At 38.1% G+C, this 59,625-nt stretch overlaps 5 protein-coding genes and 1 long non-coding RNA gene across 6 annotated transcripts; 4 read left to right on the plus strand and 2 right to left on the minus strand.

Moving 5' to 3' along the window:
• The first annotated feature begins 1,010 nt into the window (after positions 1–1,010).
• On the plus strand, positions 1,011–23,385 carry si:dkey-88l16.3 (low-density lipoprotein receptor-related protein 2). The gene is made up of 59 exons (XM_060895426.1): positions 1,011–1,076; positions 1,470–1,589; positions 1,842–2,072; positions 2,166–2,279; positions 2,641–2,760; positions 2,862–2,987; positions 3,084–3,287; positions 3,832–4,000; positions 4,070–4,238; positions 4,456–4,678; positions 4,758–4,877; positions 5,245–5,460; positions 5,542–5,862; positions 5,980–6,198; positions 6,652–6,681; positions 7,549–7,725; positions 7,798–8,001; positions 8,079–8,246; positions 8,459–8,674; positions 9,128–9,277; positions 9,362–9,538; positions 9,617–9,820; positions 9,899–10,048; positions 10,133–10,309; positions 10,388–10,591; positions 10,674–10,823; positions 10,911–11,087; positions 11,168–11,371; positions 11,620–11,784; positions 11,869–12,084; positions 12,449–12,658; positions 12,737–13,000; positions 13,124–13,339; positions 13,631–13,786; positions 13,877–14,143; positions 14,225–14,440; positions 14,774–14,926; positions 15,047–15,313; positions 15,389–15,604; positions 16,130–16,288; positions 16,374–16,544; positions 16,618–16,821; positions 16,907–17,074; positions 17,174–17,389; positions 17,496–17,725; positions 17,821–17,950; positions 18,231–18,424; positions 18,747–18,933; positions 19,169–19,384; positions 19,570–19,753; positions 19,859–20,060; positions 20,251–20,415; positions 20,534–20,740; positions 20,847–21,396; positions 21,596–21,727; positions 21,927–22,034; positions 22,360–22,834; positions 22,948–23,071; positions 23,330–23,385. The coding sequence occupies exons 1-59, from the start codon at positions 1,019–1,021 to the stop codon at positions 23,351–23,353; spliced, it is 11,190 nt and encodes a 3,729-aa protein (XP_060751409.1). The 5' UTR covers positions 1,011–1,018; the 3' UTR covers positions 23,354–23,385.
• A 2,076-nt stretch (positions 23,386–25,461) lies between these two features.
• LOC132862981 (uncharacterized) lies at positions 25,462–28,218 on the plus strand. Its single transcript, XR_009650081.1, has 4 exons — positions 25,462–25,666; positions 26,172–26,461; positions 26,620–26,730; positions 27,561–28,218. It is a non-coding gene; the product is annotated as an uncharacterized LOC132862981 (long non-coding RNA).
• A 653-nt stretch (positions 28,219–28,871) lies between these two features.
• LOC132862977 (claudin-23-like) lies at positions 28,872–30,548 on the minus strand. Its single transcript, XM_060895435.1, has one exon. It carries the CDS (start codon positions 30,471–30,473, stop codon positions 29,661–29,663), a length of 813 nt encoding a protein of 270 aa, XP_060751418.1. The 5' UTR covers positions 30,474–30,548; the 3' UTR covers positions 28,872–29,660.
• Positions 30,549–34,119: 3,571 nt separating this feature from the next.
• On the plus strand, positions 34,120–38,805 carry parm1 (prostate androgen-regulated mucin-like protein 1). Its single transcript, XM_060895436.1, has 4 exons — positions 34,120–34,230; positions 36,458–37,213; positions 37,610–37,688; positions 37,953–38,805. The coding sequence occupies exons 1-4, from the start codon at positions 34,203–34,205 to the stop codon at positions 38,023–38,025; spliced, it is 936 nt and encodes a 311-aa protein (XP_060751419.1). The 5' UTR covers positions 34,120–34,202; the 3' UTR covers positions 38,026–38,805.
• Positions 38,806–44,254: 5,449 nt separating this feature from the next.
• On the plus strand, positions 44,255–45,958 carry LOC132862980 (uncharacterized). Its single transcript, XM_060895438.1, has 3 exons — positions 44,255–44,359; positions 44,472–44,538; positions 44,656–45,958. Exons 2-3 carry the CDS (start codon positions 44,479–44,481, stop codon positions 45,196–45,198), a joined length of 603 nt encoding a protein of 200 aa, XP_060751421.1. The 5' UTR covers positions 44,255–44,359; positions 44,472–44,478; the 3' UTR covers positions 45,199–45,958.
• A 3,406-nt stretch (positions 45,959–49,364) lies between these two features.
• On the minus strand, positions 49,365–52,264 carry spp1 (secreted phosphoprotein 1). The gene is made up of 6 exons (XM_060895437.1): positions 52,174–52,264; positions 51,075–51,144; positions 50,837–50,896; positions 50,616–50,657; positions 50,046–50,309; positions 49,365–49,878 (listed from the first exon to the last, which is right to left on the minus strand). Exons 2-6 carry the CDS (start codon positions 51,126–51,128, stop codon positions 49,606–49,608), a joined length of 693 nt encoding a protein of 230 aa, XP_060751420.1. The 5' UTR covers positions 51,129–51,144; positions 52,174–52,264; the 3' UTR covers positions 49,365–49,605.
• Positions 52,265–59,625: the final 7,361 nt, after the last annotated feature.

Consider the following 59,625-nt stretch of genomic DNA (forward strand, 5'->3'; position numbering starts at 1 on the left):
ACATAAGAAAGACATTTCCTCACCATTGCAATACCACAACCCATCTTCTTCACAATTATATCAATATGTTCTGCCCAATATGTTCTGACTATCTATTATTGTGGCCAGTAATTTTACTTTATTTACCTGTTCTATAGGTTCCCCAGACAAGTTCAAACTCATCTGTGGTGTTGATGACAATTCATGACTCGATCCCAAAATAATTGATTTGGTTTTTGAGATGTTCAGCACCAACTTATTTTTTTATCCAATCAAAAACCATATTTAACTCAGCTGATAAAACATTGTCCAGTTCACTGACAGTTTTTGCAGCATAGTACAATGTTGAATCATCAGCATACATTTGTACAGTAGCTTTACACAAAACTAATGGTAAATCGTTTGTAAAAAAAAAAAAAAAAAAAGCACATGTTTAAGGTAAGGAAAATGCACTTTAACCCATAAAGATTCTAAACCATCTGAGATAAACTCAGAGCACAGTGTTGCCGGAAAGTTATCTATAATATACAATGCTATACCACCCCCATGTTTGTTCCTGTCCCTTCTAAATATATTATAACCATCAATGGAAATCTCTGTATCAAGAACAGTAGCATCCAGATGTGTCTCTGATACTGCCAATATATGAATAGTATTTTCTGTAATCAGATAATTAAGTTCAAGTACCTTATTTCTGATGCTGCATACATTCAAATGGGCCATAACAAGACCCTTTGATTCAGGAAGGAGATGCTTATCATCATTGGGCCTACTATCCATAATAATAAAAATAAATAAATAAATAATTTTTTTTTATCTATCTATCTATCTATCTATCTATCTATCTATCTATCTATCTATCTATCTATCTAATTTATGATGACAATAAAGGAATTAGTTTCTGGGCGATACCATTATTTCGTCTACCTGCCTGTTACATTGACCCCCCTATCATGCCTCGACTTGGTTGCGTCCATCTTAATGAACCCATAAAGGTGTTTCCTCATTAGCGGTAGTGAGTTTGACCCAGACCGCACAGATGGCCTTGCTCCACCGCTACATACTGGTAGCAGTATTAAGTGTAGTCTTAACACAAGGTAATGTTTTTTCACAGCGTCCTGGTAATATGTCAAGTAATAAAATACTTAAATAAAGACAATAAAGTATTAATAAACAAATAAAAAAAAGCATAGTATTGTAAGTTAACTGTTTATCACATATTTAATTTGTTTGAAGAGTTTTTCCACGGTACGTTACTTGCTTTGTTATTTTATTAAGCATAACGTGAAAACGTTTAATGAGCTAGTTTTTTTCCACTCTATAAACGCTATGCTAATTTTCATGCTAATTACCCCAGGATGCTAATCAGACTATAGAAGATGCGCGTGCACTTGCACTTTTGGCGCCAAAGAGGTTCACATTTTCTCCAAGGCCTCTGCACTGTGATCCATAGAGATGTTTGTGGGTGGGTTTGGTGTTTTAACTTTCAGGTGAGGCTGGAAGATGTGGCAGTAATCACTGGCAGTGTGATGATGGTGCCTGTATTGTCCACTCATGGAGATGTGATGGAGAAGGTGACTGCCTGGATGGATCTGATGAGATGGCCTGCTGTAAGTGCTCTTTATTTTGTTGTTGGAACAGTTAGAAAACCTTTAATTGGGGCATAATCATCTTAGAATGCTTGGTTTTACTGTATCGGTTACCAAAATGCAGACCATGTTGGTCAAACTAGTAGGCCATCTTTACCATCTGATTAAAAGGAAACCTTTAGCATTTCAGTGGCTTCAGGGGTGAATGTCATGCAGTCTTGGCTACTTTAGCTAAAAAATTGGTGTACTTAACTCGTATTAAATATCTTACAGCCTGCCCCCCAGAGGATTTTGAGTGTTTTGATGGCACATCGTGTGTGATGGGGTCTGCGGTGTGTGATGGCCAAGCTCAGTGTGCGGATGGGTCTGATGAACTAAACTGCAGCCAATACAAGGGCTGCATCTCTGGTGATTGGACATGCAAGAACAACATTTGTATCCCATTGAGTCTCAGATGCGATGGATTCAACGACTGTGGAGATAACTCCGATGAAGAAGGCTGTGGTGAGCTGAATTGGTGTTTCAGCTATTTTAAATGCAGAATTTTTGTGCCTTTTTTAGCTAATTTGTTAACCATTGTGCAAACTTGTTCACCAGGACCTTGTGGAGATTTGAATGTGCGCTGTCCAAATGGAACATGTCTGACTCTAAGAGAGAGGTGTGATGGTGTTGCTCAGTGTTCTGATGGAAGAGATGAACCGGTTACCTGTGGTATGACTACCTTTTTTTTTTTTTTTTTTTTTCCTTTTACCATGCACAATTCTGATGAAGACATGAAATGAATCAATTGTTCTGAATTGTTTTAATTTTGTTAATTCCTTTCTAAGGAAGGTTTGGAAAGCCATGATTGAAAGAGGTTACCTTTTAACCTTTAACCATTAGCGATCCACATCACTGTAAAAAGCATACTATTTGTTGACTTAGCTTTTCAGTCTACTACTGAAATAATATGAAATGTCAGTCTGTAAGTGTAAGATCTGTTTTGAAATTTAAGTGGGGATTAAACACCTCATTACAATCAATTTCTTTTTCTTTTTTTTTTTTTTTTTTTTTAAAAAAAAACCTCTATCAGGTAAAAGGTGTAGAGATAAAAATGGTGGCTGTAGCCACATTTGCACTGACCAGCTTTGGGGAGCAGTGTGCTCTTGTCCCAGTGGGATGAAGCTCTCAGCAAATGGAGCAAAGTGTGAAGGTGATTCTCTCTCCCTCCCCCCAGCACTTTTTAAGACAATTATTGATGACCAAACTCTGTTGTAATGATTTTGTGTGGTGGATATTTTTCTTGTTGTGTAGATCTTGATGAATGTGCCAAGCCTTATGGACCCTGCATGCACATGTGTGTTAATAAAAAAGGATCTTTTCAGTGCTTCTGTCAACCAGGGTTCCAACTACAAGGTGATAACGTGTGTCAAGCACAAGGTATGCTCAAGGAATCAAATATTTAGTATTCATCAATAAGGTACAGATTGTCATGGTGTTTTTTTTTTGTTTGTTTTTTTTTTCCCCTTTTGTAAGGAAATGATACAAAACTTCTTACCACCAAGAAGGGACTTCTTGGCCTGATCACTGTAAAGGATAGAACATTCAAGACTCTCTGTGTGATTAACAGTAACCCAGTGGCTCTGACTTTTGACCTTGCACGGAACCTTGTTTTTTGGGCTGATGGGAATGGAAGCATCTATCAAACACAAGATCAGAAGAGCAAAGTCATTTATTCAGGTTAGTTGGACCCGGTGATGGCTGTTATATTGACTAGTTTTGTAGTGAAAATGTTTGAGCTTACAATGGTTGCAGTATTTAAGGGTTTTACAGGAACTGTAACTGGTTCTCTGCTATGAAATTTTTTACTGTTCTATTTTAAATGGTTAATATTTGAAAATTCAGCAGTAAACAGGGTTTGAGTTGAATTATAGCTGTAAATGGTCATCTGAATAGTTTACTAATACAGTTAAATTTCTAATTGTACACATGGGAAAACCACTGGTTTAGTGCAAACTGATGTCTCGCTCTAATTTTAAGCAGCCAACTGTCTGAATATAATAGTTTGAGTTAGTTGTTTATGATGGACACTGAAATTAAATTGAAAGTGGATTGTGATTGCATATGCTGGTTGTGAGTTTAGTCACTCAGTTTAGTTTATTCCAGTTCTGATTTTCTTTGCGTATGGGTGGCCTTTCAAATATTTGGAAATCCTTTAAATTATAAGAGTTGAGCTGAATTGTTGCCTCATTATTGCCAATCTTTGCCCTTTTCCCATCACTAGGACAGACTGGCATTAAGTCTCTAGCTGTTGACTGGCTCAGTGGACAACTTTACTGGGCAAACTCTGTACTTAAAGGCATTTATACAGGAGCCTCTGATGGAAGTGCTGTTGGCATAGTTATGTCCAAAGAGACCGATCCAACAGAGTTGGTGGTTCTTCCTACTGAAAGGTGTGTGCTTTTATATAGACACATACAGTAGAAGGATATGATGATTCATCTTTATTTCTCTTTTTGTAGCACCATGTTTTGGATTAATAAGGGACCAAACATCATAATGACTATTGAGAGAGCTGGGATGGATGGCTTCTTGAGGACCTCGCTAGTTGTTGTCACTGCACAGTTACCAAGGGGCCTTGCGTTAGATGTGGCAGCCCGAAGGTTGTATTGGCTAAGTGATTTTAGAAAGGTAGGGGCTTGTTATAATAACTCAGACTTATTCAAATGACTTTTGAAAGACAAGGATACAATAAGATGTGATCATGCGTGTGTGTGTGTATAGTCTCTAGTCAAGTTATTTTACATGAGTTAAATTATGGTTATGGAAAGCCTGTACAAACTGGTTTGATTTGTCCAAGTACGTTTTTAACAAAAGGTATGTTCTGGTGTTTCAATTAACGTTGCAGTCAGTTGAGACTGTAAAGATTGATGGTACAGGACGGTACACCTTTCGAGGACTCTTTAATGGACGGACTGGTCAGAATCTGGCTGTGTTTAATGGCTGGTTCTACTGGGCTGATGACAGGCGTTTGTGGCAAGCTCCAGAAAACCAGCCTAGTCAGAAGAGTTTTGTTCTGAAGGGGGAGCCATCATCCTTAATGGTCTATCATGAACTCCAGCAGCCTCGAGGTATGTCTGCTTCACTGGTAGTTTGCTGCACATGATTTGAATGTGTGAAAGTGTTGTAACAGTGTTTTGTTTACCACAGGTCTTTCCCCATGTAGAAAGTCAGGCTGTGTACTCTGCATGCCCTCCCTAAACAACCCTGCTGGTTTCACCTGCTCTTGCTCAGAGGGAAAACTTCCTGTGCAAAGTGGTTCATGTGAACGTACGTTATGGGAATTGTGTGTTAACCACTGCAGTTAACCCTTATGCATACTTTGTGATGCCATTGTACATTAGGAGGCTTAGTTTCCCCCTATCTTTGTTTCAGCCATTGGAATGATTTGTGACAAACCGTCACTTGACATGCTTTGGAGAGATGGTTTTAGAATTTTCACCAGGTCTTAATTTCTGTGTACAAATTTAACACTTTTGTGTGGTGTTGAAAGGGTTCTATGTGCAAATGTTGCAGAAGGGTTAAATCATAACATTTTACAATATTTAAGTATTGAATGGTTTTGAACCATTACTTTTCTCACCCTTGTTCCATGAGTCACATTGCTTAATTTTATTAATTTATTTAATTCTATTAGGTTTTAGACTTGCTTATGCAACACCAACAAGTGTATACACACTGGAGTATACAACAGACGGTCCTATAAAATCTATACTCTTATCTGATGAGAACATTCAGACCTTTGATGTGGACTGGAAGAGAGGATGGGTTATTTGGGCCAACTTGACGGGCCACGTGAAGGCCCGATTGCTCAGAGAAGGCCGCTCTGAATATATACCAACTATGAAGCCTGGTAAATTGGGTTTATGTTCTACTTGTCCATATTATACTAAATCTGAAAAATGTATTCACTGTGGGTTTTTGTTTTCTAAAGTGTGCACTGTGCGGGTTGACCAGACGACTGGAAACTTGTTTTGGGTGTCCTGTGATGAACTTTCTGTGGGTGCCACCCATATTATCTTCCCTGATCAGAGCGTTTCAAACCTGTTGTACCAGGCAAGTGGTGAGATCAATGACTTGCTTGTGGATTGGCAACAAGGTCAGTTGTATTGGTTGGAAGACGGTCAGATCATTAACATGAAGCTAGGCCTGTTGGGTGGAAATGCAAAAGCCATCTATAGCTCAGTGGACAAAAGTGTCAGCTGCATTGTATTGGACAGGAAAGCTCGTAGCTTTCTTTGGAGCTCAAAGAATGGTCTGTAGTCTTTTTATTTAATTTTTTTTAAATAAATACATTTTTATGACTTTGACAAAAACTTGCATGTGCCAATATGTATAGTTAGCACAAACAAAATCTCTTGTGCCCTTTCAGAACTGCAAGTACTGAGTCTAACAAAAATGAGAAAATACTCTGCTGGTAAAGGATGGACTTTTCCAGGCTTGATTGCAGCTGCCTATGAGCCCTATATTGTGACTATGCTCAGTGACGCCATCACGGTGTGGAAGCGGCAAGATGGAACACATGTGAAGGCTGTTGCTGTGGAGAGTGGCATTGTTGAAATAACCATAGCTCTGAATGAATTTCAACAAGGTCTGTAATGCATTTTCTTTTTTTTTAAATAAACCCAGTATGGATATTCATAACTTCAACAGATTTTATTCTATACAGCCAATCATTTCCTTTTTAAAACTACCATTGCTTTTTGTCACCAGAAAACTGGTGCAGTGCATTTTTCATTGATTTGGTTCCACTTGTGTGGTAGACCGATCTAGTTTGTGACCAATACAAACTTCCACCGAAAGATGGGCTTCTGGTTTTGTGGCAGATGCCTGATATTTTGCTGTATTGTTGGCAGTTAAGGCATCTCTTCCTGTTGGTACTAAGAGGAGGTGCCCATGTCAGTTTGATACTGATATGGTTATAATTTACATTATACAGCCCTTTATTTTGTACACAGTACGTATTGTTCTACACATAGTTTAATCTGTGTAGTGCTGCTTTAATTCTCCCCCCACCCTTGTGTGCTTATCTTTCTTTCCACAGATGCACTAGTGTCTGCTCCAGAAGTGAAATGTAAAAGGCCCTCGGTTTTGTGTAAAGACACGTTGTTGTGCATACCACAGGCTAAGCTATGTGATGGAATGCGAGACTGTCCTGATGGATCAGATGAGGCTTCTTGTGTACTGTTTTGTTCAAAAAAAGGTACTTGTTGCTAATCTATATTTCATGCCATGATGTTCCATGTGACTTGTGGATTATTGTTTTCTACCCACTCTCTCTTCTAGGTGACTTCTACTGTAAGGATCGCAGGAAGTGTGTTGAACAATCTCTGATATGTAATGGCCACTCTGACTGTGCCGATGGCTCTGATGAGATGGACTGTCCTGCTACAACAATCAAAAATGCAGCTCCCCTGAAGTGCCGTTTGGGCTCTCAGCTTTGTATGGATGGCAGCGACTGTGTCCTGTTCAGCCATGTATGTGACGGAGAGGTCGACTGTAAAGACGGATCTGATGAAGAGGGATGTGAGCTTTGGTGCAAAGCTGGTACATATTACCTTATTTATTGCTTTATCATGTGCAATCATGATACATGCCTCAATTAATGCATGATGTTTCTCCAGACCAATTTCAATGTGCTCACGGAAGAATGTGCATAGACAAGAAGCTGGTGTGTGATGGGACTCCTCAGTGTCAGGATCGCTCTGATGAAATGCGTTGCTTTGCACACACAAGCTGCAGCCTTCACTGTGACAATAAGACTCGATGCATCCCAGAAACTTTCTTGTGTGATGGAGATAATGACTGCGTAGATGGCACCGATGAAGCAGATTGTCGTGAGCATTGTAATTTCCATAAGCTCTTGTCACAAGATTTAGTGTGCATGTGCAGTATTTTGTTCACTTGAGTTTAGCATGTTGGGTTTTTCCTTTCTTTTTAGCTCCTGTCAATATGACTCCTAGAGTTGAAGCTAGTCCTGAACAAGCCTGTAAAAGTCCCTCTGTAATGTGTCCTGACACGTCACTATGCATCAGTGAGTCTCAGCTGTGTGATGGGATGTTGGATTGTCCTGATGGGTTTGATGAGCTTCACTGTTTGCATGTCTGTTCAGATCCAGGTAATGTGTGAAAAACAGCACTCCTGAAACTGGTTCCTGTTCAAATTTCTAACTTCCTCCTCCTCTGTGCAGCCCACTTCCTGTGTAAGAACAGGAGGAAGTGTATTGAACGAGCCCTGGTGTGTGATGGTCGCTCTGACTGTTCTGATGGTTCAGATGAGTCACAATGTCCTACATGTCCTCTGCACTGTGATGAGGGGACAGTGTGCCTGACCAGCCAGCAGTTCTGTGATGGACAAACGGACTGTAAAGATGGCTTGGATGAGCGGAACTGCTGTAAGTTCTGTTGTAATAAATTTTATTTAACATTAACTGCGCAAATGAAGGGTTGATTTTCTGAATGCATTTTGTAGATAAAGCTGGCAAAAAGACTACAGAAGCATCAGCTCTGAAATGTCCTCTTGGCTTCAAGCCCTGCAGAGATGGAAGTGAGTGTGTTCTTTACAGTCACTTCTGTGATGGAGAAAAGGACTGTAAGGATGGGTCTGATGAGAGGGGCTGTGAACGGCAATGTAAAAAAGGTAGAGTGACACAATTATAGAACAATTTTTTTTTTTGTTTGTTTGTTTTTTTTAACCAGTATGCCAAGCATATAAAGTTGTTCTCTGTAGTGTTTTAAATAATGTTAATGACTTCAACAGCTGCTAATGACTTCAACAGCTGCTTATGACTAAGGTTTTTTTTTTTTTTTTCCTCCCCTCTCTCTTCTCTTACCTGTTTTTCCATACACCAGGCCAGTTTCAATGTGCTCATGGGAGGATGTGCATAGACAAGAAGCAGGTGTGTGATGGGACTCCTCACTGTCAGGATCGCTCTGATGAACTGGACTGCTTTACACGAACCAAGAGCTGCAGCCATCGCTGTGACAATAAGACTCGCTGCATCCCTGATAACTTCCTGTGTGATGGGGAGAGAGACTGTGTAGATGGAACAGATGAAGCAGATTGCAGTAAGTGATTTCTGTATTGTCATCTTGTCTAATATTTTCTGTTGTACCGTTATGTTGAATAATCCAAAGAGAAGTGTGTTTAAATCTGATTTTGAGTTTGTTTGTGGGTGGGGTTGTGTTTTGTGGATGATGCTGATCCAGGAGTCTTGAAAGGATGAGCATGTGAGTTACTTCTGTGATGAGCACAAAACAGTTGATGGTCCCACAGGAGTAGTTACACTTCCCAAGTTTGTCATTGACTTCATGGAACAATCAATAGTAACGTACGGTGTGGCATGTTCTGAAAGCTCTGAGTAGAGCATTAGGGTGAATTGGGTAGATTTGTAGGCTGAAAGGAGCCGTAAAAGTAGGAGTAGAACGTGTACATCATGCAGATTTGTGGTTTTATTTATTTATTTATTTTACAGCTACTGACAACTTCACTGCTTATAAATTTCTGAATACATTTTACAGACAAGAATAACCAAAATACAGGAGCTCTGAAATGTGCTGTTGGCTCCAAATCATGCAGAGATGGAAGTAAGTGTATCCTCTACAGTCACGTGTGTGATGGAGAGAAGGACTGCAAGGACGGGTCAGATGAGGAGGACTGTAGACGCAGTCGTAAATACACTTACTCCTCCTAAAACGATTTTAAAATTACATACTGTATCAGATACATTTTAATGCCTGTTGCTTTGTTTCCAGCTTCTGTTACTGTGGCTCCTAGAGCTGAAACAACTCCAGAACCAACGTGTAAAAGCCCTTCAGTAATGTGTGAAGGCACGTCACTATGCATCAGTCAGTCTCAGCTGTGTGATGGGGTGTTGGATTGTCCTGATGGGTTTGATGAGCTTCACTGTTTACATGTCTGCTCAGATCCAGGTAATGTGTAAATACAGCACATCTCTGAAACTGATTCCTATAGAAGTTTCTGACATTTATTTATTTATTTTTTTGTAGCCCACTTCCTGTGTAAGAACAGGAGGAAGTGTATTGAACGAGCCCTGGTGTGTGATGGTTGCTCTGACTGTTCTGATGGTTCAGATGAGTCACAATGTTCTACATGTCCTCTGCACTGTGATGAGGGGACAGTGTGCCTGACCAGCCAGCAGTTCTGTGATGGACAAATGGACTGTAAAGATGGCTTGGATGAGAGGAACTGCTGTATGGGGTTTTATTTATTTATTTATTTATTTATTTTATTTCAAAACTGAGGGTAAATTTCTGATTTGTATTTTATAGACAATAGTAACAAAGATACAGGAGCTCTAAAATGTGCTGTGGGCTTCAAACCATGCAAAGATGGAAGTGATTGTATCCTCTACAATCATGTGTGTGATGGAGAGAAGGACTGCAAGGACGGGTCAGATGAGGAGGACTGTAGACGCAGTCGTAAATACACTTACTCCTCCTAAAACGATTTTAAAATTACATACTGTATCAGATACATTTTAATGCCTGTTGCTTTGTTTCCAGCTTCTGTTACTGTGGTTCCTAGAGCTGAAACAACTCCAGAACCAACGTGTAAAAGCCCTTCAGTAATGTGTGAAGGCACGTCACTATGCATCAGTCAGTCTCAGCTGTGTGATGGGGTGTTGGATTGTCCTGATGGGTTTGATGAGCTTCACTGTTTACATGTCTGCTCAGATCCAGGTAATGTGTAAATACAGCACATCTCTGAAACTGATTCCTATAGAAGTTTCTGACATTTATTTATTTATTTTTTTGTAGCCCACTTCCTGTGTAAGAACAGGAGGAAGTGTATTGAACGAGCCCTGGTGTGTGATGGTCGCTCTGACTGTTCTGATGGTTCAGATGAGTCACAATGTTCTACATGTCCTCTGCACTGTGATGAGGGGACAGTGTGCCTGACCAGCCAGCAGTTCTGTGATGGACAAATGGACTGTAAAGATGGCTTGGATGAGAGGAACTGCTGTATGGGGTTTTATTTATTTATTTATTTATTTATTTATTTTATTTCAAAACTGAGGGTAAATTTCTGATTTGTATTTTATAGACAATAGTAACAAAGATACAGGAGCTCTAAAATGTGCTGTGGGCTTCAAACCATGCAAAGATGGAAGTGATTGTATCCTCTACAATCATGTGTGTGATGGAGAGAAGGACTGCAAGGACGGGTCAGATGAGGAGGACTGTAGACGCAGTCGTAAATACACTTACTCCTCCTCCTAAAACGATTTTAAAATTTCATACTGTATCAGATACATTTTAATGCCTGTTGCTTTGTTTCCAGCTTCTGTTACTGTGGCTCCTAGAGCTGAAACAACTCCAGAACCAACGTGTAAAAGCCCTTCAGTAATGTGTGAAGGCACGTCACTATGCATCAGTCAGTCTCAGCTGTGTGACGGGTTGTTGGATTGTCCTGATGGGTTTGATGAGCTTCACTGTTTACATGTCTGCTCAGATCCAGGTAATGTGTTGATGCGGTGTTTGAAACAACGCTACTGCTTCAAATCAAATCTCTAATGGTTCCCTGTTTACTTGGTTTAGGCCACTTCCTGTGTAAGAACAGGAGGAAGTGTATTGAACGAGCCCTGGTGTGTGATGGTCGCTCTGACTGCTCTGATGGTTCAGATGAGTCACAATGTCCTACATGTCCTCTGCACTGTGATGAGGGGACAGTGTGCCTGACCAGCCAGCAGTTCTGTGATGGACAAATGGACTGTAAAGATGGCTTGGATGAGCAGAACTGCTGTAAGTTCTGTTGTAATAAATTAGTCCAGTTAATTCTCGGTTAATTATCTTTTAAACAATCTTTTAATCTCTCTCTCTCTCTCTCTCTCTCTCTCTCTCTCTCTCTCTCTCTCTCTCTCTCTCTCTCTCTCTCTCTCTCTCTCTCTCTCTCTCTCTCTCTCTCTCTCTCTCTCTCTCTCTCTCTCTCTCTCTCTCTCTCTCTCTCTCTCTCTCTCTCTCTCTCTCTCCCTCCTCGATGCACTTTGTAGATAAGGCTGGCAAAAAGGCAGAACCTGCAACCCTAAAATGTCCTCTGGGCTTCAAACCATGCAGGGATGGAAGTGAATGTATCCTCTACAGTCATTTGTGTGATGGAGAAAAGGATTGCAGGGACGGATCAGATGAGAAGGGCTGTGAACGGCAATGTAAAAAAGGTAGATTCTTGCAACAGCGGCTTATTTTATTTTTAGTGTGCCGTGTTTTTCTTTAAAACATTTTTCTCCTTTGTAATACACCAGGGCAATTTCAATGTGCCCATGGGAGGATGTGCATAGACAAGAAGCAGGTGTGTGATGGGACTCCTCACTGTCAGGATCGCTCTGATGAACTGGACTGCTTTACACGAACCAAGAGCTGCAGCCATCGCTGTGACAATAAGACTCGCTGCATCCCTGATAACTTCCTGTGTGATGGGGAGAGAGACTGTGTAGATGGAACAGATGAAGCAGATTGCTGTGAGTTTTAGCTGTATCATGAAGTCGTATCTTCTAAATTGATTTTGATATTGTAGTGTGGCTGTTTCGGCTTTTGGAGTATAGCGTTGTATAGACTTTAAAGGTGAGAATATTTGTGAATGACCTCTATGGAAGTTCAGGACAGTCATTATGATGACATTTATCCAATGTATCAAAGGATATGAACTGTTTTGGTACATGACAAGGTCAAGTAAAGCTAAAATATCGAGCACTGTCCTTGGTTGAGACAAGCCATACAGTAGCTACAGAGAAGTACAGGTACAGTCTGACAGGGTGAGGACAGTATTGGGTATTATCATGCAGTGATAAATGGATGTACCTTATCAGATCTTTATCTTTACAGCTGCTAATCATGGAGCTATGATGAACAGAAAGGCCTCTTCTGAAGTAGGGTCAATAGATTTATCAGCTCACCCTCCAGAGTGTAGAAGCCCCTCAGTGTTGTGTGAAAGCACAGCCTCATGCATGTCTCCAATTCAACTCTGTGATGGAAAGTTGGATTGTCCTGATGGTTCTGATGAGCTCTCTTGTATAGATTCGTGTCTGAAGATAGGTAATGTGACCTTTTAGAATTGTTTTACCTGTCCTAGTAGCAGACCATATGGGAGTAACACTTTACTGTATTTTCAAGGTGACTACCTCTGTAAGAACAGGAGGAAGTGTATTGAGCAATATCTGGTGTGTGATGGACGCTCAGACTGCTCTGATGGGTCTGACGAGATGGAATGTTCTGCTGCTGCAATGCCAAAAGAAGCAGCTGCCTTAAAGTGTCGTTTAGGCTCAAAGCTCTGTAAAGATGCTAGTGACTGTGTGTTGAACACCCATGTGTGCGACGGAGAGATCGACTGCAAGGATGGCTCTGATGAAGAGGGATGTGACCTTCAGTGTAATCCAGGTCAGATGTAAAGAACTTGTATGTTGATTCACTGTAATTTTGCGTCTGTATTTGTTCAAGTCCTTTTAACCAGTTGTCAGAATCCTTCCTCAAGTAATTTCAATGTATTTAATATTTACCCAGGTCAGTTTCAGTGTAGTCATGGCAGAAAGTGCATTGACCGAAAGCAGGTGTGTGATGGGATTCCTCAGTGTCCAGATAACTCTGATGAATCAACATGCTGGAAGCCCACAAGAAGCTGTGCGCTGCGCTGTGATCAAAACAGTCTCTGTATTCCAGAGGTTTTTATCTGCAATGGGATCAGGGACTGCTGGGATGGATCAGATGAGACTGACTGTGGTAAGATAACCCCTTATCACCATCAAGTTAAGTCTTTACCCTGAGAAGATCTGCAGACTTATTTGAATGATCTTGCTTATTAATAGACTATTATAGCGTTGTAGCAGAATTTTTTTTATTTTATATTTTTTTTAATAATTTTGAATACTCAAAGGATTTGAGCGAAGTGCATTAGGAATTTGATTCTACAACTTAAAATGTAAATTGGTGGGGAAAAAACATTTTGCAAAACCTCTTCCATAAACGGGGAGTTTAAAATATTTTGCATTCCTACTTGTTCATTTTGAGCAGGCAACCCTGGACCACCTTCTCGTTGCAAAACTCCATTTATACCATGTCTGGCAACCCCAAAGTGCATCTCCCAGACTCAGCTCTGTGATGGCAGAAAGGACTGTGCTGATGGGTCTGATGAAAGACCATGCCTTCAGAACTGTCCCTATAATGGCAGTAAGATTTAAAAACCCCACCCAAACATGCTTTAAAAAAAAAAACATATCTGAAGAGTCCCCTCATAAAATGGAATCTGTTCTCTTCTAGATGACTTTTTGTGTAAAGATAGGAGAAGATGCATTGACCGGAAACTGGTCTGTGATGGACGTGTGCACTGCACTGATGCTTCTGATGAGGTGGACTGTCCAACTGTGGCTGCTTATACCTCTGGAGCGGCTCCCATGAAGTGCCGTTTGGGTTTAAAGCCCTGTATGGATGGCAGTGACTGCATCCTGTACAGTCATGTGTGTGATGGAGAGGCGGATTGCAAAGATGGGTCTGATGAGGAGGGATGTGATGTTAATTGCAAAGCTGGTAAGAAAACTTGGAGCAAAATTTCATTTTTTTGATCACTGATTCTTACCTAAACAGATTTTCTCTTGAACCATTTTCTAGGGCAGTTTCAGTGTGCTCATGGAAGGAAGTGCATTGATGCTATCCTTGTGTGTGATGGTAAGCCACATTGCCAGGATCGTTCTGATGAACTGGACTGCTTTAAACGCACGAAGAGCTGCAGCCATCGCTGTGACAATAAGACTCGCTGCATCCCGGAAAACTTCCTGTGTGATGGAGAGAGAGACTGTGTAGATGGCACTGATGAAGCGGACTGTGGTAAAACCTTCAAATGATTGTTTGGTTCTTATTCTAGATGATGGGCTTCAGCCATAAATGGATGGCTACGCAACATTACATACGTTATGTAATGTAAAATAAGGCAATAAGGCAAATTCGTGACCATCTCCAAACAATTAGTTTATCGTCTTAATGTAGTAATTTTTTTTTTTTTTGGGTACACGAGCAAAAGTTTGAAAGACATTGCTTGCTTGCAATACTCCCTTAGCTTTACTGGTATCAATGGATGATCAGGCAAAAACAGATCTACTTCCACCCATAAGTTGTTTGCTTCTGTTTTTATTAATATGAAATTAATATCCTATTCTTTAGGCTATCCTCCACAGCTGAGAAGCTGTGATGCACCTTCTGTGTTGTGTCGAGGGGGAAAACTGTGCATCTCTCAAACTAAACTGTGTGATGGAAAGCGTGACTGTCCAGACGGCTTTGATGAAGAATCTTGCATCAAAAGATGTCCAAAAAGAGGTGCTGAAATTGTTGAGGTCTTGGTTGAAATCCATCCCATTACAAATTTAGGAAGTGTGGTGCATTTTCTTGAATTGATTGTGTTGTGTGGGTTTTTTTTTTTTTTTAATTCAATGTTAGGTGACTTTCTGTGTAAGGACAAGAGGAAGTGTGTTGGGAGTGGTTTGGTTTGTGATGGTCGTTCTGACTGCACTGATGGCTCTGATGAGGAGGGATGTTCCACTGTGTCTGTAAAGCCTGATATCGCTGGTCCAGTAAAGTGCCGTTTGGGCTGGAAACCTTGTAAGGACAGAAAGGAATGTGTGCTCTACAGTCACGTATGTGATGGAGAGGTTGACTGTAAAGATGGCTCTGATGAAGAAGACTGCCAATATCAGTGTAGATCAGGTAGTGTATATAAACATCTGTTAAATTAAGTCAATAACAGCATGTTTATTATGCCTTTGTGCAATTTTCCCCCAGGCCAGTTTCAATGTGCTCATGGGAGGATGTGCATAGACAAGAAGCAGGTGTGTGATGGGACTCCTCACTGTCAGGATCGCTCTGATGAACTGGACTGCTTTACACGAACCAAGAGCTGCAGCCATCGCTGTGACAATACGACTCGCTGCATCCCTGATAACTTCCTGTGTGATGGGGAGAGAGACTGTGTAGATGGCACTGATGAGGCAGACTGTAGTAAGTGCTGTTTGTCATGTGTTAAACACTTTTTCAAAACAGTATTTTCTACTATGGAGAACAGTAATTCTTTTGCCCTCTGTGACGCTTTTGTCGTTTTGGTTTTTTTTTTTATTAATGTGTTTTAAATAAATGTGAAGATTTGATTCAGGAACAAAATACATTTTTGTAATTCAATGTCATTTGGCAAAGATCATGCACTACTGCAATAAATTTTTTTGCAATTCACTAAGACATGGGTTGCAAAATTGGAGTAGAACCAACAGATTCTGCTTTTAAAACAAAATCATTTTATGGCAAATTTCAACCTGTGTCTCTTGCGGCACCGTGTTTAAAATGCTGATTGTGGCATTCACACTTGTATACCGTTCTTTATTGGTTGCACTGAAATTGGCACAAGGGCTGAAGTTTAAGACTGGTTACAGATTAGCACCTTTTAGTACTTAAGTTAAGTACCTTTTTAAATAGATTAATTTATTTACATTTTAAATATTTTCCTGATTTCTATTTCCTTGTATTTTATAGGTAAAAGTGATAAGAAATCTTCAGGAACTTCATCTCTGAAATGTGCTGTAGGCTTCAAACCATGTAGTGATGGAAGTGAGTGTATACTCTACACTCATGTGTGTGATGGTGAAAAGGACTGCAAGGACGGGTCAGATGAGGACGACTGTAGACGCAAATGTAGTGATTAGCAACATTTACCATAACATCTAGGCATTTCGGTCTGTATCTCCTCTATTTAACTTGCTGTATTTGGGTCCCCCAGTTGTTCCTGGAGCTCCTGCTGAAGAAACTTCTGCACCAGTCTGTAAAAGCCCCTCAGTATTGTGTGAAGGCACTTCGCTATGCATCAGTCAGTCTCAGCTGTGTGATGGGATGTTGGATTGTCCTGACGGGTTTGATGAGCTTCACTGTTTGCACGTCTGTTCGGATCCAGGTAATGTGTAAATACAGCACACCTCTGAAACTGGTTCCTATTCAAATTTCTAACTTCCTCCTCCTCTGTGCAGCCCACTTCCTGTGTAAGAACAGGAGGAAGTGTATTGAACGATCCCTGGTGTGTGATGGTCGCTCTGACTGTTCTGATGGTTCAGATGAGTCACAATGTCCTACATGTCCTCTGCACTGTGATGAGGGGACAGTGTGCCTGACCAGCCAGCAGTTCTGTGATGGACAAATGGACTGTAAAGATGGCTTTGATGAGAAGAAATGCTGTGCGTGGGGGGGTTTTTTGGGCTGTATACTTAGTACGTTATCAATGTATTCTGCAACCTGCTACAATGTCAATGTATTTTACAGACAAGGGTGACAAAAATGCAGCAGGAACTTCATCCCTGAAATGCCCGCTAGGCTTCAAACCATGCAGGGACGGAAGTGAATGTATCCTTTACAGTCACGTGTGTGATGGGGAGAGAGACTGTAAAGACGGGTCTGATGAGAAGGACTGTGAACGGCAGTGTAAAAAAAGTAGGAATTAAGAACAGAGGTTGATGTGACCTTGTATTGGTTTAATTCTGCAATTTGCAATTTTTTTTTCTTCCCTTTCCCTCTTTTAAATACTTGCAGGCCAATTCCAATGTGCTCATGGGAAGATGTGTATAGACAAGAAGCAGGTGTGTGATGGGACTCCTCAGTGTCAGGATCGCTCTGATGAAATGAATTGTTTTAAACTGTCTGAATCCTGTAGCCATCACTGTGATAACAGAAGCCGCTGCATCCCTGAAACTTTCCTTTGTGATGGCGAGAGAGACTGTTTAGATGGCACAGATGAGACCAGCTGTGGTGAGTGCTTTTATTTATTTGTGTTTTTTTTTTTTTTTTTTTTTGGATAAATTGTTGGTAACAGATTGGGTGTAATGCATGTCAAATTTGTGTGATGGACATTTAGGAAAGGAAGAATGTTTACGTGGACAATTTCAATGTACCAGTGGACAGTGTGTATCTGCAAGTGTCCGTTGTGATGGTCATGCAGATTGTCATGATCAGTCTGATGAGAAGAGCTGTCGTAAACCTCCACACTGCCCCCTAGAGCTTCGCTGCCCCAATAGCCATGTTTGCTTGGTGAAAGAGTGGTTCTGTGATGGAGATAAAGACTGTAATGATGGATCTGATGAACAGGTCAGTTTTTTGTTTTTTTTAATCAGATCAATGGGAAATTATGCTCTCGGATCTCCTATAGATGCTTTTAAATTTTTTTTTTTTTTTCTTTCTAGAGCTGCATGTCCTCTCCCATGAAATGTGGAATGTTCCAGTGGTCTTGTGCATCTAAGGATCAGTGCATTCCCACATTATGGAGATGTGATGGAGTTAAGGACTGTAAAGACCAGAGTGATGAAGCTGGATGTGAGTACACATTTAACAGATGCTCCATTAGATGAAGCTTTACTGGTATTAAGATGTATAGTGATTAGTAGTAATAGTAGCTTTTAACAAGCGTGTTTAGCTGAAATATTTTCATGTACTGCACTTTCTCTGATTTTGTACTTTAGAGTGGAATAATTTTGGATAGCTGTTTTTTCAAATGTAATGGTGTGCCTGTTGCAAAAGAACTTAACCATAAACACATCACATTTGTATTCAGAGGTAGTTTAAGAAGGAATGAAAGTAAAGAATTTGGATTTAGGTGGCCCGGTGAAATGCCCCTTGAACATGTTCAAGTGTGGCAGTGAGGAGTGTTTGGACTTCAAGCTGGTGTGTGATGGCATTGCTAACTGTCTGGATAAGTCTGATGAAGGCCCAGGGTGTCTCAGCAACAATTGCTCCAGCCCACACCCACGTCAATGCGAGCACATCTGTGTCAACACTCCCCAAGGAGCGGTTAGTCATTCTAACTCCCCTATATATTTACATGCATACATTTTTTAAATTTGTTTTGGAAATCAGTCTATTATACCAGGGTGGCTTTATTTCAAGTATAAAATTATTCCAGTGCCAGTTCTGGGAACATTTTCTGGATGCAATTTTTAAAAGTAATTTTTATTAAATAATTAGCTTTTTAATGTTGTCTAGCATTAAGTTAAAGCTAAAACTGGTAATTATATGAACTGAACAGCCTTTTTAAGATATTATATAGCTATATAAAGGAATTGTTTTTCAGATTTGTTTGGCTTTTTTTTTTCTTTTTTTCTACAACTTTCAGAGGTGTGGGTGTCGAACGGGCTTCAGGATCCAGGCAGATGGAATATACTGCGTTGACATAGATGAATGTACAGAAATTCAGCCTCCTGTCTGCAGCCACAGATGCATGAACATCCATGGATCCTACATATGCCAGTGTCCTCCAGGTTTTATACTGGAGCCAGATGGCAACAGTTGTAAGGCACCAGGTATGTCCAGTTCATCTTTAATGGACTGAATTTTGTCTTGCCTTTGTGATGCTGTAATAAAAATTCAGTTATCTATTGCAAAAATGTTTAATCATTTGTACACAATATAATGAATATTTGGTCTTTTTTTTTTTCAGTAATTTTTATTTATTTATTTTTGGTCCAAGACTAAGCCTAATGAAGGTGTTTGATTCATTAGTACTATATCCAGGTTCCTTCTCTTCCTTTCTTGTAGCGGAGCCGAGTCTGTTGGCATCAGTTCAATATGAGGTGCTGTTTATGGGCCTGAGGAGCAGCAACATGCAGATGCTACTTCCCCCAGGCCAGAAACCAATCTTTTCTCTGGATTATGACTTGAGGGAACAGCGGGTGTTCTGGGTCTGTCTGCAGGAGGAAAGCATCAAATATGCAGTGCATGGAGAAAAGGCCCATATCAGGACACTTGTTAAAGGTTTGAAATATGATGCAAATTAATGAGTAGTTTCTTTTATGTTCAATAAATGAGGGCAGAATTGTTGGTGAATTTAACAATGCTCTTGCCATTGTTAAACCAGTATATTATTATATCAGCCTTCAAACTGATTTATGTATAGATATTTTCTTTAATCTGTCCACAAAATTCTTCTCCCTAAATAGATGTGAAAACCGACTCGATTGCAGTAGACTGGGTTGCAGGAAATCTGTACTGGGTGGATGGAGTTGCTGGCCAGATTTTAGCTGTAAGGATTACTGACCGTGTAGTGAAGCGACAAGAAGTAACTGTGATTCTAGATGAAGACCTGGAACAGCCTCGTTCTTTGGTGCTTCTGCCTCAGAAAGGGTGAGCTATTTATTTTTTGCAGTTGCATTTGTAAAGGGATTTGATTTAATTTGTCCAAGGATTCAGGAGCTGCTTTTGAGAACAGCTTTATTCATATCTTTCTAGGATAATGCTGTGGTCAGAGATCGGGAAGGAGTCTCGGATTGAGCAAGCTGGCATGGACGGTTCGGAGAGGAAGGTGCTGCTCAGCCATGGTTTAAATTGGCCTGTAGCCATAGCTGTGGATATTGTGACAGACAGAATCTACTGGGCAGATGAGAAGCTAAAGTGCATAGGTTCAGCCACAATGAATGGCGAGGATATGAGGGTAAATTAAGTTTTTAACAGTTGATGCATAATGTCCAAAGACTTGAAAGCTCTTTTGCAAGACTGTTATGGCATTAGGAAAATTCACTAAGTGTAAAATTCGCCTGTGTATTTGAACCTAAAACTTTCAATGTGTACTGCTTTGTGCTATCAGCTGGCAAGTATTTATTTACCTCCTTCCCTGTATGAAGATGCTGCAGTTGACTGAGACTTCAAGCCCTTTCTCTGTGGCAGTGTTTAATGACATGGTGTACTGGTCTGACACTGAGCGACTGGCCATCCATGGAGCTCATAAAATCACTGGCAAGAACTGCAAAGTTATTCTCAAAAGACCTGGCCAACCATTTGGGCTCAAAGTAAGCATTTTTATCTCCCTTACATGGTTGGAAATTTGGAAAATTAATTACTTGAGTGAAAGCATTTTTATATTAAATGTATATTTTCTAAAATTAAGACTTTGTTCCTTTATTCCAGGTTGTCCACCCCCTTGTGCAGTATAATGTGCTTAACCCTTGTGAGAGACTCGGATGTTCTCACATGTGTGTGCTAGCCCCAGGCATCCATGCAGTATGTCGTTGCCCAGCAGGACTGCTGTTGGCTGAGGATGGATTGACCTGTAGCTCACCTGAAGGCTCCTCCAATTCCTTCCTTCTGCTTCTTTCTCCTACTAGACTCACAAAGGTATTAAAAACAAGGCTATTGCTTTAAAAGACAGTTTGAAATGTTAGTGTTGCAGTTGTACTGTTACAATTAATATTTCTTAAAGTACTACTTCTGCTGTGTATAGGTTTTCACTGGAAACCTGCATGGGCAGGTTGGACTAAAGCAGTGGCCTGCCCACAATGCCCAGTCCCTCCCTGGCATAAATGAAGCCTCAGATCTGGACTTGGTTCTTAGTGACAACATGCTCTATGTGGCAGATATAAGCCAGGCATCTGTGGCTCAGATTAAACTGGGTGAGTCCACATGGACACATGAGGGCCATATGTTGCATTTACCAGGGGATATGTTGATTGCCCTGGCTGTGGATTGGATCACACACAACTTGTATTGGAGCAGCAGCAAGAAGCCTCAGATCTATGTCACATCAGCAGATGGGAAGTTCACTTCTATGGTTCTGCAGGCTGGGTTTCAGGACGCCACATCTATTGCACTACACCCACCCACTGGCAGGATGTGCTTCACAGCCATTGGGTCATTAGGGAAAGATGCTGTGCCCCAGGTGGACTGTGCTGCTATGGATGGCCGGAATCAAATGTTGCTTTGGAAGAAAACACAGATTCCCAATTTTCTGACTTTTTCAAGCCAGGGTACACGACTTTATTGGGCCGATATTGGTAAGTTTATAAGAGGTGAAGGGCTGCAGCGTTGCTCTTAACCTCCTTTATTTTATGAGACAATTTAACATGACCATGTCTGAATTTTCTATAATGCTCAGGATGGTTTGTGTTTTTATGCATCAGTCAGTGTCCTGGATCATGTAATTTGTTAGATTCTTTCTTTTCTTAACTAGTCCACTACCTCTCCCTTTTACAGCCACTGAAGTGATTTGCTCTGTGAACATTGATGGATCGAATTACAGGGAATTTAAATCTGGAAATGGCTCTCCTTTAATTGTGTCTTTAACCCAAAGTGAAAATGTACTCTTCTGGATCACCCGATACAATGGTAAAGCCTGCATCTGCTTATAGTTCACTTTGGGTATTTTTATTTATTCCAGCAGATGGCATTATGGTGTATTTGAAACTGTTGCTGCACACATGGTCTATAGATGATGGGATTCTCTGTGGTTTTTCTTCCATAGTTCATTTCACTTTGTTTTTGTGAGATGGTTAATATTTCATTAACACTAATGACTTCCTTGCAGGCACAACCAATGTGTGGTACAGTGATGGCATACAGCCCAAGCAGTTGTGGTTTGAAGTGCAAACAAACATAATAGCAGTGAAGGCATACAGTGCAAACAGCCAGAAAGGTAACCTCATTTGTGCATTTCTCACACTGACATTTCTTTATCTCTTCTGCTGCATCTTTTCTTGGTGCTATTCTCCAAGTTACACCCAGAGGACTCTGTTTGAACAAGTGAGGTCATGTGATACCTGCTAGCTTGCAGAACCAGTTTAAGTGGCTACATTTCAGGCCTCTCCTTTTTACTCCATGACCATGTAGCAGTAGAACTAGTCCAGCAACCAGATGCCTACTTTGCAAATTACTGTAAACATTTCAGAACTATTAGTTGTTTTTTACTAGTTGTTGTCACATGGACTGATTTTTAATTGTTCTTTCTCTCTTGGAATCAGGAACCAACCCATGTGCAGAGAATAATGGTGGTTGTAGCCACTTTTGCCTGGCCTACCCAGGGGGACATGCATGTCGCTGTACACAAGGCTACATCGCCGTAAATGATGTCGAGTGTATTCCTGGATTACAGTGTCCATCAGGCTCGAAGCCTTGCAGAGACAAATACAAGTGCCTCTCCACCACCAGATTTTGTGACCAAATCCCAGATTGCCAGGATGGCTCTGATGAAGAGGGCTGCCATATTAAGGAAAATGAGTTGTTCGTTGGCACAATGGCTGGCAGGTCCTGCAATTCTGAGTTCTGTAATGGCCAAGGGCGCTGTATGATGCAAAAAGGGAAAGCAGTCTGTGAGTGTGTGCAGGGTTACAGTGGGCAGTTCTGCCAGGATGAGGCATCCAGTAGTGTTCCTGTTGTCCTTACAGTTATCTTTATCGTCTGCCTAGTTATTGCAGCTGTGGCAGTTTTAAAATGGAGGTATGTCAGTATGCTCATCTGGTTACTGAAGTTTTTTCTGGCTGTGGTTGAGGACTAGTCTGAATACTGATGTGGTTCATCCCTGCTTTTTTTTTTTTTTTTTTTTTTTGCAGAAGATGGAAATCAAGAAGAGGCCAGCCTCTGGATAAGGAAACACTCATGAAGGACATGGAGGAACAGGAACCGGAACCATGCTCTGAAAACTTTTCAAATGAACTCTACAACCCAATGGAGGAGGTAGCAAGTTTAAGTTCAAGCTTGTGTGTGTGTGTATGTATGTATATATATGTGTATATATATATATATATATATATATATATATATATATATATATATATATATATATATATATATATATATATATATATATATATATATATATATAAATAATATTTCATTCTGAAGTTTAGGTTACTTGTAAATTTATCTATTAGATATCCTACAAGTATCTGTATGTTCTTACTTTTTTTTCTTTTCCCCTCTCTCTCTATACAGGAACAAGCAACACCTGTTGGTTGATTTATTTAAAATAAATGGTAGTTGGCTAAAAACTGTCTTGCTTTTTCTTTTCAATGGTCTGGACAACTGAGATGCTGACTCAACCTTTTCTTATGCAGTATTAAACAATGAACAAACCTTGCAGTTGTGTACAGACTTTGGCATCTTGTTTGTCCTGTTCAACATACTGCAGTTGCACTCTAGACGTGTTTTGTGGGTCCAGACTGATTTGTTACACTCTGGCACAGACACCGCAGTCAGATTAAAGATGTCTAGCAATGTGTTTAATCCTCCATTACTTCCATCCATAAAACTTGACGAGTACAGCCACAACAAAAAAAGAAATTCTCTCTATAGAAGTTAAATTGTGAAGTAGGGTCAAGCAGAGTGAAGATTTTCACAAATCTAAAGAAAAAAGAAATCTAAATACTGTGGCATGTTTTGTTTGTATTTTGGGTATTGTTAGTAATTCCTGACAATACCCAATTATACTTTGATTGGTGTTTATTGTACTGTGCTGAAGTTACAATTGGACTGAAACCTAAAGATTTTCAACCCTACCACAGCAGGTGCAGAAGAGAGGCCAATTTTCAGCAATAGAAATAATTTCCTTTCCATGAACAATATAGTGAACTGAAATGTAGTAAGCTGTACCATAAATTCAGAAGTTATAAATTGTAAGATTTTACAAATGAAACTAGGCATAAAGAGAAAGAGAATCAAATTGTCATGTTGATTAATTTGAAAAATGAAGCAAAGCAAAAGTACTGCTGTGTGCAAGATTTTCCAGTCATTGGACCCCTAGTGATTGTAGTGCCAATGCATATTTTATTTTTTTGTTTCGAGCATGATCAAGCAATAAATACCTCTCCATGCATACAGACACACTTGGAAAAATCTTTCAGGAGTTGGACCTTTCAAATGCACGACAATGTTGAAAGTAATTCTGAGGTGCATACACCTTGTACATTAATGGGAAGTCAGTTCTTGCTATTCCTTTGTCTTTGTATCTGCTGCAGAAGGAGATTTGATTTGACATCTATACTATGTCTACACAAACTAATATAAGGGTCTGGTACAGGACTGTGCCCATATCTCTCTCTGTATCTGCTGCCATCACATAATGGACAAATGGAGGTTTGCATTGTATGACATTTAATATCACTGATCAAGGTGGCTATGATTTACAAGATATCATGCTGATAGTGAAATCAAGGCAGAAGTGTCCGAAATGGTGTATGGTGCATGATCATAATGAGAAATACATTCATGGAAAATAATCAGACCTCATGACACTTTTGGGATTAACTGGAAATCTGACCGTTCCTCAGGCCTCCTCACTCAAGGTCACGGTCTCTCACTAATGCTGCTCTTGTGGCTTCAGGAGCAAATCTCCACAGCCATGAAGCAATATGTTGCCGAAAGAGTTTTTAGAAGAACAGCGGCTATTACAACAACAAATAGCTACTACATTTCAAACAGGATGATCAACAAGCACATATAACTGCAACAGTTAGCTGTCTACATACATAGCTATATAGTACATGTACATAAATGTGAAAATATGAAGTCATGACCACCAATATCTCTGAAGTACACACCTGTTGGAAAGAGACAAATAAGAAATAACTCTTACATCTATACTAGCAGTTGAAACCCATACCAAATGTTATTTGGACATGAATCTTGTAATGTAAATAAGGTCGTTAAAGACAGTAAAATCCAATCAAGGAAGTCAATCTGTAAGATGGTAATAAAATCAGTAAAATTAGTAGGTTTTAGCATTGTTTTGAGGTGTTTTAGACGTACAAGCGTAAAGAATAAGAATAATAAGATGGATTTGTTTGGCAGATAAACAACATCGCCTGTAGTCATGTAGCAGGTTTATGCTAACATGTTAATTTTGAATTAGTCTGCTTGACGTGGTTCCACATCCTTACATTCATTAGCCCAACACTCTCACACTCATCTTACTAATTAGACATTTAATCAACGTAACGTATTTAAACAGAGTCGTGTGTAAAACTACTTCTAGTTCTCTCTCATAGTTCCACCTGCCTGTGCGAGTGCGCATGCGTGTGCGAGCGCGCATTTTTTTTCACCTGTGATTGCAGGTATGTACTTGAGTGTGGAACAGGGTGCGGTAACGTTTCACTCATCCTGTTGTTCCCGGATATTCAATCCTTAACTCGTTTGTTGACCTGTTTATTTCACAGCATTGTTTCACAGTTTCACAGCATTGCTCATTTTCAGTGGACACATTAAAACAACCTGTAACTTTAAAACTTCTACCTGGAAGTTACACTCACAGTTTGGATAATAACCTGAGGAACGGTGAGTATGCAAGGTCATTATGTTTGTGGTGTTTATACCTGGGGGCAGCTTAGTAGGTCAGTTTGTTACAAGTTTGTGAACCAGACTACTGCTCTCAGCATGCACCTTAAAAAGATCTTTAAAATGATCATTTTTTAAAGTTTGAACTCTTTTTTTTTTTTTAACTAGTTCTGCTTTCTAGTTCAAATATTAAGTTACACCAACTTTATGTTGCAATGTAGCTAAGAACTTGGTTTTAATATTGTAAACAATCCAAATATTATCAGTTTAAAATCTTTGACTTTTATGTAAAGTGATTGGAAATTGAGAATAGAGCTGGACAGAAGACTTGTTGTCTGGATTTCTATTTATTTATTTTATCTTAATACACTACTTGTACGTTATGTCAATTAAAAAAAAAAAAAAGTAAAGTAATATATTTTACAAATTAATTATCAACAACTCACCCACGAAATGTAAAGATTGATGTGATTCTTAATAAAATGACATGGCTTTGTCTTTGCAGAACTGAACAATGCCTAATCTTTCCAACAACCTGTTGGATGATGGAGCTCTGAGTCAGAACTTGTTGACATGCAGGGCTCAGCGCTGTAATAATGTTGGTGATTGTGTAATTCGGAACGGATTGCAGGTTTGTAAGTGTATGCTGGGCTACAGAGGAGACGCGTGCCAAGAAACGGTCAATGAAGGACTAGCCATCCCTCTCACACTGGGAGTCCTGGGTTTCATTGTTGCCTTTATTATCCTGGCATTTGCTCTAGCATTTGTCCAGCAAAGGAGAAGGGAACGTATATGGTAAGATCTCTGCAGTGTCTTTCTTTTACTTTGTCTGACTACAGATCTCAAAAGTACAAATCTGAACTTTTTTTTTAATCAAGTGCATTAATTCACTTTCATTTCAAAGCGTGGGAACATTTACTGGTGTCAACTTTCACTTTTAACTGTCTTCCTAGGGAAAAAACTAATGAGGAAAAGGAGGCCTTGAAAAACAATGGAAATTTATCTCACACAAAAATAGGTTTGTGACCACTTCACTCCAACACAAGATAAAACACCAATAAAAGGTATTTTTAACTTATTTTGCAATGATTTCTGTAACAAACTATTTTCATATCCCCTGTTGAATAAAACATGCATCTGGACAGCTAGATGTGAACAGAATGAGTGAGTCTTAAGGTTTTTTTTCTACAAACCTAGAAATTGGAATCACACCTGGAATCATACAATCAGAATAAACCGATATTATGAATACATATAATTCAAGATTTGTTTAATCTGTATAAATTCTGTAGATGTCATTGTTGTAGTTGAATATGCATTTTATTTAGCTGTTTTTCCCATCCATTATAATCAGCATTAAAGATGGTAGCAGATCATTCCCACCCCAAGAGCAGGGTGAATTATGCTCTCTTGCTCACTTTGCAATAGCTGGGATGGAAATAATTTCTTGATGATCAGGCGAGTGCTTAGATATGTTTTATTTCCCCTAGCCCTAACGTAAAAATATTTGGCTTGTAGCATGTAAATATTTTAATTTTGTATGTACTTCCGGTAAGAACGCGTAGCGATGGTCAAAAAGGATTTCCAATACAATATTCAGCATTTTAAAAAATCTGACCACCTGTAAATATTAAAAAAAAAAACACTGTTTGGGATTTTAATTTGCCATTTTCCTGAATATTTAGAGACATAAAATATTCAGACACACATGAAATCTTCAAGTAGCACCTATATAGGATGGAATTATTCGATTACCTGCAAGTAAAACTGATGCCACTGAATAGGCCATATGATTCATGATTTCGACTTTGTGCATTGTTGTACTGAGCAAGTTTATTTTAAGTGTAAGTTTTTCTGACTGATCTCTTTGTTTTTGTTTTTTTTTTCACCACAGGAAAAAGGGAGTTTTTGTATGTCTAAAGTATTTCAACGAAGATGAATACTCATTGTCGTTGTTTGCTTGGAAGCATGCCTTAAAGGTTTGGGACCTTTATGCTTAATACAAAATCCTCATTTCTGCTTTTAAAGGAAAGAAAACGGGTGTCTTGTGCTTGGGTGCTCCTTGAAAGACTCAGCTTGCTGAATGGTAATGACTGATATTTTGTGCATGCCTTCCTGTTTTGCCAAATGTGTTCTCAGTGGGATTTTTTTGACGTGAAATGTCAGCGATACTATCTCATCTCACTCTCAATCTCGTACCTGAGACAATGACTATGCAGTATCTTACTTAAAATGTCAAGTATTTCTGAAATGTGTTTGACTTTAAATAGTTTCAAATCCTACTGGCCAGTTGAAACCATGCAGCATTTTAGATTAGATTAGCTTACAGATTTGTGTATTGGGTGGTTTGTGTAGCTCTTGTACTTTTGATGAACACATTTCATGTTACTTAAGCCTTTTGACAAAAGCACTAGAATTAGATGGTCCACTGTATTCGCACTTCAAAAACCGGCCATGAAAAAATCGTTAATGGCATTTTTATGTTCCAAGGTTGTCTTTTTAAAATTTGTTTGTTGCCCACTTATTGTTACCTGAATAAAAAGCATGTTAGATTTCTGTGCCTCATGCTCAAGTTATTTTCAGAATTTGTTTGTATTAAATATCACTCATTTCATCAACCACATAATTTAAAGTCAAAACAATTAACAATAAAGTTGTTTTTCCTTTAACAGCACATCCTGTTGTGTATGATTATGAGGATATAAGTCATGCATGTGTTAATAAAAACTGAATATGATCTGTTAATTCATTAGAGAGGAAACCTGCTTAGAGCTAAAACATCTTTAAAACATGTTAAACAGCTTTACTTTGTTTATATCAACATTTTTGCCTGCAGTAATTATGTGTACAGTGTATGATCAAATGAGTTACTGACAAGTCTTTGGGTCAAAAACCGTGAAAAAAGAAGATAATTGGTTGTTTTACTCAAACTAATTTTACTCAACCTAGTTTGATATATTTTTATATGCACATCAATGCTGATACGCATGAAACAAAACAGGAATTTTCCTCTCTTCCTGTCCCCTATAAACACCCTTGCTTGAGTATTTAAAGTAAAACCACACCAAGACCAGACAGACCAGTCTCACCTGATTCAAGAGCTAGTTTTACTTAAGCTAGTCTCTTATACATTAATTGGTCCCTGAAACCAAAATTCAAACTAGAAACAAAACAATCTCAAATGACGTTTCATTGACAACAGACGTATTAATAACTGATTTTTTAATTATTAATCCACAGTGCTCAGGTCCCAAATTCAACACATTATCTACAATATTTACAAAAGTTAAAGCTTCAAGCATTTAAATACTAAGTGTTTACTTGTGTCCAGTGCCATCATATAATTACACAAACAACTGTTTACTTCTGACACATGACAGGTAAAAGATTTTCTCAGAAAAAAAAAACCTACAACAAGCAAAAACAGACCCAAGTCTGTCAGATGTTCCCACTCAATCTGGCACATAACCAAAGTAGATGTATAAAGTAAAATCACATTTCCCCTCAGCAATAGTGTTAATATACTGGATTACAGACTTCACTGTATTGATAAACATGTGATATTCAGAGTAATGTAACATTTGAGCAAAGTTTTATTCACAGTAAGAAGAGATTCATCCTTCATAAGAAGTTATTTCTCCAAGAGACTGGGGCGACTTCACATTGTGTTCATGTTCAAGTCCGGTATCATGTCAGGATATGAGATTAAAGCTAGTTCTAGACATATGATTTAATATAATATCAACTGAGATCATCCTTCTGTATCTGGATACCTTTGGGTAATGGGTAAACTTCTAAATGGATAGAAAGAGAAAAGATATTCCATAGCTTATATAACCTACATTCCTGATGTTTGCACGTGTTAAATAACCAATCGAACCTTTAAACTTTATATATCTCTATATGACCGACGCTTATTAGTAGTAAAACAGCCCATAAGAAGCTTTTGTGTGCTCCATATGGTTGAGAAAGATAAAGTCAATCAGGTCCTGCATCACAAATCCACGTCGTAAGGTCTTGCGTTGTAGGCAGGGTTCACTGTGCCTTTTCTCTGCGCTTTAGCTCTGGGGTAATCGAGTTCGTCGTCCACAGAATATCGGGAATTCGCTACGCTCGAGCTGCTCGGTGTTGCGCTCCTGGGTATGTTGCTGCGCGGATATGGAACGGGATTAGGCGCACGAGAGCTGTAACGGGGCGCCCGCGCTGGTTTCGGCGGCTCCTCGCGATTTTGTCCACCGCAGCATCGACAGAAACCCACGCATACGACAATACCGCCAAGCACTTCCATGATACCACCGATGTAACCCAGAACTATGCAATAACCCACGCGGATGTCTGGGTTTTGCGGGTTGGAAAATGTTGTAGTAGTGTTGAGGCTGGTAAGCTTATACGTGTACCACGAGATAGGGATGATCGTGAGCACACCTGAGCAGAAAATCAAAATGCCGCCAATACCGGCGAGGACCCATCGCGGACGCCGGTCAGTCCAGCAGCGCGTGGCCGGCGTCAACACGGCAAGACCGATTGCAGTAACGATCAACGACGCGATCATCAATCCCTCTGCCACGGGAATAATCTGGTTGTTAAAATATGTTTGATCGTTGCCTCGCAGGTTGCAGGTAATAGAAGTGGATATGGTGGAGCTCTGGCAGATGTCCCAGATGCCCTGGTTGATCACTACGTCCACAGCCTGGTTGGCGACGTTATAGAGCTGACGCCAGTTGGGCGCAACTGTGCTCGTCAGGTTCAGGATCCATCCGCAGGGCGCAAGCACCAGTCCGAATATCAAGATCCCTGGTGTCCTCATTGTGGAGTTGGAAAGACGCGACGATTCCCTCGTCTCCTCGTTCTCTTTCGCACAACTTTGGCTCCAAACACTCGCACTTTGGCTTATAAACAGGTGACGCGAGAGTGAAACTGAGGGTGGATCCTTCCATTCATGCTTGACATCAATAGCCCTGCGGTACAGTGCAGTGCTCTGATAGGGAAGTTTCGTAAAACGCTGCATGCCTTGAAAAGAATTTACATAAGTTTCAACGTTTCAACTTGTATTACAGGATTTGAACGTTTTCCCCTGGAGCTAAAAAATTTGATGTACTTTTGCGCGTGGAACATTATTAAATTCTAAGATAATTTAGCAACAAACACTATATATATATATACATAAAAAAAACAATGTGGCCACTTAATATGTGTTTGTTGATTTGTGCTCATTCACCTACAAAAGCAAATCATCCCTGAGGTTTCAGAGGGATTGAGTTCTGGGCTCTGAATTCAGGCCACTCAAGTTTATCCACTCCACCTCTTTCATAACATGACTTCATGGACCTTGCTTTGTGCACAGGAGCATTGTCATGCAGTAACAGGTTTTGTTAAGAACCTATAATGTATGGAAAAAGAACATTTTTAATACATCATGCAAAGACCTTCTTTGTGGCAACATTGTGGGGAAAGCCCACATGTTAGTGTTGAGCTGCACACATACAGTATATGAACACAAGAAGCACGTGACACTATTTACATTTATATTTAAATTTATACCATTTGGCAGACGCCCTTAAGCAAAGCGACCTACAAAGGGTGCAAAAGGTGACAAACTTAGGATACCATCAACTTAAAACTCTGTTGGGAGTTTTTTTATATATATATTTTTATTTATAATTTTTTATTTTACATAAGCCCTAGTTTAAGTGTTTCGGCAGAGGTAAGTCTTCACCCGTCTTTTGAAGAGAATCTGTGACTCAACTGTTCGGACATCTGTCTCTGTGAGGATCATGAGGCATCTATAGATTGACCGGCTTCAGTTAGACTCTGGATCAAGATTGCTATACTAAAGATGAGATGCCAACTCCAAGTGGTCTTTGAGGTCAACAATCTCCTCATCAATACAACATTTATCAGACTGTATATTTATAATCGCACCCTCCAGTGTCACCCAAATGAGGATGAGGTTCCCCTTTGAGTCTGTTTCCTCTCATGGTTTCTTCCTTTATCGTTCAAGGGAGTTTTTCCTCCCCACAGTCAGCTGAGTCACCTCAGACTTGCTCATTGGTTATGAATACAAACACATTTAAATATATCTAATATTAATCTTATAAATAAATTTGACTTGAATTGAATTGAATTTCATTTCATCACATCAGTGCCTGAACATAAAAAGAGTTTCGAGGTATACCTACCTGTTACCCTGAGAGATGGTTGGACCAGTCGAGCAGTTTTAAAATGTAAATATTAAAACATTCCTGTGCTCTAAAATAGATTGGTAGTTTCAACAACACCTGATAATTAGCTACACAAGTAAAGTTTCTCTATGGATTCTTTGTATAGTTCAAAGTACTTTGCTTCTTCATGGGACACTCCTTGTAATCTGACTGTCTGAGAAAAAAAACGCTGAAGTTCCTTTACATGCATCCTCCATAGATTTAGTGTTTATTTTAGGGGGATTTTACTGACACAACAAATTCTGCCAAGTTACCACAACAATATTGTTTCACATTTGAACAATAACTAAGCAATGAAATCAAAATGTATGTTAGATTCCCTGTAAAGCTTAGTACAACAAAAAATTGTCACCACTGTCTATTTCCTGTTATGGCAAGAAACAAAGTTGGTGCTGAACAAATCTGATGACATATTAAGACATAATCAAGTTAAATTCACAAATTTGTTTAGCACAGCAATTTTCATCACATTTCAGCAGCATCAGAACCTAAAAAGTGCTATAAAAGAATGAAATAAAATAGTATAGAATATGTATTTTACAGTTCTATGATTGATGATATGAATATTATTTGAGCACAGACACAGTACAGAGGAAGAGGAAAGGAATGTCTACAAGGTGCCTTGAAACCAACGGATATCATTTCATCAAGATTCCTGCTCATCAAAATAACACTGTCAGCTCTAGACATCTCTGCTCTTTAAATGAATATGCATATTGTTTCAAAGTAAAAGTAAACAGAATGTTTTTATCATCAGACTTATTTTTAGGCAAAATCAATGCCCAAAGTTGTCTTTAAACAAAAGATACACATTTATACACCATTAATTAATTACATTTTCTTTCCTTAGCTGTGTTTTCATAAATGTGTACATAGTTATTTCTGACTTTCTTTTATTTACTTCCTGATTATAAGTACATTTATCTTGCTTTAATCCTTTACATTTTATTACTTCCAATACTCAGGTAAGTCCAGAGCAGAATTTCTCACAGCATATATAACATGAACATCTTGATTTAAAATATAGTCTAGGAAAAGCCATAAACTGGTATCTGATGAACTGAGTACAATACGACACTGGCTGCTCAAACATTTTGCTTTGTCTCCATCTTGTGGTGATTGATGGCACATATCAAAGCCACACAACACAACATATTGTATTTGAAAGTTAAATTTTTATTCTACAATTGCTAAAAACGCAAAAGGTGATATGTTTAGACATTTGGGTTTAATACAAAATAATTTTTTTTATGATTTATCATATACTAACTATGCAAAAGATGTCTATGTTTGTATATACAGTAAAGAATTTCACCATTCTGATAGCATATTCCTAATAAACTGTGGGGAATGGGAATTAAAATGATCAAATTCAGCTTATGGGACAGGCCACATTACACTAAGTCCAATACTGATTGCTATAAAATGAAATCAGTTTAGCAGATAAAACTCATCATCTCTCTTAAATGTGTTAATTTATCAGCATTTATACAGGGTTCTCAAGTTTTGAAGACAGGCAACAGTGACGTCTCTTGTTTACCACCATCTATTATTGAACAAAGTTTACAAACCCTCTATTTTTTTCACAATGTACCGTACAATATACAGAATGCACACTGGTTGCACTATTTTGTGTATTTGTCCTGTAGTGTTTTGTATTTGTCTGTTTGCAGTCTTTTGTCTTGCACTGTTTGCACTAGGTTGCACACGATGCACTTTATGTGGCTAGGACAACTTACTTTAAGTCCTATATATGGTTGAAATGACAATAAAAGCTTCTTGACTTAACTTGACTTGATATGGTATGGTAAAAGTATGTGGACACCTGACTATCACACTTATACTGTACGTGCTTTTTTTTTTTTTTTACTGTATGTGCATTCCAAATTCTGTTCCTCTTTGCTTTTATAAGAATGTTTACTCTTCTGGGAAGGTTTTCCACCATCTATCTATCTATCTATCTATCTATCTATCTATCTATCTATCTATCTATCTATCTATCTATCTATCAATGGACCATAATTCTTTTTTAGAGTAAAACATCATATATATATATATATATAAAAGCTTTAAAAGTGAAAAAGGTGCTAATGGTACCAAATCTGCACACTTGTGGCTGCTAGCCCACTGATAAAGACCTGTTTTCACGACAAAAGGCGTGTAAAAAAGAGAAAACAGGCGTTAACAGGAACAGCGACTTAACTATTGCGTCACTAACGGTTTCCTCCTTCATGTGTGCGCGCGAGGTTCAGTCAAACGCACGAGCTCAACATCACACACGCATCACACACGCGCGAGAAAGAAACCAGAAAAAAATGAACGTCGTTTTTGTTGTCGTAGCAGGTAAGCTAACATGTTTCTGTCTAACGACTAAATATTAGTTATACAGAAATCTTTGTGGTGTGAAGTTGTCTCTAAGAACGTTACAGTTTGGAGTTTAATGAGTAATTACAAACGTTAGACTCGATATTCAAAGCAAAGGTGTTTATTATATAAATGACTAATAAAGGTTGTTATTATATAAATAAAAATAAACCCAAATAACATTGTGAATGGTAATTGAGGTTGTCATATTAGTAAACCATCCCTATGTGATCTGGTACAAATTAGTGTGTGTGTTGTTAATGTGGGACACTTGAAAATATTGACTTCCTGTCTCTGTTTATTATGATCCTAATGTCATCTTTTTGTAAAGTTTACATTCTGTGTCTTCATACCAAACTATATATATGTGTGTGTTTATTTTCACTTCTGGTTTCACTTTCTGTCTATATTCATGTCTTTTTGTTTAACTGTAAAACCTTAATGTCAGTTTTGTCTGAAATCAGGACAGATGCAAGTCGTTTAATGAACATATTTCATTTGGATTTATTTTGCTCATAATATACCCTAATATAAAACATTTTTATAAACGTATTTAACCTAATAACAACAAGAACGACAACAACAAACTATAGGCCATTTACAAAGTGTGTCTTTTATAATGTGAGCCACCAGGTCAATCATCGAGTGAGTCTAGATATTGGATCGTTTCACCAAGTAATTTAGTCGTAAACTATATTTAACCAAACAAAAAATGACATATAATAAGAAACTCACCCAATGATGAACTCACTTAGAAATTTCCATCATGTGTACTGTATATACAGGATCAAACTTAAGTGGCCCATTTATACCAATATTCACCCTAAATCTATTAACATAATCCTCTCTCTGAATTTTCTGGCACATTCTGCAACAAAACGCACAATTATTTTTATTTTTTGGAGCCATATTGGAGTTATTACTGAAATTCCACCATGTCAGAATGCAGATATAAAACTTTCGTATCAGAGTAACACTGATTTTATTAAAATTGCAGTTAAATTTAAGCTGACATTAATTCTACTAGTTTCTAAGTTATCGATTTTGTGACAACCTGTGCAGTTTACCAGGTAATTAGCATTAGCCTGATATAATAACCTTTGGGTATCACACCAGGATGTTTCATAAATCCCACTTTGAGAACTATAGATATAAACAGCATCCTTCAAGGTGGTAAGCCATGTTTAGGCTATACTGTACATGTTTTGTCACAATTTTGCTTTTATACCTGACTACCTGATCATAACACAATATGCTATTTATTTATTTGTTTGTTTGTTTGTTTGTTTGTTTATTATCTCATTCTGGATTCAGTCTTCCTTTTTGTTATAATAACCTCAACCCTTAATGACCACTCTTCTGGAAAGGCTTAACACTAGATTTTGGACAGTGTTTTTTGGCATTTCACCATTCAACCACAAGCGCATTAGTGAAATCAGGTGGTGAGGGTGTTGGGTGAGGAGGCCTGGGGTGCAGTTGGCTGTAACATTCATCCCAAAGGTGTTCAAGCGGGCTTGAGGTCAGGGCTTTGTGCAGGCTTCTGTGCAGCTCTGGCACTCCAAACATTACAAACCATGTCTTCATGGAGTTTGCTTTGTGCACAGGATCATTGCCATGTTGGAACTTTTTTGGGCCTTTTAGTTTCAGTGAAGAGAAAATGTAATGCTGCTTTAATGAATACAGTTGTGTGTTTCCAATTTGTGGCAACAGTTTGTGGACGACCTAAATATGGGTGTGATAGTCATATGGGTGTCCACAAACCTTTTCTATTTTCCTAGCTTTAAAGAATTTTTTCCATATGAGTTACGATTAGCAGCTATAGTGCATAACGTAACATGTTCACCATTTCATCTACATTCAGTTCTAGAAATTTTTAATTGAAACATCAGTGTGTTAGTGCTGATATGCCATTTAAATAAAAGCTACTATTCCAAGGCCATAGGATGATGCAAAACCCTTAGGACAGCTAGAAATATGGTGCACAGACAGTAAGTGAATCATGGTACTGTAGTATTTATGTCTTCATTTAGAGAATCTAGTAATCATTATCAGATATGTAGAACACACTATATCGGGTTACATTTAGCCAAAATGTTACTGGGATCCTCTCATACAGGGTGACATAATAAAAGTCTGCTGTAAGTGAGTAATCCATAAAAATTGCGTTTTAACTGTAACCTTAATGATCTCCATCTACTGTATAAAGGTGTGATGCTAAGTTTGGGATGTGCTGAAGACCAGTCAGCAGCTGCATCCACCACTGAAAAAACTTTAACTTCTACCTACAAGCAAACCATAAACGTCATGGCACAGGATATAAGTACAAACACGTCGAAGGACACGTCCAACAACACAACCACCACATCTGCCACCAACACTTCTACCAATACGACCACAGCTGCCACCAACACTGCTACCAATACGACCACAGCTGCCACCAACACTGCTACCAATACGACCACAGTTGCCACCAACACTGCTATCAACACCACCATCACAAATGCCACTGAAACCCCCGCCATCACTATCACAGATGCCACTAACACCACCACCAACACCACTGCCTCAGCTGTCACCAACACCACCACAGCTGCCACCAAAACCACCACCATCATTACCACAGATACCACCAACGCCACCACCAACACTGCTGCCACCACCATCAGCACCATTACCACCATTACCACCACCACAGCTGCCACCAACACCACCACTAATGCCACCTCCATCATGCCAACAACAGCCCCTACCTTTCCCTCAACATCATCTATTCATTCAGCTACATCAAAAGCGAATTCTAGTTTAACATCCATCACTTCTTCAGTGAAACCCCAGTTCTCCACTACAACCATTCTGCGGCCAACACAATCACGTTTGACAAGAAAACCAGTATCATCCACAGTGAAGCCCAGTACAACAAAAGTCTCAAACAGTGCCAGTCCTGTCAAGGCATTGAGTTCAGGTAAGACATATTTTAGATCGCTCAACTTCAGAGCAAATCAGAGAAACAGTAACTTTGTCAAAGAAGTAAAATTCACATTTAAATGTGGCAGTTCTGTTCATCAGTTCATTTAGTCAGATTTTATGATCTCAGAAGTTGAATAGAATTAATTTATTACCAAATTAAATAAATAAACATCATCTGACTAATCAGATTTGAGTGGTATAAAATTATTTACATATGTGTTAAATATAATACGCACACAAAAAATAAATACATATCCTACAGGTAGTTTTATTGTACATAATACATAAATTCTATTGTAATTCATGTATTAAAAAGGTTAACTGGTAAATGAACAATGTGTATTAATGGCAGTAATGCTCACCATTTTAAAAGACTGTGCTTCCTCCACAGTGAGCGTCGCCGCCATCGTCATTGGTTTCATCGTCCTTGTGATATTTTTATTGGGTGGAGTATATTACTTCAAAATAAAGTAAGTACATAAAGTGGTTTCAACCTGAATGGTGAGATAATTAAAGGATTAGGTGTGATATGGTGTAGTCTTGACTTAACTAATTACTGTAGTGTTGTTTCGATTACATTTTTTTATATTCAGTTCTCATAAAATCAAGGCTTGGTACTGTATATGGGTATAACTGGGTAATAAAGTCATTGATTTACCTGCGGTGCCTATGTGTGTGTGTGCGTGTGCGTGTGTGCGTGTGTGTGTGTGTGTGTGTGTGTGTGTGTGTGACAGGCGCCCTTCCTATGGCCGTCTCTTGGATGACACAGAACATGGCAATTTCTTCAACCCCATGTTCGATGGCTAAGTGCCACTTCAGAAAAAGTTCTAGTATTGACCTTTTTCAGAGGGAAAGGATTTGGACCTTTGGAGGCCTGCCATGGCTTTGAACATGTCGACAGTGACTAATGATCTGCTCTTTCAGGGAAAGTATGATCTGAAACCAGAACAAATTAAACAAAATCTGATGGTCTTATAAATGAGACATTTATGTGACAGATGATAATATATGCACTTAAATTGTTAAATATTAAATGATAGATAGATAGCCATATGCCTGTTCTGTGAAATGATATATATTGTTTCTGTTATATCTTTAATAATAATTTATAAATCATTTTGAACATTTACAAACATGGTTTAATTTTTTAAGGAGGAATTGTTTTGGTTTCCAGTAGTTCAACTGAAAAGGATTTTGAATAATGATTATATACATGAAAGGAATATATATAATAAAATACAATATAAGTATACCAGATATAAATACTGGAAAAGTCCCAAGACCTTTTCACCATTTGGATTATAGTTTGTTTTGTCCCTTTGACCTATTTGTAAATGTTGTAATTGAATTTAATGTTGTACCACCATTTTTCTGGTAGCAAACCTTAAAAAAACAAAAAACTGTTACGCATATGCTGACAAGTACAGTAGGATTGTGTGGCCATATTGTCCATTTCCAATCATTATTTTATCTGTATTTTAATGTTTTCATATTTGTGATATGTTACTTTGAATAAATTGTCTGTAGCTTATTAATTTACCGGACTTTTCCTGTCATTGTTTTATTATATATTTTTACCCAACATTCCGACTGTCTGTTGTCTGTTATTTTAGATTCATTTGAGAATTCTTTTTATGCTATTATAATAATGAACAGATCAGAGTTTTATTTGCTTGTCAATATAATAATAGGTATTAAGGGGTAGCATGCAATTACACATGGAAATGGTCAAGGCTGTAATTAGGGCCCAAATAAAGCATTAAGTACAGGAAGAGATGGAATCACAACATCTGACTGTTTGACATGATGTTGAACGTTATATTACTGCATAATCTTAGTATATTAAGAGAAGAAATACTCCACATTTAGTTGAGATGAAGTGTTAAAATATGTTAAAACTAATTGTTAATGTTTAAACTAAGCTGTAGTGTTTCCTGTGTTTCCACATTGCCATGTTTACTTCCTGTTTGCGTTTTGACCTCATTTTGGGTTACGAGTTAGATCACAATCACATCAACAGGACCTTGCAGCTGAAAATATGTCAGAAAATGTGCCAATATATATGGGGTAGCCTGGGAAAGTCCTTCACATGCTAACATTTTGACATTTGAATTGAAATGTGTTTGCATGTACTGTATCTCAAATACAAGTAGCATTTTAGGTTTACTATGTTTCACTATGACTGATTGCTCTCCAGCAACTTGGAACAAAACCTGACATTTACTGTGTGCTAATCACTTAGCTAGCAAGGTTTTACCACCATGCTTGTAAAACTGGCTCTTTAACCAACATGATCTGTATAAAAGCAGACGCCTAACACAAGGTTAAAAAATAAGAAAAAAAATTTTTTTTTGTAAAGTAAAAAAATGCAATTTTGGCTAAAGTTTTTTGTCTGTAAGAATTCAGCAGCATTTTTCTCAGGTTTTTGAAGGCTGTATGTATCCATATGTATTTCTATTCTCATCTGATCAATACTAAAACATCACTTGGGACATTAGACTATAAAGCAAGACTGTAATTCATTAAGTATGTTAATCTGTTTGAACTAATGTCTGTAGCCTTGACATGCATTTCCTGTATGAAACACAGGATGTGGCAATGTGGAGGTGAAGCAGGCCACCTCTCATTTCCAGTTTCTGTATATATGTGAGTTTCTAAGCTGGTTCTCCATGTGTCCCTGTGGGTTTTCTCCCAGCTTCTAGATATGCATGTGAGTGTTAATGTATGTGTATGTATGTGCATAGAGCCCTGTGATGTACTGGCATCCCATTCCAAGATAAACTCCAGATCCACTGTGACCCTACTCGGAAAAATGAATGAATGGACGAATGAATGAATGAACAGAGAACGTCATATTCATTTCTGCGGTGTTGTCACCTATTTGGGTTGGAAAAAGTGTCAGATAGAAACACAGTTCCTTTCCACAATGTAGGTGTTCAGTTGTGTTTTAAATTCAGTTTTTTTCTATAATTGGTTTGTTTTCATAATCAGAGAATGTCGCCCACTGAAAGGTGCATGACGTTGATAAAGGGCTCTTGTTTGATTTTGCAGCTCACACAAAGAGCTAATGAAAGGATGCTGAAGTGGGTAAGAGCTAATGAGTGGGTGCTGAAGAGAGAGGGCCTGATAACCATAATGATGACACAGTTGGTTGTTCTTCCTCTACCATCATGCTCATCTCGCTACTCTGACAAGTTTGGCACTGATTCATTTTGTGAAAAGAGAAACTGGGAAGAAATGTGCAGTATGTTCAGTGTGGAGCATAACCAAAAATCTATCCAACTTCCTGTAAATTCAGTAACCATGTTTAACCAAGAGATGTCACCAGTTCCTTTTTAAGTGGGTTATTTGTTCCTCTTCTGCTCAACAAAATACTGTATATCAAAATGCCAGTGTAAAGGTTACTCATTAAAGGTTGTCAGTGAGTATGAAATAATGCAGTTTAAACATTCACAGAAGATCGGGAAAAGCTCCAACTTCAGTCAGCTGCATACACAATATGATTATTATCTGTCTAATGATTTTAAAACAAAGGTTAAATGTAGTTTAGAACTACAAGAATTTGCTAAATTTATAAAATGGAAAATAGAAAATGATGGAAAATGGCCCATAAAGAAAATCCAGGGTGGAAGTAATGACAATTTTAATAGGCATGATTAAATGCAGCAAGAAGATTATTATCATATTAGAAAAGGGGCACAAAAAATATCAGAAGGTTTTTAGTGTCAATTTGGTTGCCTACTGCAGTGACATAGTGTCTTGCATAAATATTTACCCCCTTGCGCTTTTCCATATTGTATAGTTTTACAGGTTGTAACACTATACAATTTTACACCGTAAAACCCCTAGTTAAATTCTGTTGCAAAATAAAGTCAAGTTAATTTTTTATTGCCTTTCCTTTATGTAGTTTGCATACGCTGGAACAAAACGCCATTGCTCTAGCACCATGATGCAACACATAACAGTGTGTGAGAACAGATTAAAATGCAAAACAGCATGAGGTGAGGACAATAAATCCACAGGACAATAAATCCACAGAACATGGTCTTATACTGTAAAATATTGAGCAGTGTAGCATCAATTAAAATAGCAGCAAATAAGTATAGCTGCGTACACCATATTTCTGGACCCTGAGTGACCTTTGAGTGTTAGTACGCGTTCATTTTGGATCACATTTGTGTAGTGATCCTATAATTAGTGCCATCAGTAGTCATATAATTAGTTGAATGGAGTTCACTGGTGTACTATTAAACTGTCACATGTTCCCGGTATAAATACACCTATTCCTGGAAAGGCCTAGAGTTTGTTAGAGAAAACAACTAAACAAACAGAATTATGGCCAAGGAGCTATTTAAAAGAAAATTCAAAGTTTTAACATCCCCACTATTTAGCAAGATTAATTTGTGTCTATGAGCAGTTTGGTTTGCATTATTGTTTTGAAAGTCATTTAAAAATGCAAAAAATCTAAATTGTCATGTGAATAATGGTAAAAGAATGGTCATTTCTAGTAATTATTGTTTATCTATTATCACAGTGAAATTATAGATGGTAAAAAGTCACTAAAGCATCAGAAATTATAACATAATCTTTAATCTAAATATGCTGCAGTATTGATAGTGCATTGGAGCTGCTGTGTCCTCAGAGTCACTACTGGGTTAGTGTTTTTCACTAGCAGGCTGGTTACAATAGGTGGCAGTGTTGAAACGCGCACACACACACACACACACACAAGTAAAAATGCTATCAGGATATTATGATATCAGGAAATCTAAAAATCTAAGAGGAAAAACACAAAAAACTCTGCACAAACTGTATCAAAGGCTCAGGATCAAACCAGGGACTTTAAATGGCCATTAAATTAGGAAGCACCTTGTGAAATCAAATTTAAATAATAAACTGTTTCTTATGCTGGTCATTTCACACACACTTTCTCTCTTTGGTTGTGCAGAAGAATATGCAACAATTACAAAGATGCTCAATAAACAGTAATGACAGTCATGTAGGCATTAGTTTCATTCATTCATTCGTTTTCTACCGCTTATCCGAAATATCTCGGGTCACGGGGAGCCTGTGCCTATCTCAGGCGTCATCGGGCATTGAGGCAGGATACACCCTGGATGGAGTGCCAACCCATCGCAGGACACACACACACTCTCATTCACTCACGCAATCAAACACTACAGACAATTTTCCAGAGATGCCAATCAACCTACCATGCATGTCTTTGGACCGGGGGAGGAAACCGGAGTACCCGGAGGAAACCCCCGAGGCACGGGGAGAACATGCAAACTCCACACACACAAGGCGGAGGCGGGAATCGAACCCCCAACCCTCGAGGTGTGAGGCGAACGTGCTAACCACTAAGCCACCGTGCCCCCCAGGCATTAGTTTGTATTAATATTTTTTTTTGTTCATGTAAGTATGCAATCATTACAAACCGTTCAATCTCCTTTCATCCAGGAGAAGATACCAAGCCATTCACACCAGAACCAGCAGGTTCAGGGCCAGATTTTTCACTATAACCATCGTCCTACTGAACTCTACACCACCATTAGGACTCTGATGTCTCACTGATGTTTACTGCTTTCACTGCCTGTAATCAATTTTGCTCCAAATCCATATACTCATCCGTATACTCATCTGTATACTCATCCGTATTATCCCTATTATTGTTATGATCTCATATCCTTTGGTCTCGTGTGGAAAAACCCGATGCTCTGATATGCTTGGTTTGCTGCCATGCTTTTGCTTCTGTAAATCACTATTTAAATCATTTTTAAATAGAAGTATTTCTATTTTGATGGGCGTCATCATTTTCTGAATGACCTAGCCCCATTCACAAGGTACAAGGGCTCCATTTTCATCCTTCTACTACAGCCCATAATCCATACTTCTATACATGTCGAAGTATATGCCAGCTGCATTGGTGTTGCTTGTGGCAGCCTTTAATTTGTCACACTTCTGCATATTCTAGAATTTCTCCTATCTGCTTGGGTTTTTAAAAATGACCACCATTCGTGAGCATTACCTTGATACTTTTGGCTCATTATAGTCTAGAATTTGGTAACATACTGTAATAACAGACCTGCTGTCATTTGATGTCACGAACATTAAAAAGTATCCAAACATATGAGCAATGGTGGATGACAACTTCAGGCTGGAAGACGCAGAAACCTGTGGTGAGCTCTGACGACAGTGGAAAATTTCCTGATCATTTGTATACTAGAGCTTTTGGGGTGGGGCTAAAGACAAGTCTGCTCTGGTATAGCTGTTAGAGTGGAAACATAAGGGCTATGGTGAAATTCACAATGGAATGGGAATGGGAATGGACAACACATTAGTGTTTTCTCTATGCTACACACTCATTTTATCACAGTTCAATATTACTAAATGGCAAATCATTTGAATTCAGAAAGCTGGAAGCAGGGCACACTTTCCGGCATCACTCAGATGAGGATGGGTTCACTTTTGAGTCTGGTTTCTCTCAAGGTTTCTTCCTCGTATCGTCTCAGGGAAATTTTTCTTGCCACCATCACCTCTGCCGTTCTCATTAGGGACAAATGTATTGTTTATATTATGAATTTATATATTACTGCAAAACTGTTTGGTAACAATATACCTTGTTAAAGTGCTATACAAATAAAAGTGATTTGAACAAACTCTGCTTTCGGCAGAAAGTGAGATGGTGCGATGCAGTTTATTTCAGATGAAATGATGAAAATTGTTGAAGGATGATACTTGTAATATTTTTTTCTTAGGTATTCTGTGGTGTTGCCAAGAGAATGATCTTCTCAAATTGTTTTACATTAAGGTTCTGTAGGAATCAGGGACAGGTCCTGGGTGTTTTCTTTCAGTTGTTTAAATGGTGTTTGTCTTGTTCCATCCCAAGCTGAAACACAAGGAGTGATTCAAACTAATGTTTGGATTTCCACACTATAATTAGACAGATTAAGTAAGGCCACTGACGAGAGCCAGATGTCAGAGGATATTGCTCAAAGCTTACGGAGCATCACTTATTCATCAGACTGGGAAGATTCCTAAAAGAACCCACCCTGATCTGTATACAGATGATCAGTATATAAACCCTTGCAACTCAGTAACAAAGAGATACTGGAATAAGTGGACTGAGCACTGAAGCAAGGTAACGTTTGGTTTAACTATCAAAATTCTTTGAATGTTGTGTTTATTTTAAACCTCTGACACGGTATATAACCAGGATGTTTATTAACATTTGTTATGTTAACCTTCTTTAGCTGAAGGATGTGGACGTTGAAGACAGCACTGTTGGTGTCACTCTTAGCTTTTGTTTTTGCCAGACCAGTAAGTTCTGTTTGCTAATCAGCTGCTAAACTATCTGTGCTACTAATAATTTGAAAGCAGATTAAACCAAATAGCTATGACATTTTTAGTCAGTGACATATTTTGCTCTGTTTCCAGTTTTATCCATGGAATGTAAATAAATGTCTGCGAATAAACTGCAACAGTTCAGACAAGAGTGATTCAGATTCATCTTCTGAATCTGATATGTCTGAGTCCAGGGAATCTAGTGGTTTTGGAAGCAGCGACTCTAGATCCAGTCAGTCTTCATCATCTGAGGAGGATTTTCTCACCACTGCTGAACCAGAGACCATGAGCAGTGTTACTGCTGAACCAGAGACCATGAGCAGTGTTACTGCTGAACCAGAGACCATGAGCAGTGTTACTGCTGAACCAGAGACCATGAGCAGTGTTACAGCTGAACCAGAGACCATGAGCAGTGTTACTGCTGAACCAGAGACCATGAGCAGTGTTACAGCTGAACCAGAGACCATGAGCAGTGTTACAGCTGAACCAGAGACCATGAGCAGTGTTACAGCTGAACCAGAGACCATGAGCAGTGTTACTGTACTACCTCCAGTGTTCACAGAGGGACACATCACATGTTTTACCGTGCATAAGGAAACTGAGCCTAGAGGAGACAACTTTCAGTTGTTAAACTGAAAACTTAAAATTTTAGGAAAGTCACACGAATGTTTAGATCATTTACTAGTGATTTGCTTGTTTGATCTAGCAGGTTAAAATGTAATTTTTTTTGTTTTGTTTTATTGCACCTTATGTTATATATACATTTTTTTACAGTATCATTATTATACTAAAGGTTACATACTGCACTACACTACACACATGTGGTAGACTCAAATATTTTCATTGCTCTTTTGATCTTGTATGTTACATGAAATAAAATTGCGGAAAGAAGTCTAGCAACTGGCAAATGTATCCTGCATTTGGTTCTAGACCAAAACTGAGGTTGATGACTCAAGTCACAATGAAAATAACCCAGCAAGTTTCATGAGTAATAAAACCAGGTTTTGTTTTTGTAACAAACAAAAACCTAAGCGCAAATAAACATTTGTTTTAATTATTTCAAATGGTAACTAGCTGACATGATGCAGATAGACTTTACTATTCAGAATGAATGTAAGTTTTGACTTGAGACCGACTGCCTATTGAGTATATGAGTATAATGAGTTTATATGATGAGTATAATGATGAACATAAATCAATTCCTCCTTAGATCAGTTCTTTACTGGGTGTGTAAATGTTAATAATATTATTGAACTTGTAATATTTTAACCGCCATTTTTTTTTTGCACTTGTACTCTTTCTAATTTCTGCTGTGGTTCAGAAAAAAACTATCATATGTGTGACTCCATTTCATGTAAAATCTTTCAATAAACTAAAATTTGTAATCAATCTGGATGAAAAGCAGAAACCATCGCATTATTATGACTTCAGTTTCTCAACTATTAAATAGATATTTAACATTACACTTAGCAAAGCACAATTACACTGTTATTATTGTTAAGCGAGGTTTCTAATAATCTGTATTTGAAATTTGCTTTCACTTAATTTCGTCGGTAATTACTTTCTAATTGCTCAAACTTCTAATCACTTGAAGTATCAGACAGTGTTATGGTATGGATCAAATCGAAACTTTAATAAGAATGAGGCCTAATTTCCATTATTGTAATCAAACCAGTTTGTATTATGATAACTAGATATTAGCATGCAGCTAGATGGTATAACCGGTGTTTGCATTATGCTAGCTAGCATTTGAGAGATTAGGAATAAAGCTAGATTAATTAGCCTTGGCTTGTGATTTTTTGTTCCTTGGTGAAAGAGGTGCACCAGGAACTAAATCAGTTTGTGGTTTAAAAATGAGGAAGATGTCTTTTTCTTGCGTTAACCGTACTTTCATACTTTAGGTAACACTATTTCTATTTTACCTTGGGTGAAGAATTTGAAAGTGTAATTTAACTATTATCAGAAAATGCATTTAGATAGATACTTTTTCCATCTGTGGCTACTGAAGATAATAAACAGTAAAATTATATTATTATATATTATTAAATAATTATAATAAAATTACTATACATAAATATTATTATATATAAATATAAAAATTAAATATTATAAAATTATTATTATTATTATTATTATTATTATTATTATTATTTACATGTAACTTTTTTATTTGTTTTACAAATACTTAAACACTTAAATCAAGATTAATCCCAACTACTGAATTTACTACTGAACTACTGAAGCTTCATCTATCACTAAACTTGTGAAGAATCCAAGCTGCAGATTTTCTTATTAATGAGGGGAAAATCTCCAGCTAAAGCTCTTCTTTAGTAGCGGGTTTTAACATATATAACGATTACAGCGCCCTCTTGTGGTTCGGTCATTTTTATGTTTCACAAAGTTGATTTGTCTTGAAGTTTTGCACTGTTACAGTATCTGTCCATGAATGTTTGAAATGTATCTTTTGATTCCATGTTTAAAGGTGTTGTATTGTAAATTCATTATAATAGACATACTGTGAAAATTGTTAAGGCTTCTGTTTATAGGCTTGGAAATTACACCGATCAGCATTAACAATAAAACCGTTTACAGCATTTGGCAGACACCCTTATCTACAGCGACTTAGATTTTAATCTTATTTTATACAACTGAGCATTAGGGTTAAGGGCCTTGCTCAGTGGCAGCCTGGTGGACCTGGCAATTGAACTCACAACCTTCTGATTGGTAGCCCAGCTCCTTAACCACTAGGCTACCACATCCCACAAACCACAGACAGTTGAAGGGAAAGACATTGATTATCTTATTACAGTCCAACGTGAAAAAGGGTGGGATTATATTAGACAGCAAGTGAACAATCTGTTCTCAAAGTTGAGGTGTTTGAAGCAGGAAAAATGAGCGTGTAAGGATCTAAGTGACTTTGACAAGGGCCAAACTGTGATGGCCAAACAATTGGGTCAGAGCATTTTCAAAACACTAATCTTATGGTTTGCTCCTGGTATGCAATGGTTAGTACCTACCAAAAGTGGTCCAAGAAAGGACATAGAATGAATCAGGCGACACGGTCATGATGTGTATGTGCAGGGCCGGCCCTGCGCATAGGCAGAATAGGCAAATGCTAAGGGTGCCGCCCACCACTAGGGGCGCCCGTGCGCCCAAATTACTATTTTTATTAATATATATATATATATAAATACCTGAGAAGTATTTTATTTATATATTTATTATATATATTTTATTGCTGTAAGAAAGGCAAGGAAAGCAAGGTCTCCGTAATATATATATTTTTTTTATATAGTTTGTGTGTTTTTCCAAAATATTTTCAAAATAAAGAAAAACAGGACAAAGCTGTGCAGTTTGTTTCTGTTTATGAACAAAATGATCGGAACACAATTGTCTGTGATTCCAGGGGCACCAGGTGAAATCTTGCCTAGGGCAGCAATTTGGCCAGGGCCAGACCTGTGTATGTGGAGCAAAAAAATAGCTCAACTGGTCCAATTCCAACTAGCGACTAAAGCACTGTCTGTAACTTTTACATCACGTTTATGTGAATTATCTATAGTGAAGATAGACAAAATTTGTATTCTGGCATTCATGTGGATGTTACTGTGACACATATCACGTACCTAAACATTGATGCAAACGAAGCCCTTCATTGCAAAGGTATTCCCTGATGACAATGACCTCTTTCAGCTGGATAATGCTTCCTGCCACACTGCAAATATTTTTCAGGAATGGTTTGAGGAACATGACAAAGAGTTTAATGTGTTGACTTACCCTCCGAATTCCGAAAATCTCCTGCTAATATCATGATGCCAAATACCACAGCACACCTTCTGATGTCTTGTGTTAGGTCCAACACAGCAATCACAATTTTCACTCTCACCCACTCACTCATTTTCTACCGCTTATCCGAACTACCTCGGGTCACGGGGAGCCTGTGCCTATCTCAGGCGTCATCGGACATCAAGGCAGGATACACCCTGGACGGAGTGCCAACCCATCACAGGGCACACACACACACTCTCATTCACTCACGCAATCACACACTACAGACAATTTTCCAGATATGCCAATCAACCTACCATGCATGTCTTTGGACCGGGGGAGGAAACCGGAGTACCTGGAGGAAACCCCCGAGGCACGGGGAGAACATGCAAACTCCACACACACAAGGCGGATGCGGGAATCGAACCCCCAAAACCTGGAGGTGTGAGGTGAATGTGCTGACCACTAAGCCACCGTGCCCCCTAGCACAATTTTCAGTTTGGGAAAAATTGTAGGGAAAAATACTTTTTCACTATAATTTACATCAATCAATATTTTGATAGTAGACATTTTAGTTTTTTTAGACCAATCAGCAGAACTCATTTGGTAGGACGGATTTACATTTTTAAAATATTGGGCTTTTTCTTTTTATTATTGGTGTTTATTGATGTTTTGTTCAGCATGAAATAGGATTGATTTTGTTTTCTTGTACAGTGTTGATTAAACAGAGTCTGATTATTTCAGAGATGTGATGAAATTAGGTTAATGTTTTGTTTTGTATAATCTGACTCTAAAAGTGCACACAGACTTCTAACCACTGACAAAAGATTACCACAAGACAAAGGCTGCAGGGAACAGTGTGTTATTGCCAGTTCCATCAGTTTCATTCTATTTCATTGTAGAAGTGGTGTACAATCTCTTAATGTGTTTATACGCTTCTAAGTTTAATTAGTTGTATTTCTGCATTTTAAAATAAGAATGGAAAAAAGAACAATAAAATGAACAACCAGTCATTTTTGTTTTTTTGAAAAAGAAAAAAAGACTTTATTCATAAAGGATAATTCATGATACAATGGAGAATAAAATATATTACATAAACTTATTATAAGTGATTGTGCAAATGTAGATTTGTTTAACAGAAACAGATTTGTTTAACAGTTAATAAAATGCAGTCTCGGTACTAGACCGGGTTTGTCTGAGCTGTATCTTTGCGTTCTGCTACTTATCACATGAAGTGAAGTGAGTCACTTGTCACCAGCAGGTTTGGGGTGGGTGTATTTAAGCGATGATGACATCAGGGTTCTTGCTCTTGAGCAGTGCAGGCTGCTCGCTGGCATTGGTCTCCTCACTCTCGCTACTCTCAGACGAGTTGCTGTCGGTCGTGGTGGCGTCGGTTGTGTCCTCTTCGCTGCTCTGGCTGTTCTCGTCACTCTCCTGACTGGGACTGGCAGAGGAAGCTGCCTTCTGCTCTTGCTGGCTTGTGTCATCACTATCCGTGCCACTTGAGGCATCCATAGCCTGGTCCAGCCCAACATTCTGCACCTGCAGAGCCTGAGAATCAAGAGAAATGAAACTTAACTGAGATTTTTCCTTTGAGATCTCTTTTCTGAATTGTTTCATTTGAAATACATGAAAATATGAAGCAACATTCTCAAACGAATAGATTTTATGATTAGTCTTACGCAAAATGGGCCTGAATTTGAATGCCGCCTGTTTACCTTGTACACCTTCAGATCCACACCATCGTACTCAGACTTGTCAGATCCATATGATTTATAAGAAGAAGGTCCTTTCTCAATGTTGTTGCCATCCACATAATAGACATTCTTCTTGTAGTCACTCTGGTAGCCGACACTGTCTCCACGGCCATCAATAATGGGAATTATCGTGGTCTCGATGAAAGGAGGAGAACTGGTGGGCCCAGTCTCATCGGACTCATCGCTATCACTGTCATTATCATCATCATCATCATCATCAGCATCCTTAAGAAACATCACAGAAAATAAAAGCCAATCTGTCGAACCTTGTGAATGCATGTACATAATATTATTTAAATCGTTATTTATTTAGTCTCAAAATCTCTGGGATTTAATATTCATCAACAATAAAAGAAATTTCTTTTCTATTTTAAAAAAATTGAGTAATGTATTTGTGAGTGAGACTCGTTTCCCTGTCCCATGCGACCTACTCACACTATTACAAAACTATTTTTAGTCTGGTCCCTTTTATGAGGAAAGAGTGTCTCATAAGGACAACAGACAGGATGAGTATTAGTCTGAGTGTCTTACCTCTTCAGAGCTAACATCAGCAACCGCAGCGTCTTTCAAAGCCTGAAAGAAAACCATCAGTGTGAAAAAAAGAAGCAAAGTTTAAAAATACTGTATGTTTCAAGTAGCTATTATAAAACACTTGAAGTGAATTTTTTTAATTGATGCCCTGAGAGGTTGAAACGATCCCCACAGCCGTGTAGAGGTGCGTGTGAAAATGATGCTATGTTCAAAATCCTCACCAGAGTATCAACAGGCTGCACGTCAGAGCTCTCTGAGCTGCTGCTGGCTGAGCGTTTCACCTGAAAATGAACCACAAAATCTCATCACACAGGAATACTGTGACACAAAGACATTTTTCTGTCAATTTATTCAAATATTAGATTACTGGAATGTTAGATTTGAATTGAGTTACACAGAGCACAACATACCTAAGGTAAAAGATTATTTAGTCGTAACATTTGTTTGCTCTGAACTTACAGGGTGACAATAGACCGCTGCGATAAGGAGCACGAAAACAACGACGGCCTTCATTTTCCCTCAGTGTGTTCTAGAAAAGTAGATCGGTTACATATTAGCTTATTATTTTTAGATAAGATTTTTTCAACATGATGCATCATACAGGAATAAAGAAGTCATGCAGACATGTAATAAAAGCATTCTTTCCTTCCATATCAACATTTTAACACACTGAGAAGTTTGACTCAATATAGACCTCGTAATGGTCAAAGTATAAACTTCCTCAATTAGCTTTTTGTGCTTGTACATTCTTCCACAAGGCAAACCCGCTGCAACAGATGTGTGTCCATATCGGGCCAGCCACTATGCTTCTGGCAGATGGGGAACAGTTTCCCTTCCAAGTGCATCCAGCTTTCACCATGAAATAACCCCCATGTTTTCCTTTTTAGCCACGATAACACTACATCAACTATAAACCGAAGTAGTGAGTGTTTTGCCTCAGCTATAATAATCTCTTTCCAGTGTGTAATTCTTTGAATTATATCTAGACAGCTGCCAGACACCAGAACTAGAAAGTTATATTTTAGTAAATGTTTCTCATTAGAGGCTTTATTATTACAAGACAAGACTTTCATTTTGTGTCTTTGAAGGAAACATGAAACGTGATGTAAAATACTAAAGGCTTAAAGGAACGTTGTACTGGCTGCTTCAGAGGTTTTTCAGTTAACTGTTGTTATTATTAGTCTTTGGCATGAGACTGTAATTGGGTGGTTTTGTTGCTGAAATTAATGAGTCAGCTGACCAATATAGCTTCCATCTTCTGTTATTCACATTTTGACTCAATAAACTACACTTTTAATGATTTAAATTAGCTCTGTTGTTTTAATACGATTGACAAATTTGATTCTTTGGTTTATTTCACAAATTCACATCTAGACAGGACACAAAAAGCTCAACTTTTCTCTGTGCTTATTGCATAAGCTATGTTCTGTATAAATGCTATAGGTGCAGTTTACAATATAAACTGTCCATAATTCAGTGAATAGATTCAAGCACTAAACAATCAGGACACATCTAAAAGTGTAAAAGTACATTATGAAGAATAAAATTCATCTCTTACCTGTTCCTCAGCTGTTGTGAATCTAACCCTCTTGCTGCTAGGTCGTAGAGGATCGGATCGGTCACTACTTTCCAAGTCTCTTGGTTGAGATCTTGTTTTGTTTTGATGCTCACAGCTGCTTGGCTTTTAAACCCTGCTGCTGTTGGATTCAGCCAATCAAAGTGCATCTTGTGATGTCATGAGTTTTACCGCTGCTGTCCCACCTTTTCTACTCCCACTCTTCCTGTGGGTTCTGTGGCCAGCCAATGCAAACATTCAACACCAGGCATAGCAAGCTAGAAAAAAGGAACATGTCTTGGAATGTTTTCAATGTTATAGACATTTTCAGACTGTTTGTGAAATGCCACTTTTTGTTGGCAGCCATAGTATCTATTGTACAGACATATACTGCACTGACAGTCAGTCTTTTGCACTTCCTTAATGGGTTAAACCCACATTAATATATAGGAGTGGAAAGTAAGGAACTATATTTATTCTCATTATAGTGCATGAGAACATGGTTTTGCTGTAGCTTAAGTTTTTATAAATTTCCGTAATTTAATCTTTTTTTACATTTACTTGTTTAAAAAAATACTCAACGTCACTTAATTTTTTGATCAACATTTCAGAGAATGTCTATTAATTTGTCCCTACGAAAACACAGCAGTTTCTGACCGTCTCCATTTAGGTTGCTAAGTGTTTAGTCAGCAGCAGTAATGCCTAAAAGAGTGGAGACAGATAAACATCTTTGTCCAGAGGCTCTTCTTCTTGTATCTAATATTTTTTAGTTTTAAATTCTTCAAAGTATACACTGATATTCATAATAAAGTTCAAATGATACAAGTGAAAACCTGTGGAGAGATCAGCATCTAGCCTGCACAAACTTCAACATTTAAACCATTAAACTAATGTCACTTACATGTGTTTTGAAGCATTTAAGAATGATCATTAGCTAGCTAATGCACCTAGCTAGAAGTAGGGAAGTTTGGAAGTTGGGGTCAGAGTGCAGGGCAGCTATGATACATCACCCTGGAGCAGAGAGGGTTAAAGTCCTTGCTTAAGGGCCCAACAGTGTCAGCTTGGCAGTGCAGGGGCTTAAACGCTGATCCTCCTATCAACAACCCACAGCCTTAATCGCTTGTTCCTTATGCTCACTGCCCCCTCATTTGCTAGGCTGATAAAACCCAACAGCATTTAGCTAATATAGCTATCCAGCTAACATTACCTTTGTTGTATACTGTTGATAATGGATTAAGTCTTATTAACACTTGCTTGTTTACTAAGTGTACCCATCAGTGTGTTTTGTACTCTTTACCCCACTGCTGGTAAGGCACCATGAATAACTGCTAATTGTATCTGTAAAGTGTTAAAATTGTGATTCATTAAAGTTTTAATTAATCACTTAAATTAATCAACCTGCTTTAACATCAGAGACAGTGTGACAAAAAAATAACAGAGATTCTATTTAATTGCCAATGAATAATTCCGCTTGCTCTAGACTAATTGTGAGTCATGGGGTTCAGCGCAAGCCTGACTTAACACCACAGCATGACACATACAGTGGAAATTGTTGAAACTCAATGTTCCTTAAACGCAGCTCTGTTATTCGGGCATTTCTAATATTAATGACACCCTTTAGGAACGAAAAACTCTTAGAAGGACAACAGCTTGAATTCATCAATATCATATTGTAATCTCTAATAAAATTGGAAACTTTAGGTTGCAGTAGGATCCTGGACCTCTTTCAGTTAAATTTACAATGGAGTCTATCTTTACAGTGTGTATTATGGTATTATGTTATAATGTTTTTTCTTGCAAAAATGATGAAATACATATTGTTAACTGAGTAGATTTGTTTATCTTTTTTATTTATTCCTCAAATATATTTCAGCTTTTAGATTAATTGGTGTACAGGCTTTTAGAATAAAAGTTATTTGTGCTCAACATTGCATTGTACATTGTCCTAAAATATGAACCAAGCTCTTGAATAAGTTAATTTATATAGATAGATAGATAGATAGATAGATAGATAGATAGATAGATAGATAGATAGATAGATTTTTTTTATTGCATTGTTTAGGAATCATCTGTTCAGATTTGCAGATTATTTCTGTATATGGAGCTGTTTCGTGAATTCACTACTTTTTTAATGCATCATGGTCCTAAAAGGCTCCTAGGGTGTATAAATTTCACCATTTCCATGTGTTGTGATTCATCCACCAATCTACAGTACACGGCAGTATTTCTTTGTCCTGCCTTGAAATCATAAGAGCTTCGGATTAAATCCTTCTTTTGTGCAGAAACAGTTTTGATACATGGTTCTATTGTTGGGTTTGTAACAGTGTATTTCTGGAAGAAGATTAGAAGAAAACTACAGATAGTAGGACATTCCAGGGCTGTACATCATGATTCGTCATTACAGAGTTTTTAATTAAACAGAACATCTAAGTGTTTATTAGGGTTGATGATTTGCCTACCTGTCATAAGAGCTGCACCTCAAGGCAACGATAAAGCATTCTTCAGGAGTGATTGATAGATGATTTACAGCTTGTGCAGTCTTCTACTGTACGATGCCTCATGTAACGAACGTGAGTTATAGAGTCTGTGCAGGGTGTTGACTAAAGGGTAGCTGCAGCAAGAAAAAAATCACAGAGAAATAGCTTCATCAGACACACTAATCCTAGGTTGTCATCTAGAACGACTTAGATGCGTCAAAACATGTTACGTTAAGTGCCTTTGGACTGAAGAGAAAACAAATCCAATGTTTTTTCAGGGCTCGGGTTCTTGGCAAAGGTGAGAAGTCTATAGTTTGTGTCTGGAATTTTCAAATGTTAAAATAAGCGTCTCGCTGTACAGCTTTGGCTGCCAAGCGGCCCGTGGTTCCCAGACGGATTAACACAAGGACACCACCACATTACCACAAGATTACAGAAACTTTCCCACTTTCTGCAATAATCACACAAGTGAGCTTTGCAGCACATAACTGTCTACACATTCAGCACAGATCATGAATTCGAGATCTCATGGCCAGTGCATTACAATGTGACAGTAGATTCATAGATTAATATGGCTTTTTAAAGATGACAGATCTCACACTGAACTCAACAGAACATGTATGAAGCTAACAGAAAACATAAAATGTATTAATTTTGCAACTGAAAATCAGAATTTGAGGATGGATTGGGTTACCTTTTGAGTTTGGTTCCTCAATATAAGACAAGAACTAACTTATTTTATAGACAATCCACAGCATTGAGCATAATGATTTTTTAAAAATAACTGTTGGCAAATTGATGTGGAATAAGAGGAATTTGTCATTTCTGAAAGCAATCATACAGGAAAATAATGAACTTTTCAGAGAACAGCACTGCCCACTGAGTTTATTTCCTTTTAACTTTCTCAGTTTATTATCAATTTATGTATCAGATTTGTGTGCAGTAAAATTGAGACACGATAAAAGCCATTTTGAGAGGAAATGAGGAAAAACTAACACCATTAATGCATGGCGAATAGTACTTGTCAAATGGTTGTCAATTTCAGGAATATCATTTTTGATTATTGAACACAGCTTTTAAAAATTTTGGTTAAATCAATAAAGGCTCAATTGCAACTAGAGTGTCTTACTGCATATTTCGACCTTAGTCTCAGGGTACTGAGATTTCATACAAAAGGAGTCACTTACTCAAAACTGAAGTTTTTTAACTTTTCACACAAGTTGAATCAGGTGAAGACGACAGTGAAGTCTTATTAGCATAGAGCTCATGGAGCATAATAAATAATTAAAGTCTGCCTGATCATTGGCTCATTTGAGTTTTGTGGAAAATCAAGGAATATTACACAGGGCTTTAACGGAGCCCTGGTCCCACAGCATTGGTTTATGAAGCTGATGTCACCTTTTATAAGAGAAAAAACTTGTAGAGCTACAGGTTCTGCACCATAAAATGCAACTCAAGCAATCAATCTATGTGGTCAGTTTGTTGGAAATATTATGGGAATATAAGGTCTTGCGCATAGCCACATAACTATTAGGTCCTGCACCATTAAACAGTATATGAGAGTATTAATAAATGGTAGGAAAGATTATGTGGTCTAGATTAGGCTTTTTTATGAAGGGCAGCAGCATTGTGTCATATTAATCATTAAACTGTAGAATAACTCTGTTTAGGAACTGAAGAGGAGAATGACAAGAACCAATCATCAATAGAATCATTATGACCCTCTATAATATAGCAGTCGGCTACACATGATGTCTACATGTGTGTAGAAAAGTGCCAGTGGGTCTACAGGTATAAAATGTAGTTATCCCAAGTGTGCCACAGCGTGTATTCCTGAAAGCTCTAGGATTTTTATGGGTGGTTTTAAGTCTTAGGCTCATAACCCAAATATCTGATTGACACGTTGCCTTGTTAGGCTTTACCTCGTTAAGTTAAATTCGTAGCCAGGAAATAGATTGTCTATTGCAAGTTCATGTTAAGAATAGTTTATAAGGGATTTCCTTATGAGCAAAACAGAAAAACAGGATTTGAGCAGCAAAGTGAAATCGCTGTCTGATATCTCATGTGTTGTCAGATGTTTTCAAGCATAATTTCTCAGAAAATAAGTCAATTGTTATAAAATTGCATTTTGTGACCTAATGTGTTAGTGTAAGATATTTTTATGCAGTTTTGCGTTCATGTTTGTGAACAGAGCTGTAGGAAATGAGTCTGGATTTAAAATGCTTTCAATAATTCATTGGACTTCACATTTACAAAGTGTAAAGAAGTACTTCCTTTTTTTTTTTTTCAAGAAAATATAGTAATTGGTGCAGTCCATTCAGGAAGCTGACAACATCTATCTTTGGAAAGGATTTGTCTGTTTTCAGTCTGATTCTTGATTCAGTCTTGTTTTCATTTGGATCTTGAATTGACTTTAAGCCCCTTAAGACACAATCCTGACTCAATCTCAGCTAGTCCTGGTCTTGAGTTTGATGATGGTGGCCTTGTCTGCAGCTCTACTTGTGAATTTTCATTAATAAGAAGTAAATGTTCATTAAGTAAGAAATACAAGGCTTTGGGATATGCTGTTACAGGGAAATAATTAAACGCTGGCTATTGGGGTGCAGCTCAGAAACAGAGTTAGTGTTACAACAATAAAAGTTACCATTTTGCAGTAACATCACTTCCTGAAGTGGTTCATCCCTCAACACATTAATCTACCAGTGATTACGTTTCTGTAATAATTCATTAGTAATGAAGGAATGGCATCCCTCTCAAGTTAATAAGACAAAAAATGCTCAACCATCTGGTGTGTGGTTTGAGCAGAGTGGTGCAGCAGCAGATGAGACACTTTTCTCTTAAGCCACTGATTTTGCTTAAGCCTCTGATTGAAAGTGAGGCTTTGTCCAAAAGCTTTTCAATTTAGTGTTCGAATTGCCATTAGAATTGCCATACACCAACAGAGCCCCAGTGGCTTAATGGATACATCACTGGCTTCCTAAGTCCCATCTGGGGTGTGTTATGAGCAGCATGGTGCAGTAGGGGTGTGAAGCTGTCCTCTGCTATGTGCAACTTATACCAAAAATGAACACACAACATTTCCTGTAATGTAAATGACATTTAGGCTATTTACAAAGCCTTTTGAAGTCAGGTTCTGTGCGTGGTTAGCAGACTGGTGCAGCAGAAGCGTGCTGGGCCCATAACCAAGTGGTTGATGGATTGAAACCATTCTCTGCTATGCACAGCCAGAACTGTGGCAGAAAAGCCTCTGTTTGTTCAATTTAGTGTATAGATAAATATAAATATAAATATTAACTGTGAGGGAGAGTACGACTATTATACCAAAGGCTTTTGAATTTATATCACGCACTCTTTTGTGCAGAGCGGCACAGCGGATGCACGCCAGTCCCATAACCCAGATATCAACAGACTGACATCATACCAAGTCCTGCCGGGTCCATGCTTCTAACACAAAGAAGGCCAATAATTCATTGCTTTAAAGTACAGATTTATTTCAGTCACGCTTCAGAGTGACTTTAAGTCCTTCTCCAAAATCTTTTGGTCCTTAGCTCTGGACTAGGGTAAGTACATTATACATTAGATGCATTGCGACAGAAGCTGGGTTCCTAAGCCAGAAGTTAAGACTTTTTTGCTTTAAACTGAACAAAAAATGGCTTATGATTCCAGTGAATTTGAGAATTATTGCAATCAGTGCTAGTTGTTGCAGGTCAAGGCCTTGGTCCCAGTGGAAAAACCGCAAAACACAAAATCATTTAAAGAACAAAAACCTTTAGCAATCCTGTGTCTTTGCCTTTGCCTATTACCGTTGGCATTACAGACTCCTCCAAGTAATTTCTCCTTGAATAAAACCTCTCCAGAACTCTGTTTATCTGGTGTATACACTATGCCAGTCCCTGTGTTAGTTGTTATTATAGAAATATAAGGTATCAATAAACAGTATTTCATTAATAAGTGCATAAGTAGAATTAATCAACATCTTCTGACCAATCAGATTTGAGAATTCAACAGCGCTGTGTTAAAAAGTCAGAATGTAATTTGTGGTCAGTGCCATTTCCTCATTTAAGCATCAATGTTTGCTTTACAGCATTTATTTTTTCATTATAATGCACGGATCATTATTAGTTACCTTTTTAAGACAGTGCCTCAGTTATTATATTCAACTGAATGCCGTGTTGGTTCTGTCTATTAAGCCTTTCATACTGTGGAGCATGATGGGATAGGTTAATGTAAAAGATCCCATTGTGCTATTTTCCTTTGGTATATTTAGCCAACAATTCTTGTTTTTAGTATTTGACATTTGTTCAGATTTTCCAGTAGGTCTGGAAAAAGCCACACTTCCCCATTACATGGCTTCGTGTGGGAATCCATATGTATTACACTTTATTCAGGTCTTCCTGTTTGTTGAAGTAACCAGACGCAAGAAATGCATTTAGTACACACTAAGGAAATGTTATGACTTATTTGTTATTTTACAAAGTCGATGTTCCGTCTTTGCTTGTAGTTTTAACAAAAAACACGGTTTGAGTCCAACAGCAACCCAAATAAGAACAATAAAGTTAATCTTGTGGAAAAACTCTTAAAACAAAGGGACATCTCAGCCTTCGAGAAAACAATTTTGCCCTGTTACAAAAAGCTTAAGCAGATGTTTGAACAACAGTTGGAGAATTAATGAGACACATACTAAATGAATACAGTTTGTTTGGAAAATGTGTCCATTTAAAGGATATTAATACTTTAGTGTGACAAGGTTGTGTTTGGTTTAGCGAATAGCCACAAATATTTAGGACCTTTTCAACATTTTGCACAACCACCAAACTTTGTGTTGACAGCGTGGCCAATGATCTGCTTTTTTGGTGTATTATTGTATTAAAGCTTTGGTCAAGAGCAGAAAAAATGGTGCCATGGTTCTGTCTGATTAAACAAGACTCTATTGGACTTTAAATGGATATAATCTTTGTTGTTGAAGTAGTAATAATAA

This window comes from Tachysurus vachellii, chromosome 20, assembly GCF_030014155.1.
Source record: "Tachysurus vachellii isolate PV-2020 chromosome 20, HZAU_Pvac_v1, whole genome shotgun sequence".
Classification (NCBI taxonomy): domain Eukaryota; kingdom Metazoa; phylum Chordata; class Actinopteri; order Siluriformes; family Bagridae; genus Tachysurus; species Tachysurus vachellii.

What these genes read in the sequence shown, in the direction of transcription:
- LOC132862980 (XM_060895438.1), top strand. Translation starts at nt 44,479, where the DNA reads ATGTGGACGTTGAAGACAGCACTGTTGGTGTCACTCTTAGCTTTTGTT. An exon ending in CTTTTGTTTTTGCCAGACCA is followed by an intron (nt 44,539 to 44,655) that starts GTAAGTTCTGTT and finishes CTCTGTTTCCAG; the next exon opens with TTTTATCCATGGAATGTAAA.
- si:dkey-88l16.3 (XM_060895426.1), top strand. Translation starts at nt 1,019, where the DNA reads ATGGCCTTGCTCCACCGCTACATACTGGTAGCAGTATTAAGTGTAGTC. An exon ending in AACAGATGAAGCAGATTGCT is followed by an intron (nt 12,085 to 12,448) that starts GTGAGTTTTAGC and finishes TTATCTTTACAG; the next exon opens with CTGCTAATCATGGAGCTATG. An exon ending in CTGGATCACCCGATACAATG is followed by an intron (nt 21,728 to 21,926) that starts GTAAAGCCTGCA and finishes ACTTCCTTGCAG; the next exon opens with GCACAACCAATGTGTGGTAC.
- spp1 (XM_060895437.1), bottom strand. Translation starts at nt 51,128, where the DNA reads ATGAAGGCCGTCGTTGTTTTCGTGCTCCTTATCGCAGCGGTCTATTGT. An exon ending in CTGATGTTAGCTCTGAAGAG is followed by an intron (nt 50,310 to 50,615) that starts GTAAGACACTCA and finishes ATGTTTCTTAAG; the next exon opens with GATGCTGATGATGATGATGA. An exon ending in TGGATCTGAAGGTGTACAAG is followed by an intron (nt 49,879 to 50,045) that starts GTAAACAGGCGG and finishes CTTGATTCTCAG; the next exon opens with GCTCTGCAGGTGCAGAATGT.
- parm1 (XM_060895436.1), top strand. Translation starts at nt 34,203, where the DNA reads ATGAACGTCGTTTTTGTTGTCGTAGCAG. An exon ending in CGTTTTTGTTGTCGTAGCAG is followed by an intron (nt 34,231 to 36,457) that starts GTAAGCTAACAT and finishes TACTGTATAAAG; the next exon opens with GTGTGATGCTAAGTTTGGGA. An exon ending in GTATATTACTTCAAAATAAA is followed by an intron (nt 37,689 to 37,952) that starts GTAAGTACATAA and finishes TGTGTGTGACAG; the next exon opens with GCGCCCTTCCTATGGCCGTC.
- LOC132862977 (XM_060895435.1), bottom strand. Translation starts at nt 30,473, where the DNA reads ATGAGGACACCAGGGATCTTGATATTCGGACTGGTGCTTGCGCCCTGC.